This window comes from Podarcis liolepis (genome assembly GCF_965112155.1).
Source record: "Podarcis liolepis genome assembly, chromosome: 3".
Taxonomy (NCBI): Eukaryota; Metazoa; Chordata; class Lepidosauria; order Squamata; family Lacertidae; genus Podarcis; species Podarcis liolepis.
Genome location: NC_139557.1, coordinates 47,402,565 through 47,474,653, shown reverse-complemented (window position 1 = coordinate 47,474,653; position 72,089 = coordinate 47,402,565). Strand labels below are relative to the sequence as shown.

Genomic DNA, 72,089 nt, shown 5'->3' with positions numbered 1-72,089 from the left:
CATATGGATACCTGTGCAACTTGTCCTTTGTAATTAATGACTTGATGAGTCCTGTGAATCTGAAGCTGGCTAGGCAAGAGGACTTGGAGAGCTTGGTCCTGTTGAGCCAGGATAAGGAAAGACTCATCAAAATGGTCAGGTATAGGGTGAGACAAGGAGAGTCTGCTGGATCAGACCAATAGTCCAGCATCCTGTTTTCACAGTGGCCAAACAGATGTGTGTGGGAAACCCACAAACAGGAACTGAGCACAAGAATACTCTCCTGTGGTTTCTAGCCAGTGGTATTTATTATTACAGAGCATAGCCATTATGGCTAGTACCTATTGACAGCCTTGTCTCAATGAAATGGTCTGATCCTCTTATAAATCCTTCCACTGTCTCCTGTGGAAGCAAGTGCCATACTTTATCTTTGTGTTGAGTGAATAAGCACTTTATTTATTTTATCTATCTTGAATCTTCCAGCATTCAAGTTCATTGGATGTCCATGAATTCTAGTGTTATAGGAGAGGGAGGGGAAAAAAAATCTCCACCTGCTTTCTCCATGCTATGCTTAATGTTATAAGCTTCTGTCTGTGTTGTCGCTCCTTATCCTTTCTCTGAACTAAAAAGTTCCAAAGGCTGCAGCCTTTCCTCATTAGGGGAGTCATGCCACCCCCTTGATCATTAGGATCTGATCAAGTCAGCATCTGCTGAGATGTGATTGAATCCCACCCCAATATAGTGACAGTCTGGAATTGCCCGTAGTTACAAAAGCTTTGGCTTAATTGCAAGCAATGTGATGACACCATTTCCTTTAGGGAGTGGGGACCTGGGAAAAGCAAAACATGCCCGTTTCCAGAAGGAATCTCCAACCATTAGCTCCTGTGGAAACGAATCACCTTTACTAAGGCTGCTACTTTAATAATGAAGCCAGACTTGTTTGGCTGTTTCTACCACTCAAGCCGTCTCTTTTTATAACCAGAGGCACAGAGTATGGAGAGGGATCCTCAGTGGATTATTCAGATCAACTTCCAACTTATGGAGTGTAAGGTTATACAGTGTCTACTAACCCTGATGCTCATATTCTAGTTCCACAGTCAGAGTCAGGAGGCTTTCAAATACCAGTTGCTGGAAACAGCAGGAGAAAGTGCTGCTGGGCTTCCCTTGTCATGTGGTTGGCCACTGTGAGAACAGACTGCTGGGTTAGATAGGTCACTGCTCTAATCCAGGAAAGTCCTTCTTACATTCTTACATTCACCTTTTGGTTAGCCTTTAAATGCTAACTAGGATTAAGTTTGTGTCCCTCACAGAAATACTTTTTGGTGCTGTGATTCACATTTGGCATTTACAACTGCCTTAGATATATTTAACAATACTTGCCAACACCATGCAGTGTTAAAAACTGTGGTGACAACAAACACCATTTCATTCCACAGTCTTTTTTTGTACCAGTCTCACCAAAGAGCTTTTTATTCTTTTTATTTTTTTTCAGTGGCTTCAAGCTTCCCCAGTGACATTTTTTTATTTTTATAAATAACCTTTTTATTTTTATAAATAACCTAATCTTTATGTCCTCCTATTGACTTTTTTTCATTCTATTTAAAAATAAAAAGTAAAATGTGTGGAACTGAAAGACTAGCAAGGAAATAGAGACGGAATCAGTTTTTCTTCCACAAAAGGAGATTTTTGTGGAAGCCAAGGATTAAAGCAGAAATCATTTTAACATAAATGCGGCCAGTCAATTTAATTTAGGATTTAGATGGCTCTGACCATTCAGTGCCCCAGACAAGGGCATTTTTCTTTCATCCTCAGATATGTTCGCTGGGCTGCCAGATCTGTGCATAAATAATTGGCTTGTTGGTTTTTATAGGTCTTTAAATGCTACCATCTTGGTAACACTCGGCTTCGATGCAAGCAATTTTTTGGTCCATTAATTATAAATGAATCAGTGGCCCGGTCAGTGCTTTCTCCTTAATCCTACAACGTAGAACATCAAGTCTCCTTTACAACCCATCGGGTAAATTGAAGTTGCCACTTTGGTAACTAGTTAAGGAAGACTGGATCTCAGCTTTGCCACAGCATTGTCAAAACCAGCTGTCCTTTTCCTTCTCTTCCTCATAATATCAAGCACTGCAGAGGTAGGCAACCTGTGTCTCTCCCAACTCCCATCAGCCCCAGCTTGTAATGGTCAGAGCTGATGGGAGAGATAACTGCTCATGCAGAATCCAAGACCAGGGAGAAGAGTCGGTGGAAGAAGACTGGAAAAAATTTAAAGACTATTTACAGAAACACTGTAAAATTAATGAATGCTAGAAGGATGCTGGAATGAAGTTATATGGCTTTAGCAGAAATGTTATAAAGAATTAAGTAAAAATAGACTGTTAATGGGCCAAAGGGGGAAAAATAAGGTTAGATTGTGTTAAGATAAATTATAGGACAAAAACTGAGAAAGATGGAAAGGATTTGCTGAAATAGCTAACTGAACTAGAATACAAAAAAGGGAGGTGTGAGGAGGTCGTTGAAACAAGTAAATGAAAGACAAGATATGGAAATATTGGATGTGTTTTTAATTGTTTTTGTTTTTGTTTTTGTTTTGTTAAGATAAGCAGTGTTTTTTATTTTTTATGTATTGTATTGTTTTGCTTTGTTTAACTTTTTTTCTTCTTTTTGTAATTTTTAAACTCTTAATAAATATTACTTAAAAAAAAGAGATAACTGCTCACAAGGGGTGCCAACTTGAATAGCATATTGAGCCCCCCCCATACAATCAATTACAAGATGTGGCACGCACACCCCATTTGAATTGCAATGCCCATCAAGTGGTGGGGAGGCCCCCTCAAATATTTTATTGGGGGTTGAAGGGATCTTGGCCCCTAGGAGTTGGTCCTATGTTGCTCACCCCTTGTCAGGCTTCAGGGAATCTGATCCCTCCCATGCTGGGCAGCCAAGAAGTAGATAACAAGAGGAGTTCTTACCGAGTTCTTTATTCAATATTCACAGAGAGACCCTTTGAAAAGGGCCTCTCCGTTGCAGTAATGGCCTTGCTCCAAGTAAAGTCCCACCCCCTCTGTCTCTACTATTCTACTGAGTCGGCTGACTTGTGCTTGCTGCCTCTGACCTTTCTGTTCTCCTACTCTCAATGCCCGCGAAGTCCTGGGAGGGGCGGGTGGGTCAGGAATGCTTTCTAAAGACACTGAGTCTGTCAGCTGTCCCCCCCGTTGCTTCTTCTTCCTCCTGCCCCTCTCCCAATATTTCCCAGCTTCTCCCCTCTGCAGCCTCTGAACTATGCAAACCACTGTTGTAAATCTATATTGTCCTCCTCTTCTCGAGAAGGTTCAGGAGCTGGGGAAGGGGGGCGGTCTCCACCATTCCTCCTCAGTCCAGTCCCTGACACCCCTGTAAGTAGTTTAAAATTCATTATTTGTTTTTATTGCCCTTGAAACACCCCATCCTCCACTTCATGGGCTACCACTTTTAAGGATGTACCCAAAGCAAGAGGAAAACATGTAGGGTTGCTATTTTCAGTAGTAACCTTTTGCCTTTCATAAGAACTAGTTCCAGCCATAGAGGGAAGGGGGCTTTGCTTCTTATGGACTGGCACCTACCTTTTTGAAGATTTACCAAGTAGTGGAGCACTGCTTGTAGACTGGCCACATGGTATAAATGGTACACTGATTTATAGGTGTCTCAATAGTCAGTGTAATGCAAGGTCTTGCATAATCTGATCAGAGACTAGCTTTGCCAGGCCACTGCTGTAAGAGACATGCCTTTCCAGAGTGACAGCAAGGGTGAAGAGGAGGGGGAGGAAGGAGGAGAATTGCCTCCTTCCCATGTCCACAGAGGTGGAAGCCCAAGGGGTCCCCCTCCCTGAGGAGAAGAGTCTGTAAATAATCAGGACAGAGCAGATCACGCTAACACAAGCCAGGCTCCAGAGAGTTTGCAGCCTTCAGCCTTAGCACTGGGGACAGTGCCAGATTTACGTATAAGCTAAACAAGCTATAGCTTAGGGCCCCACTCTCTTGGGGCCCCCCAAAAAATTAAAGGAAAAAAACCCTGGATGTACATTTGCAAAATATAAGATAAAAAACAAATAAAATAAAACCTACATACAGCAACAGGGTTTTGTGTTGTGTAGGCTCCTATGATGTAAGTAATGGGCCCCACCTGCTAGCCTGCTCCCTAAAATATCACTGGTTTGCTCATTTCCATATATAGGGTGCCTACATATAAAGGGCCCCATAACCTTCAGTAGCTTAGGGCCTCATCACACCTAAACCTGGCCCTGAATAGGGAGGAGGGAGAGTGTTTCTGAAGAAGACAGGAAATTAGTCTCCCAAAACACACCAAAGGGGCAGAGTCCAGGCTTGGCGCCAGGCCAACAAGAGGCAGGCTGAACGGTGCCGGATTTCCTGCTGGAGAAAAGTCCGCCCTTCATTTCTTTCAATGTCTTCCTCAGATGAGTAGGGCTTCGTAAGAGTTCTCAATGTGACTAGTGTGTAAACTACAATTAAACCGTCAGCTTGCTGCATTGTTGTCCGGAGCCTGACAACTGCTTACTTTGACAAGGCAGTCATATGCCCCAGTGCCTGAAAGGGCTTGTACTACCTCACCCATGCTTCTTACCCATGCTCTTTCTATTGAAATGTGATTACAAATGAGTTTGTTGATAGTGGCTCTTAGGTTGCTAGATGCGGCTCAGAATCACCACCTGCCATATGGTTCCAGGTATTGCCAACTCTTTGCGCACTGAGGAAGAATGATTCTTGCACAATGCGCTGCAGGCTCAAGGAAGAAACTATCTTCTGCAACATGACTCTCCATAAAACGGCAAGGTGTGATGACCTGCTGATTTAAACCGCAGCTGAACTGTGCTGATAATTAGCCTCTCTGATTCATTTAGCAACTAAATCTCTTCATGAAAACACAAAGCTGCAGAGAATAGATCCTTGTGACTAACAGCTCTTTAGTGAGCACCTGAAAGGTAAATAAATCCTAAAGTATGCTTGGAACCATTTGTTAGGCTAGAATGGGACTTATTAATTATGAAGAAATGAATTTAGTAAAGCTGGCAGAATGAAAAATTGTCATACGCTTTGCAAATCATTTGTAACCTCTGGAGACCACACAGGCATGCTCGCCCATAGGCAAAAGATTTATAATGAAAAACCTTGCTGAAAAATGGGAAGTTCAGTTCTTCTCCCACCTCTTAAATATATCAGAAATCCACTGCCTTCAACAAGGGTGTGGCTGCAGTCCCATGAGCAAGAACAATGCTCTAATTGTGGGGGGCAAGGTAGTGGGAAGCTTAATGAAGTCCACATGCCAAGGTGCTTTGAAGGAGGCCTGGCAATGGCCACACCAGGCAGAAGCACAGCTGCGATTTGCGCCAGGTGAGTACAAGTTGCCTGCAGTTTTAAGATACTGTCAAAAATATCATGTGGCACCATGCCTGGGTGTTGGGGAAGAATAAGTGGCTAGGGAGGGGCCACAACTTAAAGTGAATGGAGAGCCAGTGTAGTGTAGTGGTTAGAATGTTGGACTAGGACCTGGGAGACCAGAGTTCAAGTCCCCACTTGGACATGAAGCTCGTTGGGTAACCTTGGGCCAGCCACCCCCTTTCAGCTCAACCTTCCTCACAGATTTGTTCTGAGGATTAAATGGGGGAAGGGAGAACCCTGGATGCCACCTTGAGCTTACTGGAGAAACAGGTGGATATAAATGCATTAAACAAATAAGTAAATAAATGGCCCACTTGCGCTGAGGAGTGCTGGGACAATAGTGGCATGTCTAGCATGGGCACAGCATGGCTGGTGGGCTAAGGTTGTGCTGAAGTCCAGTGCGGCCCTTCTTCGTTCTGTTCTTAATGTACGAAGGAAGCAGAAATATGCCCAAAGCCAGCAAGGTATTGATTCTCCCAGCACCATAATTCAACAATGCCATGTAGCTTTTTCTGCAGATGGTTCCTGTCACTCTTTCCTCTCCCTTCCTTTTCAAATTAAGAAAATCCTTGTTAGAGTTTCAGAATTAGTACTTCAAGAAGCAAGGTGTTTGGCAGATGGTTATCAGAGGAAGAGGGTGTTACAGGGATTCTCAGGCATTTAAAAGCCTATGATCAAAATTAACTTCACAAGAGCAAATACAAATGATTCATCAGTTTGTTTTTTTTAAGTGGTACTTGGAAGAAGTATATGTCTGGGTTCCTTTGAGAACAATTGTATCGCCTGTCCAGGGCCAGCCCACCCATGAGACAAGGTGAAGCAACTACCTCAGGTGGCAAGATCCACCAGGGCAGCAGATCCCAATCTTTCTTCTCTTCCCCTGTCACTAATGTAGATCTCCCCTCACCCCTTCTTACCTGGCATAGGGATGCTATTTTGGGGACTACCCCTCAGGTGCCAAAATGTCACAGGGCAGCCCTGTACCTGTAAAATGCATCTCCCTTTTGATGGCTTTTAGAGGTTCTAGAAAGTGATCAGAAATGTTTGTGGACACTGTATGCTAGTGTATGGCGATGTTAATCATAATGCAGAGTCATCCATCAGCTTGGAATCCTGTGTGTCATTGTTTGAAACCAGGGGACAGCATCTGCCAGGCTCTCCCGGTGGATCTCCTAAGAGGGAAAATGTAGTGCTTTGTTTATGAAACTGAAAATTAAGGCATTCACTTCCACTGAACAGTACACTGAAAAGTAACACAAAAAAAAATCCTGGAGCACTATGGAATTTGCATTATCAAGAAAAGTATGCTGCTGCCAGCCATGTAATGCTGCATCTGGGAACATCATTATGTCTGGACTAGAATTGGGGAGTGTGAGGATGCTTGGTGTTGTGCATGCACAGGACATGAGTGCAGGCTTTATAAGCTATTCCTTGCACCCAGTAGCCTATGTTCTAGTATATGTTCACCAGTCACTTCATGACCGAGTAGGAATTTTTTTGCCTATCTGCACATTGGGCAGGTGTGGTTTTTTTGGCCTGAATTCAGGTGGTGTTGGTGTTTAATGTCCAGTGCTGTTAAATAGGTTGATTTGTTTTCATGCTTAAGTTGGTCACATTGTTGGCAGGGAGATGCAGGAAAGGTTAAGGTTAGCTTAGGAAACAGGTTAGCATCCTTAGGGACCTTTGAAGGTGCAGAGTGTTTCCGGAGACCAGCTGCTTTAGGTGGTGAGGCACATACCTAGGATATGGAACATCCTTGAAGCTCACCTGCCAAACCCTCCCAGAGTTGGTGAGTCAGGAAGACCTCCCTACTTGCCATAATGCATTGGGGCAATGCCTCATCATGCCCTTTGGAATAGGCAGGGTTTGAAGTTAAGCTAGGTTTCTGCTCGTCTAATTTCCCCTGCAGATATAGTTTAAATAAAATGCGGTCCTAGTTCAAGCCATCACTTGTGTCTCGCCTCTTCCTTCCCGGGTCTGGTCACAAATAACCTCTCAAGCCGGAGCTGTTGTTCACCATGTGAAGCAATTTCTTGCACAGGGAGTCCAGCTGGTCTTTTGATGAAATCTTTGAGGACTGTGAAAAGCAAACTTCTTGAAAATTCAACACAGACTACGAAACATGTTATCGCTGCAGTATAATTGTAACACTACAATCAACCATTCTCAATAATTGTAAAGAGACTGGGTGGTTATGAAGTGGGGAGCTGGGGGCTGGATGAGGCCTGCAGAGATCTGATAACTGCTTAGTTTCTGCCTCTCTGCTCCATAATTGTCCCCTCTCCTAAGCCTCCTCTCCTCTTGTTCCTGAACTGAACAGGGGAGGGAAGCAGCACAAAAACCAAGTGGTGGGATGGAGGAAGTGTGCATGTATGCATGTGATTTGGGTGCAGGTATGTGTGTACCTGCTTGTATGCTGCGGCCTCACTCACTCTGGACTTCAGCTCCAACCATTGCAGATATGTGGTTCCTAAACAACTTTTCCTGAGGGAATACAGCCCCGTGGTCAGGAGTTTCCCCATTTTTGCTGTAAAGGAACCTACACAGGACTTTAAAAGATACTGAATTGATCTTGTCTTGGTAATGAAAGGCTTACAGATATTCACGGTTGGTGAACTCAGGTCACTTTGTGTGGCATATCCCCAGGTTCCTATTTCTCCACATTATGACTGTTGCAAGAGATATGGAGAATGAAAAGAGGGGGTTGGCCTATCCCTAAACCTTTAAACCTTTGGTCTGGAGAAATGAGCTTTATTTCATTAGAGGAAGCCTGTATCAGGTTCAGTTGTTTGCAGTCTGCACTTTGGAATGTGATCTGAATATCCCATTCCTTTTTAATTATATTGATGGAGACTGTCTTTTGTGAGCAGAACAAAAAAAAAGCAATCCCTAAATAGACTTGTGGTGAAGATCAGGTGGCGATTCAATGATGTGTTCTTTTCAAGGTATTTCCTAGACTTCCTATATGTGAAAGATAAAATTTGCTCTCGTATTGCTGAACTAAGGAGGAAGACTGTGATAACAAGCAATTCTGTTACAAGTTCTCAGAAAGTTAAAATGAAAGCATACAAAGAAATTATAATATGGGTTATGACTTCGTATAGGCTTAGGTTGCAATCCTACCAGTCCCTATCATTGGATGTTCTCTGGGTGGTTTTTCTTTGGGGGGGGGGATTCCTGAATGCAAATTGTTCTGGACAGGGTTGCATTTTCTTTGTGAGACCCAGATTGCAGTTTGGCAATGCTCCTGGACCCAGAACCGCTTCTGAACGGCCAGGTGGTTGTGTGGCTAGGAGTGCCTTTGCCTCATTTCAACTAATGCACCAGCTAACTGTCCCTTCCAGCTGAAAGCAGAGATTGCATCCAGGTTAGGTTACTGTGACGCACTCTATATGATGCCCTTGAAAAGCATCTAGAATAGGGACCCCCAAACTTGGCCCTTCAGCTATTTTGGGACTACAACTCCCATCATTCCTAGCTAACAGGACCAGTGGTCAGGGATGATGGGAACTGTACTCCCAAAACAGCTGGAGGGCTGAGTTTGGGGATGTCTGATCTAGAAACTTCAGAATGTGGAAAATGCTGTAGCCAAAGTAATTTATTGCACTCGGTTTTCTGACCATATCTTGTTGCTTGTTTTATGAAAACCTCAAATGTCTTGGGACCATGATCTTTGAAGGATTGCCGCTTCCTGCAAATGGGAAGAGATAACAGCATCTTTTCAGTCGCACATCCAAATTGTGGGGCTCCCTCTCAAAGAAGGTTAGATCGGTCCCTTTTCTGTTGCCATTCAGCAGGCGGTTAATAGATTTTATTTTTGTTCCACCAGGCTTTTAACATATTTCAGTTCAAGGTTTTATCTGTTTTCTGTGTGTGGTTTTTTGGGTTTTTTTTTTTGCTCTGATTGCTGTTGCTTTAATTGCATCAGCATTTTATTATTGTAAACTGCTTGGGGATTATTTGTAAAGCTGAAAGGCAGTGTATAAACCTTTTATAAGATTTTAAAAATAAATCAGCAAGTGACAGCTCCCCTGAGAGATATTATCACAGTGTCAGTATAGAGTGACCATGGAACTTGTGGGTGATACAGAGTTATTGTATGGCAACCCGGCACTCTTTACCTCCTTCTGAAACAAGCCTTTGCCTGAAAATAGATGCTCATCAAGTACAGATTGATATTTCTGTGTGGAACAGAGAGAGGCATCTGTCTCCTTCATTCATATTTGCCTGTACCATGATGATAACGTTACTTTTTTTTAAATGTCCCATCAATTTCAGTAAAACTTACTTCTGAATAAGTAAGGCTGCAATTCTAGACACACTTACCTCATATTTAATTCCACTGAACTCAAAAGGGTTTACTTCTGAGTAGACATATAGAGGAATACACTCATTTAATGTTGTTAGCTTTATATTCTGATCCTAAGCATGTTTTGCAGCCTGTGCCTACAATCCTAACTGCACTTACCTGGGAGTAAGTCCCACCTAAATCAATAGTACTTACTTCTGGTTAGACATCATTAGGATTGTGCTGTAAATGCCCCTTATTTCAATATACATAATAAGTATGGCCTGGCCAACGTAAAATTGCCTACAAAATTGCCCTTTAATTTGAGTTCAACTTGCTTCTGCTTAAAGAAATCAGGAAAAATATATTTACTTGGATTGATCATATCTAAATGTAGGCCTGGAAATCCAAGCCCCACAAATTGGGTGGGGGGGAATTGAGATTCCCCCATTTTTTATGAAGCCTTTTTGTCATCTCCCACCCCAAAATTTGCAAAATGGGGGATGGGCTATGAAATATTTTCTTTAATAGTGGTGGAAAAAAGGTTTAGACAAAGTGTTCACATATTTACTCCCACAAAATGATTTCTAAAACTGTGTAACAGAAAAAAACTTTTATGTAAGACTGTGTACAGTATCAGACCATTACCAATTCCTGTATTCTCAAAAGCAAGAACAAAGTTCATTTCTGCCTCTTGGAGGGCACTGCCACTGGCAAAAGGAATAAAGCCTTCCTCTTATTGACACAGTTGGTGGATCTATTTCTGTCCTCTTGACTAGGACTCAAAGGATTGGGAGAAAATACAGAGCAACATAATTTTGTGGCTATCAAATTCATGTTGCTGTGAGTCTATTTGATCCAGGATTCAAAGGCGGATATTTAAGTGATGACAACACAGCTTCTGCATTTGACTTGATTATAGGCAAAGGGGAGAGAAAAGGCAGAACAGGTGAATGCAGGCTCCTTATGAAGATGCAAAAAGGGGCAAGGGTTATTTTTCAGTCAGGGTTCTTCCCTTCTGAGTACTGTGCAATCACTCTATATTAAAAAAATGGAGCATTGTTTGCTTTCCAGGGACACAGTTTATATTCAAAGCACATCCTCCAGTGCTTTGAATACAAACTGATTTCTCTGCAAAAGGAAGAATGCTCTGGTCTGGGGAGCATTCTCCCCTCTACAGAGACTTCAGAGGGGCTTTCTGTAACCTTGATGCCTCTTTGAAGGTGCACTCCCTGTGCCACTCAGCTAATTGGCAGTTAAGAGTGACCACCTTTTGAACTGGACAGGTGCGAATCACTTGCTCTCATTGTGACATCAGGTGATTGGCAGGTGGGTGATAATATCCACCTGCCAAAGATGTCTTGCTGGGAGTGAGAATAGGGGGCTGGACCCAGTCCCACACCACTGCCCTATGTCCACTATTATCCCAGCCTGGGTTCCCATTTGTATGCAACTGTAGCATTGGTCCCACTAACCTGTGGCCCGTGTGTGACTACTTCAATAGCGACATCTTTCCTAGCTGGTTATTGCCCAGTGTGGAATGAGTTTATGACTGGGTGACCCGTATCATGGGGCCTGCCCATATAGTTTCAGTTACATACAGCAGTTACACACGTACCACAGGGAAGCATCACTAGTGGTATGTGTGAAGAGAAGGCACAGAATGAGCATAGCATGAAGTGGCTCCTTTGTAGAACAGGTGCAGCTGGCAGGAAAATGATGCCTATTATAAGGAGAGAAACAATGACGGATTCAACAATCAGAGGTTCAGTCGGGTGTAATTATAATGAGTTGGTTTTAATATACCATGAGAGAGGTATACAATATTTTATGGCTATGGTGGATTAGGTAGGGAGTTCTCTTTGGGAAACACATTAGAAAATAGGATGCACTCTCAGGCAACAGATCAATAAACATAATTAGCTGCACAAAAGATTAACACAAATTATTTAAAAAGTATTATTGAAATTCTGTTTGGGAACAGTGTAATGTGATGTATGTTAGCGAGCACAGCAGTATAGGAACAATGTAATCAAGAATGCCTTTGTGCTGAAATCATTGTACATCTTGGAGAATTTTAATTACCGTGTTAATAAGATATGCTGAAGAAAGCGGTGTGATTTATCATTGCCTTATTTATTAATTTATAAAAGTTCTCTGGGCGGTTTACAATAAAAGTTTGACAGTTACATACAAAATTAAAGCCATAAAACCTAAATGTAACTTAAAACTAGCAGCAGAGGATGGAACAGTGTAATAAAGCTCACAGCAGCACCAAAACATTTCTGAGGTCTTAAAACACTGGGAACAATGAATTCAAAATTCAAAAAGATGAAAAATCCTGAGAAAATCAGAAAAATGATCAATGATCTTCACTTAACATCAAAGATATCAGGGCATAAGCCTCTAGTGAACCTGTCTGGGGAGAGCATTGCATAGCATGGGCACCATTCCTGAAAAGGCCTTCTGCCTTACACAAGGTTTTTCAACAGTGTCATGTTTCTTATGTGCTAACAAAGAAAGCCTTGATTCTTGGGACTTACTTGTTCATGTCTTTCTACAGTTCTGATCTTCTCTCTTGTTTCTACAAAGGCCATTGGACGAAGCTTACAAACTAAGGGTTTTATTCAGTGTTGGTCATACTAAGAAATTATTTGAAATTCATGAACAAGGCCAATTTAGGTCCATTGATTTCAGTGGGCCTACTTTGAGTAAGGGATTATCCACACTTACCTTTCCTTTGTGCTTTCCAGTCACCCTTTAAAGATCCATGTCCAAGTACTCTTCCCCCATGAAAACCTTCTCTTTAAAGCTGAATCAGAACTCAAGCCAACTTTATGAATCCAATGCACAGCCTTAGCTTCTACAAATAACCTCACACACATCTCTCAATCCAGGTAAACAAGAGACACTATCACAATTCAAAGATGCATCCCAGCCAGGTGAAAGTACTTGAGGTGGGTGTAGAGCAGGGCTGATGGAGGAATATGGTATGGGAAGGTATGTCCCATAGCTGTCAACTTTCAGATTTGAAAATAAGGGATCAGCAGCCTCGAGAATAAGGGCTCAACAGCCTCACCTGTCCCGGGGACAGTCTACAGGATATCTAACAATCCAGGATAGCAGTGGGAAGCAGCGGGAAACGGCGCTGGAATAAGGGAATTTCCTGCAAAAAAAGGGAAGGTTGACAGCTATGGTATGGCCTAGTGTTGTCTTGGGGTAACACATCAGGAGGAAAGCAGGTCTCTCAAACACAACACTCCTTTGCTACTACAAAACAAGAATGGAAAAAGAAACTAACTCCGGAGCTCTGCAGCATGCAAACCAGAGGCACTTAAGAGGTCCAAAAAGTATTACCTTGAAACTCAGTGCCCCTGGCATACATAACACCTAGGGCATCCTTTGTCAACTGGTGTCCTCCATCTGTTTGGGCTACAACTCCCATCAGCACACTGTGCTGACTATGGATGATGTGGCAAAGGCTGGTCTGGGGAGTGTCCTGAGGGCTGGAATGCTGCATTTGTCCAGTGCTCCTGAGGTTTCCTAGCCTATTTGGACTTTAGGAATAACCCCCCACTGGTTTGTCTGTGTCTAGATCACATGTTCTTATGAACACTCTTTTCATCTTTATAGCCTGCAAAGCTGCAGTGGGAATAGAATATCTCCTCAAAGATTAAGGTTGTTTTTACCATTTTTCTAAGAGGCTCTGAGTAATAATGTTAAGTGATATTGCTTTCAAAGCATACGGGTAAGAGGATGCCTTTTTGTATCAAACAAATAGCAGATAAGAACATCTCCTTACATGCAGCGCAAAAGATAATTTGGCAGAGGAGGCTGACTTTTGATGACGGCCTGAATTTTTAGCTTACAGACATTTAGGAAGAAGAGGTTGAAAGAATGATGCACTCTGACCAAATTAATTTATGTTTGAGTTCCCACCTCATTCCAGATCTCAAGGTCTGGCTGGCGTGACAGACTGGCTTCAGGTACTGACTCTCAAGACAAAGGCTTTCTGCCTCAGTAGAATCCAAGAGGGAATGGGAGAACGAGAGCACAGCTTAAGTTCATACTCTCCAACATGCCCCAGAAGAAAATTGGGACCCATGTCTTTTGGGGCCGTGACCCCACAGGAACTAGGTGACTCACATAAGAGCATAGCACCCAAAAATGTATGTCTTTCGGGGCTATGATTTTGTGGGAGCCAGGTGACTCATGTGAGAAGATGACTTCCCAAAATGGGATGTATCACTTAAATTGGGACAGTTGAGGGGTATATAAGTTGCTTTTGGGACTTGTCTATTGGGGAGAAAGTGAATTAGGCTGAAATAGAGGACCTAGGTGATTTGCTCTAAGCCTGTCTTTATCAGATATATAGTTGTCCTATCCTTTAAATGACCCTAGGGTTCTGGATAGGGCTGGCCCAAAAAAGCACAGAGGAATTAAAAAATGTTTCACCCACACTGCTGTTTTCGGTTTGAATGCTTCTTCTTTCAAGAGATGCAAAATCACTTTGGTAGACTGGACAATCAGAGCTCTGACTGTATGAAGCTAACAACTTTTTAAAAAGGTGAATTTGGGGGAATCAAAATGGCTGCTGATAAATTATAGCTCTATTCAGATCACATATAGAACATTTCCACTGAAAACATTGGACACAAAAAGCAATCTTTATTTCAAATGAAGTGAGATTTGGATCAGAATCACAGGCAGAGATCTCTAAATCAAACACAAAGGAAAAAGTACTTTTAAATTGTGTCTTTTATTTTAAATATACCTATTACAACAACTTTATACACATATTGATAGCTATTTACATATCCAGTGTTTATCATCTTCTGGGGAGAATTTCTGTGCTAATCTTTTAAAAAATCAATGAAGTGCTCGAAAACTTGCGGAAAATAAAATTCCACACATCATTGAAGTCTTTATTACAGTTCCAGTTCCCTGGCATTCCACAAAAGGGAGTTTTGCAGACTGTCACATGTAATATGTTTTCATAAACAGAACCACAGATAATCAGACACACAGAAATTCACAACATAAAGGAGGAGGGGGAAATGCAACCACATATTTATACTTCCACATATTAAGGTGGCAAAATAGTAATCCAAACAACAGGAAACCTGGCTTTATTTGAGGTTACACTTGGGAGCACAAAGAGGAAACCTTCAACTTGTAATTAATATAAAAGTATACACATATTTTTTACAAGGCCGTTTGTCCTTTCATGGCTTCTTAAAATGTATATTTTAGAAGTGAGCTATAATTTCCCACTGCAGTTTATATCACTGTTGGATATTTCCCTATATTTATGTACAATAAATGATATGATAAACACAATGCTGCAAGTGTCTGGAATAATAAAGCAGTCCTGCTTTAATATTATTATGCAAGTAAATGGAAACTTGGCTTCTGAATTGCTGGGTGTGGGAGGAAATACAAAAAGGGAACAACCCCTTTCTGCAAGGCTAGAGTAGTTCACCCAACCAGAAAACTGAACCATGCTTCTGAACTCGCTATGAATTTGGTTGTTAATACTGAAAGTACTTGCTTTACCCAAAATCCTGTTTTACAAACTCATACCCATGTGATGTGGGAGCTGCTTCGCTCTCTGTGGGTGAATAAGCCATACCCTCTTTCATTTCCCAGCAACCAGGATATTACATTGTCATGACTGGGTAAATTCTTCAGTTTGCACATGCTACAGCGGCCTTTTCCCTCTTGACAAAACCATGTGGAGTTCAATCATTGCTTTTGATAGTATGCAGTTTAAAGAGTTATGGTGCAGCAAACAAGACTGCTCACTATTGTTTTCAGCTGTGTTCCAGCTCCCACCGGATAATCAGTTATTGATAATTTAACCAACACATATTTATTAAATGTCAACATTATTCACTATCAGAATGAAAGAACAGCAAGACTAATAGCACCCTTTTTCATTTTGTAAGACATTTCAAGTAATTTGGCAAGCTAGTGATTGCGTAATTCAAAAGCATCTTGGCTCACAGTTTCAAATGCTGATCTGTATCTTAAGATATTCTCTAGCAACGTGCTATTCTACATCAATGTTAGCTAAGGGTTATATATTTCACAGACATGGAAAAATACAAAAATAAGTAGAAAAAGTGATTTATGAAAGTAGCCAATATAAAAATTAAAACAATCCATTGGTGTGTTGGGTGTGGTCATTGTTGCTTGAGTCAAAATAGTTAATTATACATCACATTAACACTCAGAAAAACAAGATAATTAGATAAAGTCAGCAAAATATTTTACATACTGTACATTTGGCATGTTTTTTAAAGTTTTTTACAAAGTAGTGCAAAATTACAGTGCATTAATACAAGATATAAGAAGTCCTATATAACAAATATTTCCCCCATTTTTAACCTTTGTGCTCATTCACTGGAAACAAGTTTGCACATTAAGACTAACAGCACAAACCTATGCATGTTTACGAAAAAGTGAATCCTGCCGAGTTCAGTAAGTTCTAAGTAAATATGCATAGGTTTACAGCAGTTGTCACAGAGAACATCCATTAATTGGCCCTTGAAATATTTAAAATGTGTGAAAGGATGTAACATTTCAGTATTGACTTTCTGGTTGCATGTTGACATAATACAGAAACATTGGAATGGCCCAGCAATTCCTTCTGCAATCCATGTCAGAGAATAACAAAGGAAGTCCCCCCCCCCCCAATTTGCTATTGAAGGCTTGATGGATTTTCCATTGGGTTTACTAAAGGTGTTGCCTTCACCCATTTGTAAGTGCTCCTGACATTTGCATTCGTTTGCCTCCCTTGGATTAAAAATTGATCATTTTTTTCTTTTATTGTCTAGAAAAGTAAGTTGGAGGTTTAACTTGTAGAATTAATCACAAGAAGCATGATCAACCAGAAATTAAGAACTTTTAAGTCTCTCTCATTTCAGTAGTAGAATTATGCCAGTACTAATATTGGCTCAGTCACTGTCAAAATCCTTTGCGTACATCTAATACATAGTGAATGATTTCACTGACGAAAACTACTTAAACCTCTGCACTTTGAAAATTGCCAGTGCTGCTAATAACATCCTTAGGAAAGCTCATGTTTTTGCAATTCATTCTTACTACACTGTGTTACTCCAGGATGAAAAAATTATGGCCGTGATATAAAAAGACCAATGTGCATGGACTTGAGAGAAGACGTTTTAGGGTAAGTGAGAGACAAAACGTGGTGTAAAGGGGAAGTGAAAAATCTCCATGAGCAGAAGACCATGGGTAGCTTTTCAGACCCTAGTTTATAGTCTTCCAAAAATGGGATACTTGGTTGAAAGTAGGAAAGCTCCCAGCAGTATGTTATAGTACACGTTCTCCATTTTTGGAACACATGCTCAGTGTGTATAATATATACCCCCCATTTAAATACATTTTTTGGCATGTGCAATAGTGATTCTGATATGCTTCAATTAACACTATAGTGTTAATTCTGATCTGCTCACTTATATCTGTGCATCCAAAACAAGTGTATAGCCCTTCTGATTGCCCTCAGTGAATGAACAGTTTGCAATCAGATCTTTAGCCACTAAAGACTGAAGTGATATATTTATAGTTCACATTAAACAGCTATCAAAACCATTTTGGTTTCAATTGGATTATCAGCCAAAAAACAAAAGGCTTTGTATAGCTTTGTCACATCACTATGCTGACCGCCTCTCCATGACTACATGCAAATGGTACTTTGAGTTAGCTGTAAAAAAAGAATAAAGGGACACAAGCTCCCAATGAATTTCATATAACATAATGAAAAGAATGTATGATAGCTTGAAGGAGGCTGTTTTCCTGAGGAATTATTTCTATAGGAACACATATTGTGTAAAGTCATGCTTTAAAATTGTCCTAGTTTGCATGTGAGCATTCAGTACCGGTTGCACCACTTAAAGGCAATTTAGGATTACAGGTTTAAAGGTTGTATGGGGAAAGTAGTCCTCTTGAAAGCACAAATTCAAAGCCCGTAATAGAAGGAAAAATTAAGTCGTATGAAGATTTTGTTAGGAAAATAAAAAAAGGAGTGATTCTCTTATTTTGATTGACACACTAGATAAATTAATGGAGAAGTGCTTGAGGAAAGAAACAGAATTTAAGAATATTAATGATGAGTATAAATAAAGGCATGTTATCTACAGTATATCAGGTACTGATAGAAAGTAGAAGTTTAAAAGAAGAATTGCTCAGGATGGAACAAGAATAGGAATATAATGGATAACATTTTGTGGTATTTATGGACAAAAGGAATGGAAATGTCACACTGCATTAAGCCTAACTGAAGAAGTGTTTATATAATGGCATTTAACTCCATGGCATCTGACTCCATAGAGGCTAAAATAAATGTATTCAAATATATCTGCTACCTGTTGGCACTGTGGTTGTATAGTAGAAAGTGTAGTTCTAAAAGTTGTGCTTAGGACAACTGATTTAACATCTCCTAATGGATAGCAGTGTTTTAATAACCCAATATTGGTGGGAAAGGAGGTTTCCATCAATAAAGCAGTAGAAGAAAAATGCTGGTTATTATTAAGTTGTTTAAAACTCATATATGCATTGCAATACAGTGAAGGTAGAATTTAATATATTCGAAATGTTGAGATGATATACGTTGGTTTTTTCCAAAACAGGAAAAATAATGATTTAAAAATGTGTAATCGAGTTAAGATGATGGCATACTGTGGTACCCCAGTGAATACCTGGTTCAGATATAACAACCTAGGATATCAAAGCATGGTTTCATCCCAGCTTGTTTTAGCTGCTCATAATACAACAGTTCCTACCTCAGAATAGGGTTTTGATTGAATTAAATACATGGTGCTCTATCTATATCACCATAACATGATATCATTTTACAATTGTAGTTTATGGATTTGTGGTTTATTTCTTGGATGAAAACTTGAACAGGTGAAAGGAAAGGAAAAAGGTGATAGAAAATATTCCAGTAAAATGCAACTGGCAGATGAAAAAGGTAGATGGAAGTGAAGCAGGAGCCTCACATACGGAACAGGATTAGCCCTACCATGTAAATGAAGAACCCCTAATGAAGAATCCCCAAACCTTAAAAACAAATCTCTTTAGAATAGTTTCCTTGGGACTGAACTAGATTTTTCAGAAGATCTGCAGCTACCACAACTGTACATCTCTTCCCCCTCTTGCTCATATGTCATTGTTAAAACACCTGTGAGTTCCTAGAAGAGCATGCTGAGTGAAGAGGTGGATTGTTTCATCTGGCAAGCCAAAATGTTTACACTGACAAGAATGATCAAAAGAGCATGCAATTGAATTCCTCCCGCATATGATAATAATAATAATAATTATAGTGTTATTTGTTCCCTAGGGATTTTTGTTTTCGCATCAACTGCCAAGATGGGTACTATGCACCTATGGGTGGGGAGGACATTTCCAGTTCTGATAAAGTATTTTGGGCCAGCCATGCTTCTAATTACACAGTGAAACTATGTCACAGCAGGCACTGGATCTAGATAAGGAAGAAAGGGTAGAAGCTGTGTCAGGAAATTATCAACACACTTGAAAAATTGCCTTAGATGCCAGCATCCTTCAGAGTTGAGATTGGTCTGCTGTAGTTTCACGCATTCCAGCAATCAACAGAGTGTTGAAATTAGCATAATTGTAACATGTGTGACCTTGTCCATCATAACTTACAACTGAAGTTTTTGCTGGGCCTGTTTTTGCTGGTCTTTAGAGAACTAGAGTGACATCACAAGCAGGACTCCCATTCCTCTTATCACCCTTGCACCCCACAAATCTGCTCTGGAGAGTTCCCCTAACCCTCTGTAGCAGATTTAGGGGGCATGCATGGGCTTGCAGGGAGAGGGGGATTTGTTCAAGCTGTGATATCTGCTCTTAGGTTTTTGCTATTTGTTTTGATTTTATGCTATGCACCAGAAAGGTAGAGCCTGTAGGCAATTATACAACTTCAAACCTACTTTAACATTTTGAACAAGCAAAAGGAATCCATCTAGTTTATCAATTCAAATATATGTTCTTCAGTACAAGACAGTTGCCATTGAAAACAATACAATGCCAATATGACTCAAAAGAAGAGAGCTCAGGTTCTAAATTACTTCGACATGGTATGCTCTTTTGGATTCAACACAAAATAACACAGATTTGATAATACAACCTTCAGTTTGCTTTGCAGCATATTGCTTTCCAAAAAGCAAAACAAAGCACATAAAACATACAAACATTGCCCATATATTTGATTACACACATACACATTCAAAGAAAATTTGCCCTAAGGACTTAGAACAATGTTTCACTCACAGGACAGGGCTTTTCAACTCCAACCTCCTCACTCCAGCTTCCAGCGCCACTGAAAGCCAATTTTGAGGTTTGTGAATGCTGCGGAATATGGCACAGGACACAGTGCATGGAGCAGGGAATCTACATAAATCATGGGTCTCCCTTATGTGAGCAGAAATGCCATTCAGCTCACAGTAGCTACCTCTGAATCCAAGCCAGGATTTCCCTTTTAGATAATGAAGGTTAAGATTTCATTCTATCACATTCATGCACATTATCAGTTTTCTCTTGTAGTGTAACAATGTTAATGCTGGTGAACAGCGGAGATTCACAGTTTCCCGCAATAGAGCTTTTTTTTGAAACAGTGGTAATACCTACACAGATGATACAAATGTGTGTGTGCATAGGGGAAGTATCAAAGTTTCACTTGGAAATAAAGGTGTCAGCTTCCCCCTCTAATTTAATAGCTTTTTGTTCTTAAATGTCACATTTTCCAAACCTTTGAAGATACTGCCCTGATAAAGAGCTCCATGCTTCCTGTAGTGCAGGAATTCCCAAACTGTGGTCCGTAGACTCCTAGTGGTCTGCGACCTTCACTTGGGTGGTCTGTAGCATGCCCACATTGAATATTCATACTGATTTTTAATTGTATTTTTGTTGCTTCTTTTATTTTTATTGTATGGAATGCAAACTGTAATAAAATAAAATACAATAGAAGCAATAAAATGCAATTAAAAATCAAAGAGCACCTAGCACAGCATGGCACAATGGCTACAACAGATAGAAAAATCATTAAGTAGTCTGCTAAGACAATCTGCAACTTTTAAGTCTTCTGTGGGAAAACAAGTTTGGGAACTACTGCTGTAGCGTACAAACAGAGCTCTAATGAACAGAATGCTTCATCATTCAGAAAAGAACACCGAGATCTGTTTCCTCCATTGAAATAAATGGGGAAGCTGTTGCAGCCATGTCTTATCACTTAGATATTAGGTAAACAATTACCATCTTCTCAAACAAAGAAAATGGAAAAGATCGATGCATTATAGAACCATTTGCCTAAATGCTCTGGGGAACATGCAAATCATTTTGAAAGTCCAAAGTTCATACAAAAATGAGCTCAATTTACATACGATTAACAGAGACAGAGTTTCATTGCAACCCCATGTTATATTTCAGATAACAAAGGTTCATTTATACAATATCTATCACTTAAAGATTATCCATTATTCATTATCCTTATTGCCCAGAGGTCACATAAGAATAAAGCACTAAGGACATATTTACATAAGTTGCTAGACTGGGTATGGATGAAAATAAAACAAATACAGGGGAAAAGAATTTTGAATCACAGATAGAGTTATCACAATGCATAGTTGTACAAACACTGTAGCCCTATTTGGGTGCTCCCAATACTTGTTTAAAAAGAATGGGGCTATGTCTGCTGATCCTGCCCTTGCTGGTTATGCCCTGATACACTGTACATAGAAAGGTGCCTGTTCTACGTACAGTATGTAGGGTTCTCCTGCAATGTGGAACCCAGATCTCCCCTCATCATGGGGAGAATCCATGTGTGTAGAGGGTGTGTCCTCTGCAGACATGCTATCACATGCATGCATGGTAAAGGGCAAGGACACAATAGGAGGATTTGAAGCTAGCTCTCCCTCTCATATGATTGCTAATTTTGCTGATGGGCAGACATCAAATAGGGCTTGACAGAAAATGAATTCCAAATGTTTGCCCCCAAAACTCTTTTTTTTTTTGCTGAGAAATATGAGAAAGGTAATGCTTCATTTTGAATTCTACTGACTAGTACTGTAAACGTATCACATACTGAAATGTGAGCCTTAGAGTTCCAAGCACAACTTTTGTGCACAAAGACATATTAGTTTTGTAGATGGGTGCAGGTTCAAATTCAACTGCTTTGTATCATCTTGTAGTTGTGCATTAAAAAAAAAAAAGATTTGTTTCTGAGTTGTTCTGTGCACCTTTTCAATCTGATTTCTGAGCAACTTTATATAAAATTGAGCTTTGTGTGCCCCATTCACTATCATGGGGAGTTTAATAACAGCTATAACATTTTCTCCTTTCTCCCAAAGTAGATGGAATTTACAGGAACAGGAGCCCCAACCCAACCTCCCCCAAAGCAAAAAACCTCTTTGTACAATAGGATGGGCAGGGGACCCTGCTGAGCACCAAGAGTGTGTGTGTCTGAGGGCACCACACCAGGGACCCCTCTTCTAATACCTACAATTTTTACCTTTTTAATAAAATACATTTAAGCAAACAGCTTAGTCCTTCTCTCAGGGGAAGTGTCTACTTTCAGTGCCTAAAAGGTTGTTCTTTTTTATTGCATTGATTTAGTGTTAATGAAACCCTCGCTTCATACATTCATAAAAGGACAGGAATAGATTTTAGCCACAAAGTACTGAGACAGTGTAAAACCCTTTGAAACAGAAGGATGGGTGTTTCTCCCCAAACACATTAAGAAACACATGGATTGGACTTCCTATATATAGGTAGATCAATGTATCTTAGGGGCAATAGTATTCTGCAAGTAGAAAGCCATCACCTAATATTCAATATCCTATGTGCCAACAGTCCACACAATGTGGGGCATTTATAAATGTGATCCAACTAAATCAAAATGTTCTATTGCCATTGCCCATCAAAATAAACCACCATTTTAATCAGGTTTCTGCTCACTGACAATAGTGGCCAATGTTTTGGGGCAGTGCCACAGATTTGCATCCAAACACCAGTGTTGCTACAGGTTACTTGGCTAGTGCTGGGGCAGGGACGGAGCAAGGTTAGGGCTGTGCAGGTGTGCTGGTGGAAGTGCTGGATTGGCTCTGCCAGCCCCTATCTTCCCACTGCTCTGCCCCAGAGCTATTCAGGTAAGCTGCCTCACCTCACTGGCTGCTACTGCTCATTCCTTCTCAAAGTGTGGAGAACATGGAGCACCACATCCGTCATCAACTCCCAAACTGTATGCACAACCCCTTCGGAAGATAATGAACACTGACAACTCTGAAGACATCGACAACCTTCTAGTCGCTGTCCTGCTTTCTCTTCTTTCACTTTCCCAACAGATGAAAGGTTCTGTCAGCCTTCATGATTCATTCTGCAGCCTTCTGTTGTACTGTGGTCCTGATAATCATGCTTTTATGTTTATTGTTAAAACATGAAGTAATCAAAAGCATTTGTATTCATCAACTTAGAAAGAAATATGAACTGAAATGTTTGCTTAGATCTCTGACCTTAAAATATTTGTGCCCCAATAAAAGGCTGCAGTATCATCACAACATAATGACATAGGGGAGGTGCATTAATATCACCACTGAGAAACTCTATTCTATGGGCTTAAATTCAAGCCCAAAACAGCTGTAGCCTGATCTAGCAATTTTCAAACATTTCCCACCAGTAAGTGTCCCAGTACTGTCTTAATTGTGCACACAGCTCAGGGATCACTTCTGAGACTGAATATTCCTATCATAGCAGCCTGCTAATGGCTGAATCATTGTCAGATGGTTACATCTGAGAAGTAGATAATTTGCAACTGTCAGAAATACAAGGCTAACAATAGAATTCTATGCACCCAGCTACCCAGAAGTCCCACTTAGTTCAGTGGTGATTACTCCCAGGTATAAGATTGTCACCTAACTGATAAATCTTTTACTCTTTTCAAGGCATTAGACAAAATATCTACCTACTGTTGAAACAGTGGTCCTATCAGATAAACAACAACAAAAAAGATTGCTTATTGATTATGGGAGGGACCAAGCTCAGAAGTGGAGCATGAGCTTTGTTATGCAGAAGGCCCCAGGCTGAACTGGTGAGATCTCCAGTTAAAAGCATCAGGTAGCAGTTGATGTGGAAATATTTCTGCATCCTGAAATGACGAACAGCCTCTGCTAGATGGACAAATAGTCTTACCTGGTATAAAGCTGCTTCCTTTGTCCCCAAATGGAAACAGACTTTCATTTGCTGCCTTCTGAATCTTCATTTCAACAAAGCACTCAGTTCGTATTTAATTCTGACTGTGTGGTTTCAAAGCATGCCACTTAATACTTCGCCAAGGATAGAAAATGTTCACTTTGTCAATCAACTAGCATTCTAGAGTAGATGGAGGAAAATGCACATTTTTTTAAAAATGTATTTGTTTACCAAGGCCAGATTTCAAATAATTAGGAAACTAGTTCCATGAGCTGAACGGGTCTTTAGACTTATTTTTACTCAGTAGAAGCCTTCCATGCTTCATAGAAAACTGCTTTTGGAACTGTACCTTGTACGCAGTATATAAAATGGCATAGAAGGTCACATGTGTATTTCACTAAAGAGTTGAACTCACAAATATTTTTTCTTTGAATCCTATAGTGAATCTTAGCTAGAATTTTTTTTTTCTAAGCCTGTTTTCTCCCAGAAAGAAACTATCTGAGCCAGTGTAAACACCATTACTCTATGTATTGGCCAGTGACTGCTGTATTACAAACAAATAAAAAATGGGGGGAAGTTTTAAAAAGAAATGGTAAACAATAAATTACTATTCAGTGCACATAACCAGCTATATACATAGCAGGATTTCCAACAAAATATAAATAAGATAGCATGCCAGTGGCTCAGGAGGAATAATTTGTGCAACCATGGTGCACCAGTTTCACATACAGATCTCTAATAAGTGTCCACATAAGTTACTTCTCAGTTTTTCTCAGTACACATTGCAAAAAATGATATTTGTGTTTGCATTTGATGAAAATATAACAAGAAGTTACCATAGCGCTGATTGCTTTAACAAAATAATTAAACTTCTGTTCAGGCTGCCAGCTCTTAATTCCTTTTCAAAGTCACATCTATATAAAATAAAATTATCAACTCTCCAAATAAGTCAACAACACAGAACCTGGCCAATGTCCGTGACATTATTAGTCTTTTTTAATGAGATACCTTTCTGTGGAAAGTAAGGAGAGTTTTGGATGAATGATCCAGAGATAGTGTAACTGGAATATGTTGTATCCAGGAAACAAAGATGTCACATATTCTGGAGGGATTCCCCCCACCATCTTCACTTGGAATAATGGTTTTGTTAGATTTTAAAAATATATATGTAAAGTGCAAGTAAGGGATAGGAGTTTAATTCCAAAACCATTTTTCTAAATTGCCAACCGACCTGTATTCCTGGTGTCTTTTTACATGGTCACAGGCAAGGCATGCATGTGATTCCCAAAATCGAGGAAGGTGCACTGAAAAATCCTTCCTCCAGTCGAAGTAGCTAACATACAGTTTATCATTTTTGTCGAGCAAAAGAAGATACTCTGAGAGGTCCCTTGGAGAGAGAAAATCCTCCACATGAATGAAAGAACTAGCAGGGATGTAATTCTCATAGTTTTCTCTAGGAGGACCTAGAACGACTGGCACAGATCCAGCAAGAAAAGCATTGTAAAGCTTCTCTGTGATATAGTCTCTGTGGATAGAATTCTCAAAGGAAAGGTAAAACTTACAAGCGGAGATGGTTGGGATCAAATTTTTATCACTCACATAGTCTCCAAATGCTTGTCCATAGGTATGGATCTCAAGGTATTTACTTAGTTCATTATAATATTTGACCCTAGCATGCTCTGGGTTCCAGTTACTCACCACCCAACACACCAGTCTTTCTTTATTCGGCATTTCAAATGGAAAGGAGCTTGTGCTAACTACCATAAAGCCATAAGGCACTTGAATGTCTGAATCTCGACGATAAGTGAGGGTCAAATTGAATAGATGCTCAATCCCACTCTTTTGTGGAGTGTGTGTTGGTGATTCCAAGTTCATCCAGATCCATTTTTGAAATGGCGGCCTAGGTTGCTGAGGTAAATTAGTCAGATCCCAACTGATATCTCTGTGGTGAATAAGAACGGCATGAGACTGGTTATATAGTGTGCGGTCTGTAGTCAGATGGCACCCGTGGATGTTAAATGTTGGGCAGAATTTCAGATCAAATGTCTGGCCAAACGGCCATACCCATATCAGAATAGTTGTCTCATTGATATAATCATTTTTGGTGGAGAAGAAGTTCTTCATTTTTAGAACAGAGCTGGCTGATTCAATGGGACCAGATATCCAGCTGTTTGTCGGTTTGATATAAATAAGCAGACATGCCATGAAGCATCCCAGCACAATGAAGATAAACAGAAATGGCCGGAAAATTCCTTTGGGTGATGATGTCATAATTTGATCTGTGAAGGGAAGATGGAAATAGGAAGTCATCATCAAGCGTTAAATTATTGTAATGTTACCCCATGGTAACAATGTCATACATTATACATTATTGTTCCACTAAGTGGTGGAACAACACCATCTGAGAAAAATCTGCTTCAGGAATCCTATAAGTAAATAAATGGCTCACTGGTAGAGCAGTTGTTCTGCATGCAGGATTTCCCAAGTTGAGTCACCAATATTTCCTAATGAGTTGTTGTTTTGTTGGCAAATTTTTCAAAATATCAGGAAAAAGCAGGTGAAACATTTGTTTGAGCTATATTTGTAATTGATACATCTCTTTCCATAAGTGTAAATCAATACTTCAAGGGACATTGGAATCTAATTTACATCTCATCTAAGTTACTGTTACTTCTTCCCATATTCCCCCTTGGATAGAGAATATGTCAGATGGATGGAGTGATATGCAAGGAAATCCTTTATCAAACATTATCTCCACAACCCCTCAATATTCCTGCAAGCAGAAATGAATTAAACTCTGCTAAAGTACCGTATTTTTCACCTCATAGGACACACTTTCCCCCCTCCAAAAATGAAGGGGAAATGTGTGTGCGTCTTATGGGGCGAATGCAGCCTTTCGCTGAAGCCTGGAGAGCGAGAGGCGTCGGTGCGCACCGACCCCTCTTGCTCTCCAGGCTTCAGGAAGCTATCCGCAAGCCTCGCGCGCCCGGCGGGAGGTCCCACCAGGCGCGCAAGGCTTGCGGGCAGCAGCCTGCAGCCTGAAGCACGGGGCGCGCTGTGGAGCACGCCCCGTGCTTCGGGCAGATGTCCGCAGCCTGTTCTGGGGGCTGGGGTCGGGGGAAGCTCGGGCTTCCCCCGCGCCAGCCCCGCGCCTGGGGGGAAAATAATTTCCCCCCCTTTATTCCCCCCCCCCAATCTAGGTGCATCCTATGGGGCGAAAAATACGGTAGATGGGTGGTTACATTTTTACATGTATTAAATATAATAGTAATAATAAGTTTAATATAATATTTTATGGAAAGATTTGAAGGAGAGTAAAATGACCTGATAGCAAATAAACAGTCTAATATTCTTTTTTCTTTTATTTATTTATTTCAGCAAAAAAACAGTCTTTGTGGCAGCTTAAAGACACAGTAAATTTTAGTCACAGTAAATTATTTTCCCAGGATACTCAAATCACAGTGATTGGGATTTTTTATTAAAATCTTATTGCTTATGTTTGATGCATTTTGTATGTTCTTTTGATACAGAAGATCAATTTAATTAATTAATAAATTCTACAGAAAGGTTTAGTTCAATTTATGGGGATTTCTATCAATAGCTCTTAGCTATGATAGGTACATGGAGTCTTTAATTCAGAATACGAGAGACAAGTCCGGTTGGCTGCTGTTGGAAAGAGATACTTGTTGCTTTGTGCAAAACTTTGCTCCTGGTTTCTATACCTTACTACCACCCTTAATGTCCCAAACAAATTTTGATTGCTGCAAACTGGGAGCCCCAGTGAATGCTAACTTTGCACACCCACCATCATGTTAAACTGAAAATTTCTACCATTGATGCAGGCCAACACAAGTTCTCATGGTTGTAATCCTCTTGCTAAGAATGAATCTCAATGAATGAAAAAAATGCCAAATTCCTCCACGAAGAGTTTCTGTCTTCTCTCATTCATCCTAACAACATAAACATTTGTGTTTCTTATACAGTGTGAATCATATAAGATATGCTAGTTAAGTTATTGAATATTTATGTTTTCCCAAAAAGATAATACAATCTGAGTAAAAAAGGCAGAACTTCATTTTGTTCTGACTAATTATTTTTAATAAGACACTCTATAAATTTAGTAAAGTGTATTGATTGCTGGAGAAAATGCAATCCAGAAGAAGAAAGAGAAAGAAAAATGTGTCTTTACATTCAGGAGAGAAAAGTCCCACAGAGAAAAATCAATAATGCTCTGTTATGAGAATGAGTCACACAAGTCAGATCATTCACTAGTGATTACAGTGAGAGAAATCAAACATTTGATTGAAGTCAATAGCATAGCTCTCATTGAATTTAATGGTGTTTGATTGCACCCAATAATGGTAGATTATGTCCAACAACTGTACATAAAGCTAAGTACCCCAACAGATCAAAGCAAACAAATATAATGAAAAGGTACCGCAGAAACCAGAAAACTAGAACATATAATATTAAATGTCTTTACAAACATTTCTATTGAAAACTATAATATGCAAAATCTTCCCCTCCCCCTTAAAAAATACTATGAAAATTTGATCTACATCATTGTTTATTACATAAGGTTTAATTTACAAGCCACCATCATCTGTAAGGAAGCTAACTAAAATTTTCCACATCAAATTATTTACTGCTCAGTAATACAGCTATTTTTATTGCAGCTCTTGAAAAACAAACAATACATTTATGTTATGAGTGTATAACAGACAATTGCTTTTGATTTGCTTGAGAATGTAGATCTTGCAAATAACATCAATGAATGTTGCACTGACTGTAAATATGTGTGGAATAATCAAGTCCAAGGTAAGATTTCAATGGAAGCTGGAGCCAAACTAAATGGTTGGTGGTAGATACAGGGACAGGAAACACACATGTTGCGAGAGAAGTTGGGAAGAGGGTCGCAGGAGGAAAGAAGCATGAGAAAAGCTTTTCATGTTCTCAGCATCCATGGCCCAGTGCTACCTGCAGAGCACTCCCTTCTACTCTTACCTAACCCTCCCTCCAACCCAGCCTGGGGATATGGCTTTCCCTTCACCTTCAGACGCAAGGGATGTGTTGTTGTTGTTGTTGTTTAGTCGTTTAGTCGTGTCCGACTCTTCGTGACACCATGGACCAGAGCACGCCAGGCACTTCTGTCTTCCACTGCCTCCTGCAGTTGGGTCAAACTCATGCTGGTAGCTTTGAGAACACTATCCAACCATCTCGTCCTCTGTCGTCCCCTTCTCCTTGTGCCCTCCATCTTTCCCAACATCAGGGTCTTTTCCAGGGAGTCTTCTCTTCTCATGAGGTGGCCAAAGTATTGGAGCCTCAGCAAGGGATGTAGCTTCAATGTAACTACAGAATTAACTATGGGTCCTTTAATGATTGCAGACAGCTATCCATCGTGGTTCTGGAAAAGAGGCTTAGGGATTCTATAGCAGACAGGGTAATGTGGGAATGTTTCCTAAAGGAAAAAAGTTTTGGGGGAAAACTCTCCCCTAAACATTTTAAAGAGCAAAACAGATGGCTCAGCAGAGCTTCTATACTTCCAGTGTTCCAAAGATAGTAATACCTGACTGGAATTCTACATTATTTCAGATAACAAATAGAACAAAATGCTTTATCATCCAAATACGTTTTTTGGATGGATAATCCTTAGCTGATAAAGTTAAATGAAATGGAATAAATTCCAACTGTTCTGATACCAGCCTTGCAAACTGAACGTGCTTCTGTAGGAAAGTTCTAATACAATTTCAAAACCAGACTAAATATGATCAGTCTCCCATAAGTCAGTTGGAAAGGTACTTTAAATTTGAGTTTTGTGAAAGTCATGAATATGTAATTGGGAAACTGATGTTGTTTTACCACTCTAGCCATTTCTCCTTTTATTCCACCAGGATTACACACTGTTCCTTTCTTAGCTAAAATAGAGGTCTTTTCTTGGAAGGCATGCTGCCAAGGCAAATCTGTCATAAACTGTATTTTGTAATGTCATTTCTACAAATTCTAAGAATAATCAACACATTTCCATGGCAGTTATTTTTAGCACAAAGTTCTGATTAACCATTGTTGATTGAAGCAAGCCTACATCATAAACAAAGGTTTGAAGTTGGCACGCTTGAGTAAATTGTAGTTAAAACTAACCACAGTTTGGATAAACTGAAGTTTTGGTAAAAAGGGAAGGGACAGCCTGCAGGCTGTATTTGATATAGTGTATCAGTGCTGTATCCCTGTAGAGAATTTGATAATATGTTTCACATATCAGTTTTACAGCCTCAGTTTTCTTCATATTTGTACTTTTGTCCCACATTTCATCGGCATCGAAGCCAATAAAAAGAGATCAGCAATGGTTTATTTAGGTGTGACCATCAGCAATAAGGGTTGTTTCCTCAGAATGTACCTTATGCCAAAAGAAATCTTGTGATTTTGACACATGAGATCTACGAAGGTCAGTGGATAGAGTTCACACTTGGCCATATAGTTTAGATCACCAGTTCAATTGCTTTGGGAACTTGACTATCAGTCATAGTTTCCATTTTTTCATAGTTTCTGAATTCCACTTGCTGGAAACCACAGGAGGGGATACTCTTCCAGGTCCTACTTTCAGACTCTCTATAGACATCTGGTTGGCTACTGTGAAAACAGTATGCTAGAATACATGAGCCACTGGACTATTCCAGTAGGTTCTTATGATCTTCTATTTATCATGGGAATGGTTCTATTTAATTGCCATCTCCAAATTTTACTTATGTTCATGTTTTCCTTGTCATGCCCACTGGCTTTTATATGTATTCATATTTATATGTGTTCATCATTATATAGATATTTATTCTGTTTTTATTGTTTTGTAAATCTTATGGCATTTTCAGCCTCCTTATTGCAAGCCATATTGAAGCTATCTTGTGAAGGGCAAGGTGTAAATAATTTAAAAGCAATGAATAAAATCACAAAACAATGGCAGGTTGGATTTTTCGTTCTTTTGCATGTGGTACACAATTGTACTAGGGTGGGTGTGGTGAGGAATTAGTGAGGCCCATAAGCAATGTAGGAGCCAGCTCAAATGAAAATCTTCCTTGCTTTTTTGGAAAATCTTCCTTGTTATTTCTTGCCATTAAGAACCATTTCATAATATCCTGCATCAATCCTAATTAATACAATTTTAGGATGAGGCATTCAATATTTTCTTGATTTCTTTCTCCCTTTCTATAAGCCCCGTCTCTCACAAAAGACTGACATTTCCAAATCAATCCTATTCTGCTACTGTGTTATGTGTGATGCATCACTGATCAGGCATGTAGGTAGCCCATTACCACTGTACATTGTTTTCTTCTATAGCAATTTAGAAATCTTCCATTGTAAAGCTAAGGAAACATACTCTCAGTGGATTCATCATATTGTTTAATGTCCTTTTTTAGAATGACAATATGGAGGAGGCATCTTTGATGAATTTCAGTAAAGGGGTAATTTTCATTTTCCTTCCGAATCCCTCTGGTACTGGAGCTAAAAAAAGAAAAGTACTAAGAAGAAAATATGATGATGTGCAACCAGAAGATTAAATATTAAAGGTCAGCAAGTGCTTGCTTTATACTTCTTGCAGCACAAAATCATACATAAAATTAATTTTTAAAAGCTGCTTATAGAACTGTTGTGCAGTGTATTACGAAGCCACTGAATTTTAGACAGAGATTTGAATTTTAATGTAAATCCATGGGGAAGCTATCAACATCTAAAAATCTGTACATCATAATAAAACACACATTTAAATCTTAGGATGGACTCAAATGATTTTTCTTCTTCTTCTTTTCACCATGAAGTTGTTCCCCTCCCCATTGCTTTGTAATGAGATCTACTTCACACAAAGGATCATAACAAAAAAGTTTCAGCTACAAGACTTGCATTTGTCAAAGCTTATTCAAGACCCAAACTTGTGTAGAATTTATCTATGACTCAATTCCATCCAGAAAACAATGTGTAGGCAGTTAGAAAAGCCCTTCCTAAGGGTTTAGGGCAAACAATTATGTCTATACTCTCTTTTTTTTATAATTAGGTCTGGTCCTGACATGCAGCAAGGTGAAATGACATTTTGAAGTTGGGGGCAGGCAGAGGAGAGTAGATAAAAGCTTAAGCTGGTTTCTGCAGGGTGCAAATAAGACTTTTAAAGCATTGGTTAGATGGAGAGGGCACTTGCATCTCTGCTTGAGGCAGCAAAATGTCTTGGGACCGCAGTATACAGAAAGCTTGACAGCACTATATATGTCAGCTAGCACACTGCTTTATTATATTTTATTTTAATCAATTTTAGTCAAATTTTCTTCCTCACCTGACTTGACAAGGTTCAATAAGACAAAATTTGAGAACTTCAGCAACAGAAAAATGTGTCGAATTCAACTTGCCAACTTGTTTAATAGCAAACAGCTTTTACTAGATTCCACAGCTACCTGAGTTCCACAGCTTGGGCAGCTAATGTGGTGCTTTCCTGATATTGTGGACTACAACTCCCATCATCCATAGATAGCATGGTCAATGGTCAGGGATGGTAAAAAGTAAAAGGTACACTTGGATGGACCCTTGGATGGTTAAGTCCAGTCAAAGGTGACTATGGGGTGCGGCACTTATATTGTTTCAGGTCAAGGGAGCAGGTGTTTGTCCACAGGCAACTTTTCTGGATCATGTGGCCAGCATGACTAAACCACTTCTGGTGAAACGGGACACCATGACAAGTGCTAGAGTGCACAGAAATGCCGTTTAACTTCCCCCCGCCGCAGTACCTATTTATCTACTCACATTGGTATGCTTTTGAACTGCTAGGTTGGCAGAAGCTGGGAAAGAGCAATAGGAGCTTACCCCATCACATGGATTCTAACCACTGACCTTTTGATCGGCAAGCCCAAGAAGCTCAGTGGTTTAGACCACAGCGCCACTTGCTTCCTATAAGTCAAGGAAGATGACGTAGAGGAACAGCATATGTAGGAACCATGTTGAATACCCCTGTTCAATAGGAGATCTATATTGTAAATAGGAATCTTCTGTAGCAGCTTTCTCCAAAGCAGCACTGTTGCATTTTTAATACAGAAATTTTCAGAATGAGACATAATAAATAAGGATTGTAAGAGGTTTCTCCCTGAAAGACTATGAAAGTAAAGAAAAATGGTTGTATGACAGCTTGGATAGGGTGGCCGCCACAAGCAGCAATAGCAGTGCTATTTTTCTAGAAAAAGATCTGCCAGAACTCACCGTGAACACATCCCTTGTTTTCTCATAATACCAATACACCCACCTGAGAGGTACCAGAACTGAGTTCTGTTGAGTTCTGGCAGGAAATAAAAGCCCTGAGCAATAGGAATGTGTATGAGAGATGTAGTAAATTAAAATGCCTATGTATTTTAGGAAAGTAGGTATAGTGTTATCAACTCCCAGGAAAGAAAAGATGTGCATTTTATATTGATATGACTACAATTCTAAAAATATGTCAAGTGTATCGGAAGCCTAAGGCTATTTTAAAAAGTATTTGAAACACTGTCATACAAATAAATCACAGCAGCAACTATAATCTGAAGATCAATAGATATCTAGAAAAATATTCTGCCTGCTCCAAACAGCTACCCTTCATTAGATGAGTTTGCAGTTTCCTTCAGGAAAACAGTACTGTTTTCACCTAGCTATGTGTCTGATAAAAGCCAGTCCCAATAAATATGCCAAGTATATGTTGCTTTTCTTTGGTTAGTTAATTTACGGAAAAACAGTTCATAATTATACACTATGTTCCTGTCTAGTTTTAAATTGCCCCCAAACAATAAAAGCAATTTATAACTTCCTTTTCATTAAGTTTTGCTAGACCAACTCAAAAATCTTATGTAAAAGTGGTCTGTGCATATTATCCTTAAGAAAATTGGCCTGGTTTTTTTAATTGCCTAGAAATTTTCAACTATAGAAATGGCAACTGGATCATATAATTTGTAGTGTTAAATTCAGTAGAAGTTACTCCTAACAAAGTGTTTAGGATTAGAGTTGAGGCAGTTATGGCTGCTTTAGGATTAGATGTTCTCTTTCAAGCTGCCATTTTTGGGAGTCAGTGAAGCAGAAACAAATGGCTATTGTCAGGGATATAAATGTTGAGGCTGCAGGCGTATTTCACACAACTCGATTAAAGAGTCTCAATCATTCTGAAAGCCAGCCAAGAACAGGTCCAACTTTCAATAAAATGCCACTGTAGTCTTGATATTAACTGGATCAATGCTTGTTAAATAATCAGCATAGAAAGCTAGGTTGCAATCTGCTCAACATACAGCAGATGAAATCAAGCCGTTGAAGCAATCAGGGCCAAAATGATCTGCAAAGAGACTATCCTGACAGTGGTTCACCTGCTATTTTATTCGTTTATTTAGGATATTTATAGACCACTTGATCAAAAAGCTTTCCATTTATGAGTGATCGGAGGAATAGGGTAATCTCAATCTGTGCATTGGTCGGGTTGCATTGTTTCACAAGCAGCTCTAGAAACAAACGGCTGCTTGTGATAAAATCAATGTGAAATAACAGTGATTGCATAAAATGTACACGAACCATTTCCTCGCAAATCTAATTTAGGTGTGCAGGTCTCACTTTTGCTTTGGTTGCTTGGAAGTGCCAGGGCAAAACTGTGGCATGACTGATTGGGGTGAGGCATGTGACACAGAAAGTATAAGCATGGAAGTAAATTTTGATAGAAAACAAATATTTAAGTAGATCCGGAGTTTATATGTGAACTCTATTTTGAAACATATGGACTATGAAATTCTTGACTTTGGATTCATTTATTTTAATGTTGTGTTGAGGTTGCTGCAGTTTGGGCATTGTGTATCTTTGATACTTCTGTGTTTTCTTTTTTCTTATTGTGAGTTTTTAAAGTTCTTTATTTTATTTTTTTAATCTAATTTTTAGCCCAGATGCTGCCTTTACAAGGAAGCTTAGAAGACTCTAAAACACATGAAAGTAAAATTACAACACACACACAAAATGGCAGCTGCTAAATATTTTATTTCCAAGTAGGTCAAACTTCAGGAAAACACACTTGAAAAAATGTATCTTCTAATAACTGACATATATTCAGAGGTTTAGAACTTTGTATACCAATCTCAGAAATAAAACTTCTAAAAACCACAGTCTCATGTTTCGAAAACTTGACTCAATTTCAATTCATGCAACATTCAGATTCTGTTCTGTTCTAGAATTACATGTGGTTTTAAAAATGTAAACCATGGTGCTTAAAGGATTACTGGTAGATTGTTAAAGGACAATGTCAACTTCACTGTAAATGGAAAGAAAATGCTGCAGATACACTTGTGACATAATTTGAAATGTTGGTATACTTTGAATATCCAATTTGCTTATCTCTTCAGTATCATATTCATTCCACTTTCATGGCTGAAGAGATCTCAATCCCCCTTCTTTGTAAAAGCCTGTATTCAATTAAAAAAGTATTTCTTTCTACAACTTTCTATATTGGTTCTTAAAAGATCAAATGCTTTCCTTCATCTCTTGCGTATACACTTGAACCTGCACTCATTGTCCCATCAAGAGTTTCCTTTAATTTGATCTTCAGAAAGATTCTATCCCTCAAAGGATTTTATCAGTGCCAGTTCCTTTGTCTCCAGACAAGCCTTTATGTGAATGAGGGCTGTTTCCTTACTCCCTTGGAACAGGGGGTTCTTTTCACTAATTTTAATAACTATTGTAAAAAACACAGGGACACATTTTTATGTTTGATGTCTACATTTTTTTTTCTATTCCATTTACAACTACATTTTTATTTCCATAATATTATGTTTTCTGGCAAAAGTCATTATAAAATGCAAAACATTTTGATAGTGCATTATGTTAAAAACAAGGTGAATATACTTTTGAATATAACCACACAGTTTCCTTTTCCAAAGGAAGAGGAGCTGCCATTATTTCCCTTTTTGCTGCAGCCCCCTGAGGCTCATTGAATGCTGCTCCAGAGGCTTCTCAACATAAAGCTGTTGGGTTCTGGTGCTGAAGGTGGAGTCTGAAAATTCTCAATGCACTCATGGATGATGAGGTACAGCCTTTCAATCTCAGCCATGCAGTATCAAGGTCCAAGGTCATATTTCACATAGCACATGCCTAGACCCCTAGTGCTGTATCATGTTCTGATATGATCAGCCCCACTTTTTAAATCTTGAAAATATTCTGTATTTCATTCACACAGAACCCACAGCACATAGCTGGACACACAGCACTAAGCTGTGGGGGTTTTTTGGGTCATTATATTTGCTTATTTGTTTTAGAATATACTCTACACCTGAATAAAAAAAAGTTTTAAATAATCTTCAACGCATGTACAACAATGAGACCCTTTCATCTTTCCATTGAAATAAGGGTGTACATTAGTTAACTGGTTCTATCCTCCGCAACTGAGTATAAATAGTTCTTAAGTGACAGGGTGAGCTCGGTCCCAGCTCCTGCCAATCTAGCAGTTCGAAAGCACATCAAAGTGCAAGTAGATAAACAGGTACCACTCCGGCGGGAAGGTAAATGGCGTTTCCGTGCGCTGCTCTGGTTTCACCAGAAGCAGCTTAGTCATGCTGGCCACATGACCCGGAAAAACTGTTTGTGGACAAACGTTGGCTCCCTCGGCCTGTAAAGTGAGATGAGAGCCGCAACCCCAGAGTCGTTCACGACTGGAGTTAACTGTCAGGGGTCCTTTACCTTTTAAGTGGCACAATTGCAGCCTCATGTAGACCAGTTCAATGTAATATGGAAAGGGAAGTATCTTTTCTTAAAGGAGAGCAATAACTGTTCACCTCGCTTGTAAAAAAAAAAAAAAAGGTTTAATGAATGTACAACCTTGTGTGTTGGTAAAAAAATAAGACACCTGCAGATCTACGAGCGTGCAAAGAGAATTCTTAAGACTTTATATACAAAAGTAGTGCAAAACAGGAAAGAAGTGATGCAATCACCACTACTATTGCTGCCACCACACATGTGTGTGCAGTTTCTAGTGGTTACGAACACACTCTTTCAGTAACTGGCCTGGGCCACTGTACATCATTCCGAGTCCTCAGAATCTTGAAATACTATACTTGACTACCTGGTTATGCCTTCTACACCAGGAAGATTCATCACCCTGCCTCCATGGATATTCAGCGTTGCCACCAGTAAATTCCCTCTAGGATATGCCTAGCAAGAAAGCCAGTCCCTTTCACCCTCACATTCTTCTCTCCTAGACACATACAATTTCACATCTGCCGTTATGCTCACCACTGGTCCCGATATGCTCCTTCTCTGCTCCAATTTCAAAGCCACATAAACCATTTGCTTCTCTCGCACTCAGCACACAAAGGTTCTTCCCTAGCCCTTTACAAACTCAAACGTCCTCTGACTTTCTCACCCCAGCAGGCAGGCAAGCCGTGTCCTCCCTCTCCCTGGCTCAGTGTCCCCAGTTATTGACTCTGATCTCCTGCTTGTACCGGTGGGTGAGCAAGATGGTGAGCAAATCAGGCACTGAGCTATGTTCTGATCAAGCAGTTCCCTGATATCAGCATGTCTTTCCAAATCTTAAGGCAGAGCCTTGTATTGCAGTCCTTTGAAAGCAGCCACCAATGCATATTTCAGTTTTAAGAGGGGTTTGAAGTGCATCTCATGTACATCCAACTATAGAAGTTACACCATCTGAATTTTCTATTTTCCCCCAATGTCTGCTGTGTTGACAGTTATGGGCTCCAAACTAATCTAACCTGTTGTTTTGAAACTGTGACGAGTACATTTGCTACATAGTTTTTAGTGGCTTCTGTTCCACTAAAATCAAAGCATCAAAGAAATAGCTCACTGCCCTTTTTACAGAGATGCAATCTGAACTGCAACTAATTATCCCTTTATGGGAACAAGTTTTCCTGGCCCTGGTGATGGAACTATACCTTTTCTTCAAGTCACCAATGCCTCATCCTTCATTATAAACCCACTCAGTTTTCTTCCTCTCTCTGTTTATTAATACTATTTTTAATGGTGTTCTTGGTGATTTTATTTTAACTAAGTAGAGCAGCTCCCCCCCCCCAAATAAAATAAAAATAGAAATAGTTATAAACTGCTAAACATTTAGATAATATCACAGCTGGGTGCAACAATAAAAGAAAACCAATAAAATACAGTACTTGAAAAAATAGCAAGTGCTATCAGTTAATAGGCTCATCTTTCTGAGAAAACCTCTAAAAATAAATGTGGAGTGCAGGTTGGCATTCAAGGGAATAAACACAATCTTGGTGTCTTTCTAATCTCAGTGGGTGGTGTGTTCCACAAGATAGCAGCCAATAAGACATGGAGTGAACCTCTGGTTCAAGTCACACTGTAAGGAAGTCCCCCACTGATGACCATAGTGAATTATCTGAATTTGCACTTGGCAAATCTGTGATTTTGGATCAAATATATTTCACACATGCATATTATCTGTAGTTTTGATCTTAGAAATTTACGAATAAGGGTTCAAAACATGACGGTCTTTTTCTAAGGCTGTCTCTTTGCATAAATAGTACATAATTTTCTCTGCAATTTTATGAAAGAGCATAGATAAGTATTGCCCTTCTTCTGAGAGCATTAGTATCAATGAATTTGGTCCCCTTGGCCAATGTGCTATGCAAATTGTAGCATATTATAATGCTTTCTGTGATTAATCCCTCTCACTGTATTCAGATTGTGATGTACAGAATGGAAGTGGGACCATCAAGAAAATTTTGCAGTATGGAGTGCTACAGTAGTTCACTGCTCCAGTTAGTTAGCCAGAATTTTTTTATCATCTATGAGTCCCCCTTGCCCCCCCCATGCAAAAAAGTTTTTTTGTACTTCCACAAACCTTTGGGTCCCCCAAAGCATAATGGTATCTCATGTGGGTGTGGTACCATTTTGGCTACACACGGCAGAACACACATTTAATTTTAGCAGTACTAAAACCAATCAGCTTTGATTTCATGTAATATAGTGATTGTGCTATTGAGAGACTAAAATTACATGTGATGGTCATCTACCAAATTATTACTTATCATTAATCTGCATGTAGCTTTTACTTGAGCAATACATGTTCTTATCGTACCGAGTCATTTGAGAAAGCAAGTAAATTGCACTAAAGCAGCTGATAACACAAAGGAATTGACAAACATCATTTCCTCAGGGTTTATTGTATTTCTAATTCACTTACTTGAAAAGTGCAGCATGGTGCTGCTGCATACAATGTGGTGTGTGTGTGTGTGTGTGTGTGTGTGTGTGTGTGTGTGTGTGTGTGAAAGAGTTTAAGTGTCCTACCAGTTAGCATATCTTCCTGGTTCAGCTTATGCCAAAGGTTGTAATAGTTACAACAGCTGCTACTACTTTTTATTCTTCATATTTCACCCATCTGACTGGGTTTCCCCATCCATTCTGGGCAGCTTTAATCAGTATGACTATACACTCTCCACAGAAGTTCTTTGTTTCTCTGGTTTTTCATAGTAAATTTATAGTTGCATATTCAGTATTAGCGTGTATGTGTGAATGAATTTACTAGACCAGTTTACTAGACTCTAGAATTTACTAGACTCACAGAACAAATAGCAGATTCTGAACTTTCAAAGCGTTTTCCTTTTAGATACAATGTCCATGGATTCAGCTAGTCAGTGGATTCAGTTCACATACTCAACTGAGAATTATCAAGCACTGCATAATCAAGAAAGGAGAAATTATGCTGCGTACATGCATTTGTGAATCAGGCTGCCCCTTGCAACTCATTGTGTATTCTCAGTACATATTCTCACACCCTCTTGGTTTGTTGGATGGGCTTGCATTTGAAAAAGGCATAAATGCCTGCTGTGGTCTAAAAACAAGCAAACCACAAGCAAAACATTGAGGAAGGGAGGGAGGAAGGAAGGACAGAGACCTTGAAATATCTTTCTGGATTTATCAAGAGTCATGAACTGTGTACATATAGACTGTATAAGAAAACAAAAAGGTGAAGGAAAGGGGACAATGGCTGATATGAAACTATGGCAAAAATCATTTGTCCAAATGACAACAAAACATAGTGGTAAGATTAGTATCCTATGTCCCTCAGCCTGAAGCTCAGGGGGCAGCCATTTTAGAGCGGGCCTTTTCAGTGGTGAATCCCTGGCTATGGAATGCCTAAGGAAGCCTGCTTGGCTCCTGTTTAAGAATTATAAGTTCTGGTTTTAAATCCCTGTGATATGGTGGAATGTTTTTAATTTACATATTTAATGTTATGTGCTAAATATGGTATTTTATTATGCTCATTTTGTATTTGAGTTTTTATGCTGATTGTCTATTAAGCTTATTGTGGTTTTATTATAATATGATTTTATTCTTATATTTTATTCTTTTATTCTGCATGACAATCAGAAAATATATTTTATGAGGCATCTCACAAATCTGATTAATAAAAATAAAATGAAATGAAATGAAAGCCAGTAGAAGGAGGCATCTAACTAAAAGGGATTTACATCTGTGAAAACCTATGTATGCTTTAGGAAAAATTAAATCCTTTGCATACTTACTTGGATGTTAAGTCCCACTGTATATTCTGGGACTTACTTCTGGATAAAGGTGAAGGTGAACAGGTCTGGTTTGCAAATCCAGTTCAAAATAGCCAGAACATTTGTAGCAATACCTAGTTGCTTTTCATCTCTGTCAACAACCACATATTGGCCACAGATATGACAGCTAAGTGGCTGTTCTTTTCTTCAGTTTGTGCTTTTCTGGTCCCTTCCCACTCCTTCTCCTCCTCTCCCGAATCTTATGCTGTTGTGTATGGCCCATTCCTCCTTTTAAAAGGGGGAAAAAAAACTCTTTTCAGACCTCTGCAGTCTATTTTTACACACAATCTAAATTTAGATGGCTTTCCTCTCCCTCTGTTTCTGTCACTGTTTTTCTCCTTCCTACTTCAAACCAGGGTTGATGCATCTTCCCTTTGCACCACTGTGTGTGGGAAGAAAATGTGTTAAAATTTGAAAAGTGCCTTGGAGATAAAAATTCAAGTAAGCACTGCACTGTCTGCCCCTGGCTAAGGATAAAATGGATCTGAAAGAGCACAAGGGATGGGCTGAGGGGTGATGCAGTGTCAAGACTGAGTAGGTCAAGTAAAGAAGCCTGTGTGTCTAGGGTATTAACTATGTGTGCTTAAAGAAAATAAGCTTGATGGGAAATATTGTGGCTTTCCCTACAAATCTTCATTAAGAAGAACCAAGGATGGGGGCTCATTAAAGACATGGCAAGAATACAAGCGAAAGAAAATAGGTCTATAATATAAAATGATAGTCGCTTAAGGGATTACTAATAGGATGCATTATTAAGACATAGAATTACATTCCATATGAGCCCTCATTATAGATGAGATCTTCCAAAGTAGCATTGCTCCATGTCACAGAACCAATTCATGGGCCACTGGAGCAACACAAGAACCCTTCTGCCAGGCTGAATCTTACATTGCTCTGTAAAGAAATACCAGATGGCTTGGATAAACAATGTGACCTCTAGTGGGAATGGGAAAGAAAATTCAGCAAACAAACAAAACAAAACCCAATCTTGCAGGTATCAGCATACTTCAATTTTCACCGAAACATAATTCCTCTCTGCAACAGTCACTTCTGTTGCAAAAGGAACAAAATACTGCATTTATTAAAACTGAAATTAATTGCATATTTTTAAGGGATGGAACTTAGTCTCTTATGACCAAGCTCTAAAGAGGTGTGTAGTTTTGTAATTGCTGCCATAACTTTGGCTTTTAAGAAATGGTCTGCCAAAGGAATTAATGATAACATGAGGAACTTTATTAAATTAGCTGTATTTCTAGACACTTATTATTAAATGAGTGTTCAGCACTTGAAATAGCATCACAAAATCTTAGTCTCAGGGTGTGTGTGTGTCCCTACACATAATAAAGACAAATTAATCACTCTGCAATTCATAATATTTCAGCAATTTATAACAGGGTACGGCAATGTCACTTTTTTGGGGGGGGGCAATGTCACTTATGAAGTGTCATAAAATTCAGGGAACGTTTTTCTTTGAAGATAACATTTTCCTGTATTGGTAAGCTCTTATAATTTCAAGTATCAGGGTAAGTTTTATTTCTAGCATTAAATCAAAGACATTGTTACAGTTATTTCCTAGCAGCTACAGTAAACATGGTTGGAGTAGATGCTCACTCAGATCTGAGAAGTTTTGACACGGAATGGCTCTAGAACCATGCAACATCAAAAAGCAAATAATTTCTGAAATCCAAGCCACTTCATATGTCCATGTTACACTAGATAAAAAGAGACAGAAAGCTGGATTCTTCCCACATCCATTTCTGGGTCTCATGCAAGGGATGGGGAAATGTGATTATTATCCCTGCTGCCTACAGCTAATCTCCTAAAGAAGTTGGAATGTCCCAATTTTGCATGGAAGTCAGGAAGGATGTCATATAAGGAAACAACCTTTTCAGTCTTCTAATTTGTGGAATGCATGCAAAGTAGATATTTAAAAATATGAATCTTGAAACTAAACAGAAAAGTTCAAATGGTCAATTTAATTTTGGCTTCTACTTTGGGTAGCTTATCCCATTTTTTTGTTCCCAAATGAGACTTGTACTTTTTATCCTACATCAAGCTTAAGAAAATTTCAGCTCAACAATGAATAAACAAATAGTACATCAATGGAACACCCATATGGTAATCAGCAGAGAAAGAAACCAATCACCCTGTAAAATTAAACCTAGGTGTAATTTAATGCATTCTATCTATGTGGCTGCTCTCTCCCACCTGTTTTTGATGTTTTATTCCAGTGTAGTGAAAAAAGCTCTCAGCACAGCTGATGTTATCTGCTTTTGCTATCTTGAGTTTTGAGTTTTGAACCTATTTTGAAAAGGTTTTTATTATTATAGATAGCTAGAAACTGCAGTCCAGAGCACATCTAAATAGGCAGACTTTCATTTCATGACAAGGACATTCATATGTTCACAGATGCCTGAGGATGTCTTGCATAGGACTGCATTGTTTCAAAAGATTCAGCGAAGGACATTCAATTGAAAACATCCACCACACCATTCTCCCTATCTGTGCAAAGCTATAGTGTCAATGAGAAGACTATTATCCCTGAGGTAGTAGCTGTACATAGGTGTAGAGCTTTCACATGGGGCAGACAGATCCTGGTAATGTATAGTTTCCAGAGAGTTTGACTGGGGAACAGCATATGCGAATTGTGAACAGGATAATACCACATGAAATTTTTGAACTTGTCTCTGAAAACACTCCTATTGATTTAAACAAAATTGGCCCAATTGAAATGCCATTGTGCTTCTGTTTAAGTAGTCTGTGAACAGCTGTGAGATATATTTTTAGTAGTAATCATGTTTAACTGCTTGCATAACATAAAACTAATGTACAATTAAATTTATATTTAATTTCAGACTAATTTTAAAGACCATGAATATCTAGTGTTTATGGATAGTAATGGACACGCCAGTATGTCATAATGATGCATCAAAAATTACTATACTGTGCAGTGCAAATTGATGGTTTTTTAAAAATAAAAATCTAATCAATTTGAGTCCTTTTGAGATGTGGGTACAGGGATGGAAATAGAACAAACAATTATCAGAATGCTTCTTCAGCAAGGTAAGTCCATTTTCTTGTTTTATGGAATAAGAATAACTGAATAATAATTTTGAATCCTTTTGCTTTCATAAAGTGAAAATCAAAAAATTATAAAATCTCACATAAAGGTTTATTTTGTGTTTAATAACATATGGAACACCGAAAGGTCATGTATCTGACTGTTAACGATTTATAGTCATTCTTTGTCTCACTAGAAGCAACTGCAAGTTGTCAGATTTCTATGTCTGATTACCAAACACGCTTCTGAAGACTGAAAATGGAATTTGCTTTCTAACACGTCACTGCAAGTGAAACATTTGCTAACTTCTCCAGACCACCTAGCAACAAAATTCACATTGGCAGAGAAAACAAGTAAATATTTGTATGGAATTATCAAATGTAAACTTTCAGTAACCTTTGAGGTGCTATTGAAGAATTGCTTTTCGCTAAATCAGCCCTTCCAGCCATCTTTCCATTCTGCCCGTATCAGGGTTTATTCTAACCTGCGGTGCCTTTTTGTGCACTGTCAAAAAGAAAAAAAAGTGCAGTGTGAAATAAGTTTTTTGTGCAGTTGGGCATAAGGATATTAAATAAGGATCTGGGTAGCTTTTTAAAAAAAAGAGATATAAATGAGAAAATAGAAAAAGAAATAGAAAATGTCACCAACTTTGTGCTTGTCCTAGATAGCAAGGAGCACTTTCCAAAAGCAAAGCGGTGTGGTTTAGTGTTCATATGTCTGTGCCCCAGAAGCTACAGCTCTACCCAAGCCTTGAAGCTATGCTTCTTGCTCAACTCTTCAGTAGAACTTAGGCCTTGAACCACAGTTAGTTTTCTCTCTTTCAACAGGCACCTTGGCAAATACAGTAACAGGAAAGCTCCCCAACTGTCCTTTCAGCTTTTTGTGCAGGTTCTTTCACCTTCTTCCTCCAGCCTTCCTGCCTTTGTTTTGTCAATTGTAACAGCAACTGCAACATAGGACAGGTCTCTGCTATGCAATGCTACAGTTGCCAGGATTCCTAGAGCTTTATTCCTGTTTGAAAGCATTGTTTTTGTCTTTCATCTAACCTGGAAAAGTAATCATTGAAGAAGACTAGTATCAAATAACTAGTCTCCTGGAAAGTTCAGAAGGCCACATCTCAGGGAGACTCTCAGAAAGAGACAAGGCCATTATGCTCAACAGGTTGCAAGGCTTTATAAGCCAAACAAGGTAGTCCAAGAAGGGTAAGGTCCCCAGATAAACTGAAGGACTAGGATATATATACTGAGGTACCCTATGATACATAACAATAGAGCTAATAAGAAATAAACTGTTGTTAAATGGAAATTTGACCTCTCTACAGATTTGCTTCTGCATACATGTGAACTTTCTTCTTCTTTGTGCCTTCATTTACATGAGTCAGGCAGCTTCTCTTAAATTCTAGTTCCTTTTGTAAAGAGACAATTGATCTTATAACACAACAGAAACCAAATAATTTTAAAAATATTAGGAAATTTCTATTTTACTGTGTTTGTATAAAAGTGTTAATTACCTTAGGAGTTACAATTTATTTCCCCTTGTTCTCTCTTTAAACTTTAAAAATATAATAATTATACATACAGCTGTACCTCTGAGCAGACTGCTCTGAAAGTATTTAAATGAATGCTTTGTTGGCAAAATCTATTAAGAGGTTCAGCATTCAGTGACATGTCATGAGAAATAAACTGACTATTTTTATTTTGCTAGAAGGAGCTCAGTATTTTATTTACCAACATTAATATCAAAAACCCTCATGCTTACCTCCACAAAACAAGCTTTTGATCTTCTGCTATGTACCATATGCTCACATGCTCCTGCTTTGTTGCAAATTTCCTGCTCAGAATGCTGCCATAAAATTAATCTTATATAAGCAAATACCAAAGCAATGCTTTCATAATGTAGAAGTCAAATATTGTGCCTAAGAAGTTAAATCAAGATCACTTGATTACTGCTGAACCCTTGATAGCGCCCTGTCGAATGTGTCAAATATCAACTCAAGACGTAATTATTTGAGGTGGAAACACTGGCTGATAATGGAAATCCTGTCTGTGGTGATTGATCTTTGATAGCTCATTCACCCATGCAAGTCATCACTTTATGCGATAGGCAGTGAATGATGAACATACACATGGTAACCATACTCTACAGCTCATTGAACTCCACACCATTTGGGAAGGGTAAATAAAAGTGGCAGTTTGTCACAAGGTTACCATTGCTGGACTGGATTTTTTTTCTTTTTCAAAACTTAGCTTCTTGAAACATTTTATTTCCGCTCCAGATGCAATGGCTACATTGAATAACCCTGTTCAATAACCAGTTCTGCTGAAAAGTCAGAGAATAACAGAGAATAAAATTATTCTACAGAGAATAACCCTGTTCAATAACCAGTTCTGCTGAAAAGTCATTTTGAGAGGAGGAAGGGGATGATACATACTTCGTACTAGCCAAGTGGGATTCTTGGAAGGCTAGTTGCCACAGCTGCCACTCCCTTCATATCTTCCCTCCTCTACTTTTGTCGAAGCAACTGGTGGACAAGCAGCACCTTGCAGGGAAAGTATAACCCAAGGGCAGCCAGTTGTTGACTCCTTTTGTATATATATTATGAAATACTACACTGAAGGCTTGGACACCATGAATGCAATGCGTATCCTAAACTGTTGACATGTAGCTCCAGTCTTCAGTCAAGTATAAACACAGTCAGTCTGGAAATTGGCTGGCATAGTGACAAGACAGGAATGGGTGCCTCAGTGCCACCCTAATCAGTAGACAAAGCATAAAGCAAATAGGGAGAGGGAAGCAACAGCCCTATACTTTGGAAGCTCCACAGCTTGCAGAGGCCAGCATCTGGAAGTTTCACCACCCTGGAGCAGGAAAGCTAAAGAAAAGAAATAAGTATCCTGGACTGTGATTCACAGAACTCTGCAGATCTATGAAGGGGTGGGAGAGAATAAGACAGAAACTAAACTTAGGGACTGTATAATAACTAATTCAATGAGATGGCCAAACAATATTACTTCAAGGTTAAGATCTTGATAAGAAGAGCTTAGGGCCTCCATTAAGGATAACAGCCTCACCAGGTCTTCTCTTGTTAATTTTTTATAATTTTTTCTGCTTGCTGAATAACTCCTAGTAGCTCCTGAGTGGTTTCCCCTTTCTGATTTATTTTCTTTTAAAACTTTTTGCCACTGATAACCACAACAATGTTAGCAACAGAAGCAGAGGTTTCATTCTGGTGGAGCAGGAAATTAAGATTTCAAATAATTTCTATAGGTCACTTTTTTCACACATGCTAAAGGCAAAATATTATCCTGATGTTGCATGCTATGAAGTTTTAAAATGCCATCCCTCTGTACTCAAGAGGGAGATGGATTTATTCTGTTCTGGTTGAAGTCAGGCTGGAGACACATGACTATGGAACATAAGAGCATTCATTCCCTGCCAGATGGGGCATACTGGCCAATCAGGTAGGCGGCAGTGATTAGCTATTTAGACCTTCTGGTGTGGTTGGAGCCAACTAGTGCCTCCTTGCCTTGTTTTACATCATGCAGGTTATGACATGCATGGATCAGAGATGGGTTTGCCCATTAATAGGGCTGTCCTACATTACGGTTTCACTTTTAGCCTGCTAGCTCTTTGGTTTTGCTCACTGCTTGTTGCAGAACTTGTAACATATCAGAGTTACCTTTAGTCCAAAATAATGTTTTGTGTCTATCACCTAAAGCTATTTCTGTTAAATACTGAAAAATGGACTGTCATTGTAATTTGAAGCATATGTTGTGTTTATTGTATTATGGTTTACGTATTATATTATTTTTTGTAAGCTGCTTTGAATTTAATCTAAAAAGAAAAGCAAGGTATAAAATTTTAAATTATTAGATGGTGGAAATGTTTTAAAATCAGGGTATAACACTGTGAATGCAGACAAAATATTATAGTGTCTATTTAAAATATTTAGTTTTTTTACATTCACTGTAAATTATTATTTCCAATTATAAAGCCCAAACACTATTAGAGAAAAATGTAATTAAGGAATATCTCACTGTCTACATTACAGCCTCCTTAATCAAACTAAGGAACATGAAAATTGTGTTATTCAGTAAATTAAATTTCACTGTTTTCTTTGGAACTTATCTCTTGTCTGTCCATTATAGTATCAGCTGCTGTTCAGTATATATGTAAAGTTTTGAGATGTGTTCTATCTAAAGAAATGAAAGGCAGTTCAATCACATCATATTTGATCAATGTGCAGCTGACAGACATCATGGGCCCTCAGCCAACCAATTGCTTACTACGTCTGCTGTTGCTTACTATTCTTACAGAGAGCAATCTACCAAGGATTCTTCAGAAGGCAGGGGATGCCAAGAAAAAACGCAACTGGAGGACTGAACACATTGGAAGCAGAACCACAAAAGTGAACAGCGCTGAATTTTAAATGTCAATTGCCTACAATTTTGCCAAATGAATGCATAGTGTGATGATACTACGTAATACTGGCAGCCACAGCAAATGGCATTCATTACAATGTTCCAGAATTTTACAGTGGAATAGAACTGTGCATCATTTATCCTGGAATGAGATGAAAGGTCCACTCTGAAGATGAGTACTGTGTAACTCACATCTATTTCAGATGAATTAACTTTCTCAGTTACTATATACAACCTACAACGTTTGATGTTGTTTGTGTGAGCAATTGTGGAATGTCAGTGTCTGCTTTAAAAGACCATTGGATATAACATTGTAAATTAGCATAATATTTCCATCTCTGACCTTTTAATATGATATTTAATTCCCAATTAAGAAAGGAATTAGGCAGGTAGGACATTCTTAAAACAGTTGTTGGCACACCTGGGTGTTAAATGCAGGCAATGACAACCACCAATGATAATGACGTGGCTGGCATTATAAGGCTCCAATCATGAACATTTACTTGTTAAGTAGGGTTTATTTATTACATTCATTATCACTCACTTCTGAACAAAGATGTGTAGAATTGGATTCTCACCTGGTTGTGGACTATTACAGTTGTGTACACAATGGAAAATAGTAGAGAAAGAACCAATTTCTGTGAAAAACAACTGACTGAATACAATGCTCTCAGAACTGCGCCCTAAACATGTCTATAAGTTAGCAGGTTTGCTGGGATAGTAGTTATCAGGTTAAGACGCATGCTACCTTTACAAGAAAAACAATATGCCAGATTGGCATAGGCAGAGGATAATTTGAAAATATAGCACCCTACTTTAGGTTCTTCAAGAAATATTCATTAAAAATATATTTTAAAAAGGAGAGATACAGATTACTCTATCAGTAAATACAAGTTCCTACTTGTTTTTCCACATTTACTACTGCAGTATTTTGTAAGCCAAGCAAATGGCTATGGTCTTCCCAAATAAAATAAAAAAAAACCTCTCAGATGTCTGACTAACATCAATTATTACTCTAATAGACATGATCTTTTCCTTTCAAGGCACTTTCCAAATATTGGTGATTTGGGGTTAAAGCAACAGCTCTGAATTGATGGATGACTTCCTGGTGAGGTTTGAGATGCTGGTGACATTTTCCCTCCTTCACAGTGGAGAAACTGATATAGATGGTCTGTCCTTAGAGACTTGTGGAATCTCACTGATGATTTGTTAATTATTCTATATGTTTTATGCTGTATTTGTGATATTCTATTACAATCTATTATGTTATTGTTATTTACTGTTTGTAAGCTGCTTTGGGATTCATTTGAATGAAAAGTGGTATAGAAATATAATAAAACAAAATACGCCCATGTGATTCCTAAAATTGGCTGGGGGGGGTAGGGAGAACTCCTAGAACAGCACATGGCAGGACGGGGGTTGTTCTGCTTGACAAGCTGATATGCTGCAGAAGACAGAACTTTTGTAATAGCATGATGTTGAATGCCTTGGTTTTTGCCTCTTGAACTCTGTTTAGTATCTCATTTCTATCTTGGCCTACCAAGCCTTTCCTCCTAAGTTTTACCCCCATCCTCCAATAAGTTCATTTATTTTATTTAAATGCAAACTTCTACCCCACTATTCTAATGCATGCACTTCATTCAGCGTGGTTTACAAGTATAATTAAAACCATAACTTCTAATGAAATAGCAATATACAAAGCAAGCACCGAGTTCAGTAGATACAAATAAGAATAAACAGATTCTTCTGACTCTATCTTCTGAATTGGTGTGTCCTGGCTCTGGTCTGACATAACCATAATTTGACAGTTCCATTATAGTTAGGTGAATAAGGAGCATTTGCATGTTCTAAACAGAAGTGACAGTTTCAACCTGTCTAGGACATAGGGAAATAATTAGCAGTCATTTTCTGATGGACTTAGATGCGTAATAAAAACAAGTCTTAGTGGCTACTGATTTAACAAAAGCAAGGTATGAACAAAAATGGATTCAAAATACCACTGTGGGAAACTACATGTCCTAATTTGATGAAATGCAAAAGGCATCTTGCACAATTTTTTGATCTCAGGAAAACGACACTCCAGCCAAATTAACTGAAGGTAACTAGAAGCATAAGCCTTTTGCAAATGTTTTGTTCATGTCAGCTGTAGGTGTGGTATGCAGGCCATTGGAGTATATGAATCACAGGCCACTGTGTGGGCAGTCATTAAACACATGAAGGTTTCTGTGTTGCAAAATGGATCTTCAGACTCTGCAAACTAGATGTGCAGAGCAAATTAAGATAAATCTTAAAACGCGGGACTTCCGGGTTGGTGCCTCCGGTAATGGCGGAATTCCTCTGATCGGGAGGCATCTGCCCCATGGGAATTTGGGTCTGGCCGCCACGGCGAAGGCGGAGACCCGTAAAAAATCACAGGCGGGAGAAGCCTGTGAGCGTGGGATTCGGCGGGCACCTTTTGCGCCTCCCCTACTCGCGGGGAAACCAGAGCGGCGGTTTCGGGGGTCCAGAGCGAGGTAGGGTGAGCGGCGCGGTGCTTCGAATTGTCTGTTTCTTCCACGGAGCGAAGCTGCATAGCTGTTGCCGGAGAGCACTGACCTTTTCCTGTGGACAATTTGACTCCAAAAGTAATTACCCGTGAGTAGAGCTGAAGTGGGAGAATTGGATTTTTAAACGTTTAATTTGGCATCGAAACGGGGAGGTTCAGTACAGGAAGTCTGCCTCCCCCTTTTGTAAACAGACTGAAGCAATGAGGTTGCAAGCTGAAGTCTTGGAAAGCCTTTTGTAAAAGACTAAATTTCCATCGGCAAAGAACATTAAACCCCCTCTTGGAGACAGGAGAAGAGGGGGGGAAGTGGTGGACTGAATATGCCTGTAGGAGAGAGCGAAGAGAGCTAAAATACCGCCGCTCTGACCCTGGAAACGGGCTGCTAGTAGGATTGATGTCTTTTGGAATGATCATTGACAGTGTTTAGAATGTTCATTGACAGTAAGCTAAACAATACATTGTTTATACTGTCTCCGGCTGTTTTTTTAAAAAGGGGAGTAAAAGTAACTGAAAACTGAAACTAACTTTGGGTTATTGGAACTGTGTTTAAAAGAGGACATTACTGATTAATACAAATAGAAACTGTTTCCCCCTAGTGGAAGCTTTTGAGACTGGTTGCTTTACAAGAGCTGTGCTAGGGGAATTTCCAGCTGCAAGATAAAAAAAAAACAAAAAAACTGTGAGACTCTGGGATTGACCTTGAATCTTTTAAGTGTTATGGCAAATGGAAAGGAAAAAAACAGACCAGTCAACTGCTGCCTCTTCGGCTGCTGCTTCTGTACCAGTCCAGTACACCCAAAACCAAGAGGAATGTCGACAGAAGAGGCCTTAGCGGTTGCATTAGTGAAGATAAACAATTCGCTGGAACAGCTTCACAAGAAAACAGATGTGATAAATGCGAAAGTGGATGCTGCAAATATTAAAATCGACTTAATTGCAGAAAGTATAAATAATCTGGGACAAAAGGTGAATACCAATACAGAAACCATCCAGAAATTGATGCAGGAATCTACTTTGATATGGCAAACTGCGGATGAAGCCAGGGAGAAAGCCGTTGCTGCTGAATGTAAAGCAACACAACTGGAGAGAGAGAGAGTCCCAGCCCTACAGAGGCAACTTGATGAACATAAGTTGACGCTTGTTATGATTGAACTTAAAGAAAAACAGACGAATTTGAGGATCAGAGCCCTACCTGAATTGGAAAAGGAAAGTCTGACAGAGTTTCAGGAGGAGACAGGACTAACATTGGTTGAGAAAGAGAGGTATTTGGGAGTTAGCGTGACTGCCAAAAATGTGAATCTATTTAAGGATAATTGTGAAGGACGTTGGATTGAAGTGAAGGGGGATTTGGAAATATGGACAAATTTGAAGTTGTCATTGTTGGGCCGAGTTGCTGTGGTGGGGATGAGTGTTACTGTGTTATCGGGGATGTTGCTTTTGTTTCAAACATTGCAAGTTTCGGATGGGATGGATTGTTTCAGGAGGTGGCAGAGGGATGTTTTTAGATTTGTTTGGCAGGGCAAGAAGCCTCGAGTAAAATTTAAGATATTGACTGATGCTAAAGAAGGAGGTGGATTAGCCCTGCTAGACCTTAAACTTTGTTGTGAACCATCTGCTTTTTGCTGGCTGAGAGAATGGCTGCTTCTTGAAAACACTGAACTGTTGGATAATGGCAGATGAAGTTGATGGACTATATGGAATTGGTGGAAATGACTGGCAAAATCCGAGACCAGGGAGAAGAGTCGGTGGAAAGAAGACTGGAATAAGTTTAAAGACTATTTACAGAAATATTGTAAAATTAATGAATGTTAGAAGAATGTTGGAATGAAGTTATATGGCTTTAGTAGAAATATTATAAGGAACTAGGTATAAAATTAATAGAGTATTAAAGGAAAAAATAAGGTTAGAATGTGTTAAGATAATTATAGGATAGAAAACAGAGGAAGATGGAAAGGAATTGCTGAAACAATTAACAGAAGTGGAATACAAAAAGGGAGGTGTGAGGAGGTCGTTGAAATAAGTGAATGAAAGATAAGATATTGAAATTGTTTGATGTTGATTTGATGCTGTTTGATGTGTTTTTTGTTTTGTTTTGTTAGTTTAATGTGTTAAGTGTTATGTAGTGTTTTTATATTGTATTGTATTTTTTTCCTTTTTTGTAGGATTTAAATTGTTGGAAAGGTATATATATATATCTTAAAACGCGTACTTGTATTGTTAATTTATAAAGCAGGGATAGGGGTCTACTCTATACTGCAAAATGAGCATGTGAGAAAACAGAGTTAAATTTGCTCCTTCTTTCACCACACCTTGCTGTGCTGTGTAGATTTATGGCATTTTCTCCCTGCCTGGCTCACTTCCAGTACTAAAGGTAGGCTGGGGAAAATATGACTTAAAAGAGCACAACTTAGCTAGGCAAGATGGAGGAAGGCTGGATTTTGTTTCTTTCCTTGTGAACTCCTTTGATTGTGCAGCAACTAGACCCTCATCCTTGTTTTATACTACATTAATAAGGTAAACTCATACAAAAATGAGACACAACTGCCCCACACATTGCATTTGACTGTAAAGGCCACTACATGGGGGAAATATACTTAATCCTTTCAATTTTTGCCATTTTTCTACTAAAAGATGAGCTCAAATAATTTAACTTTCCCTAAAATAAACATATATGGGTACCTGAGAACAAAAAGGGTGGGTGGTGACTTCTGCTTTAATCTGCAGTCTCTATATGGTTCAGCACTAAGTGCTGACTCAGAGAACACAGAGCTACTGGGTGGCAGGGACTTAAATCCCAATCATGTACACCTTTATTTCTAAATAAATTATACTATAGCTTTAGGGTGCTAATGAGTCCTTAGCACAAATTATTTTCCCCTCCTTATGACAGTGATATTGTTTTACTTTCTCTTTTAGTTTAATGTAGGAAAGTCCCTGAAACTTTGCACATCATAGGAAAATGTTCTGCAATGTATATTATTCCTCATCATTATATTTATTCATCCCACAAAACCAACAAAATATTAGATGTCATACCATTACATTTAGGGGTTGTTTTTTTTTAAAAAAAATGTGCCTCCCTTGTATTATATGGAGTCTGTGGTGATGTCATTTTGGTATTGCTGCAGAGCTAGAGAAGATGTATTAATTCAGCCACCAATGTTTTGGACAAAGCGTTGTGCTCCATTGTACGGAGTTTAATGTCTATATGTTTGTTCCTTGTTCAGTGGAACTTCCATAGTGCTCAGTTGCTTTACTCAAAGTAGTTTTGTCCTTTGCTTCAAAGCCTGACCATTTCCCTCTATTGCACTTCATGTTATCAAACTTCCAGTGCTCATGAATAGAGTTCTCCTTTCATAACTCCTGTGATTGCTCCTCTCATTTCAGCAAAAGGAAATCCAGCATTTTTACTGAAAATTAAGCTGACATGTTCATTATACCACCCTTTTTACTGAATGAAACATATTCACACAAAAGAAAGCTTGTCTAGGGCATCTGTTCATAAGGAGGTACTGTTTTCCTGGGAACTTGAAAAGTTTTACCTAATGACAAACGGGAGAAGCAAAATGGAACAAAACTGAATGCAAATAAATGTGCCTCAGATTTCCAAAGGTGAAATCAAGGGTGATCAGTTACATTCTCCACTACCACTGACCCTTTAAAGCTATTGAAAAGAAGGTTTAAATATTAGACAAATGGGAAGTAAGAACTTCACAATGGAGACCTGACATTTCCTTATCTTCTAATAACAGTTTAGAAGATATTACACAAAGGAGAATTTCTTAATCACTTCATAGCCCAAAATTTGAAAAGAGATGTGCAAAAAGTCATTGAGGTTTTTATAAGATTGTTGATGCTAAAGATTTGCAAGGTATTGAGGCTACAGACATACCCAGTTCCAGTTACTGGGACTCCATCAGAATGTTAGAGAGCAAAATTAGGAAAGAACTATTTTTTGCTGTATTGCAGCAAGAGCCACCCAAAGGAGTACAATTGTCACTGCTAAAATATATGTTAGGCTGCATTAATCTAATAACAATTTTCTAATATATTTTTTCTGCTGCATTCATATGCCAAGATTCAAGCCCATAAAAGTGTTGTTTTTTTAAAATGAAAGCCTAACTTTAATTCAGTGATTTAGCTGTCTTCAACGATGATAATTCAACTTGATATAATTAGAATTAAGGATCTGCTTACCGCCAGACACAGTTGCATGTTATTTACAACAAATCTACTTATTTATGGAATAATTCAGTTTAATATTGCATCTTTTATTATTGTTGTGTAGACAGAAGGCATCTACTTGTGATTTAATGAAATTGCATACAGAGGGGTTTCTGTCGTTTGCTACACTTGGGTTTAATCATCATGGTTGTGGGCGGGACCCGAAGCCCGCCTCACGCAGCTGGCGTTAAGCCCCCTGCCACCCACTCACCTGGCTGGCACACCACGCCCACAGATGAGCGCCCAACTGGGCAGCTCGGAGGGGGCGTGGTTGGCAGCTTAACTTGCTGCTGCGCCAGCCATGCGGCCTCATTGTCCGCCTTCCCCGTTGCGAGTCACCTACCCTCCACTCCCTTAGAGCTCAGGGTTCGAGTTTCTCTCTTGGCCTTGCCATGGACCTTAGGTTGGTTGCCCTGGTTGTCCGGGGGGCCTGGTAGGAATTTTTCCATTTGGCATTAGGCTTTGTGGTTTTTTCGCCTACCTCGTAGCAACCGTCACAACTTTTGTGGTATTGGTGGGTAGGTTAGGCATTGGAATGTGTTTGTGGTGTGTGGAAGGGCTAGGTGTGGCCATCGCCTATGCCTTCAATTTTTGGGTATTCCGTTAAAGGAATCCAGGGGTCGTGGATCCTGTCCGATGCCTGTGTGGTGGGGGGCCATGGCACGACCCTCGGTGACATCAGGGGAGAGCTTATAGTTGAATTAGCATCTACAGGCTCCACCTAAACTCCCCTTTTTAGGCTCACCCCTCTCCAAATGGGTGGAGTCAATTGCTGTGATCCAATGCCTAAGCCAATACCTTTTCACTTGCTGTAATCAATAAAGTTGTGGCCTTTTCTTGCCCATTAACCTTATCTTACGTGTCCGGTGTCTTCATTCCACTAAGCGGGGGTCGGGCCCTTGAACCACAAGTCACACTTCTCTGAAGTCTCTCAGCCCCACTCACCTCACAGAGTGTTTGTTGTGGGGGAGGAAGGGAAAGGACAATGTTAACCGCTTTGAGACTCCTTCGGGTAGTGATAAAGCGGGATATCAAATCCAAACTCTTCTTCTAATAGCCACACCAAACCTCAAAGATTGGCCTGCCAAGCTATTGCTAGTGAGCCACACCTACCTTTACAGTGCCTGATGACACCAGGTATGGGAAAGTTCAACCTGCATGTCCTGCAATGTGCACTCATGATTCTTCTTTTGCATGCAAAATGCAGTGCTTCTTGACTTTCTGCACATTTTTCTGTTGCCCTGATACTTCCTTTATAGCTCCAACTTGAATACAAGTCACAGATAAAATTTACAATCTACTGGTGTTATATGATGCCTTGTGATTGACAGGTGGGTGGCCCTTTCCGTATGCCAAAGTGATCCGTGAAAGGCTGGTAATTTCTGGCTGGTTGCATTTCCCCACCTGTCACATAAAACACAGGGCAAATGCTAAGTATTGCAGGTTTGCAATGTCAAATAATTTTGGAAAAGAAAAGAGAAGGAGCCCTGCAATTATTTATTTTAAATTGGGATGCTTAAATGCTTACCAGCCACCACAGAATATTTCAGTCATTCCTCCAACCTTTGCCAGTGGCTTAGCAACAAACTAGATGTGATTGCACAAAAACATGCTGAAAATGAGTACTCCTATGTAAAAAGAGGGAAAAGCCCTGCCCAGTTAGAACAGCAAGCCATGTCAAACAATACACATCTTTTCGTGTGTCCCTCCATGTACTTTTGGTATCCAAATATTACCAAAATAAGGAAAACAATGACAAGATGATACGTGGTATGGATGGAATTAATGGAATGCCTTCCACAACAAACACTCTGACCATGGCTCCCTTAAAGCTCCACCTCACAGTTTGCAAATAATAATATGGGCACAGCATATTCTAGAGGGCAAGGAAAACATTAATTGTATAATTAATTATTATGAGGGAAAAATAAATATTTTACAAAGCTGCACAGCAAGGCGAAAAATCATAATTGCTGAGTGCAATAAACACTCAAGGAAAGCAAAAGAAAATTATATCACTGTGACATTTTCAAATTAAAAGCAAAAAAGTCAAAATTGCATCTTCTAGTTCAATCATGAACCTTTTATTATAATGCAATGTAGAAATGTTGGTTGAGGTGGCCAAGTAGATGACATCCCTTCTAGAAAGTGCTGTCAAAAGTGGGTCTACTTCACATTGCTACATAAGAAGCCATGATAGCCCTATTAAAAAACAAAACAGTCAATGGAGCAAAGGGATATTAGTCTCATGTTCACCTGGATCCTGTATATATGCTCTCAAAATAATAAAGGTAAAGGGACTCCTGACCATTAGGTCCAGTCGTGACCCACTCTGGGGTTGCGGCGCTCATCTCGCTTTATTGGGCAAGGGAGCCAGTGTACAGCTTCCAGGTCATGTGGCCAGCATGACTAAGTCGCTTCTGGCAAACCAGAGCAGCGCACGGAAACACCGTTTGCCTTCCCGCCGGAGAGGTATCTATTTATCTACTTGCATTTTGATGTGCTTTCGAACTGCTAGGTTGGCAGAAGCAGGGACCATGCAACGGGAGCTCACCCCGTTGCAGGGATTTGAACCGCCGACCTTCTGATTGGCAAGTCCTAGGCTCTTGTTTAACCCACAGTGCCACCTGCGTCCCCTCAAAATAATATATCCGCATTAAAAGCTTCTCTGAAACTGTCCAAATTCAGACACTATTTGTGGACTGTTATATGAAGCCTAATGTCTATAGGTGACTTGCTAGTCTTAGAGTGAAATATAGAGCCCATGATAATAAATACATAATTTATATTTCATTTGCTATACAGAATCTATTTCTAACGGGCTAACCTTTTCTTGTTATACAAGAAAATTTCTGATTTCAACAGAGATTAAAACTGCATGTTATCACTGATTTAAATGCTTCTTTGTGTTAACAATTATCTGCAGCATATTCTTCACTGTTCAGAGAACTTCTTATAAATTTATTTACTTTTAAAATAAATAGATTTTACCCCTTCTGTGGGATTTTAATCACATTTCTAACTACATATAATAATCAACATTATTTTGAAAATAGTTTTATTCATTTCAAATGTTTCTGCTATAAAGAAGTCTGCACCAGACCAAATAAAATGACAACCATCCTAAACAGTTTATGAAGTAGTTTGAGGAAAAGGTCAAATGCCAGGCATGCCACAGAAAGATATACTGAAGGGAAGCACGTATGCCAATTAAAGAGCTTCAGTTTCAGATGGATTAAGGACTGCTGAAATGCCCCTGGTGTAATTTACAGATGGTAGTGCCACCACCACCTGTATTTTAATACTTTAGTCTGAGCACATAGAATCCACACCTACAGTATCTCAAAGTGAAGAGCAAGAGATCAGCTCTCCTCCTAGTAATTAAGTGCCTTGAGGCAATAGTCAGTGTGGGCAAGACTGCCCAAGCAAAGGCTCAATACTCAACCTCAGGTCTCTAAGATAGTTATTAAAGCAAAAGAAACCTTATGAGGTGTAAACCTGAGAAGATATTTCATTTTCTAAACCTGAGAAGATATTTCATTTTGATCCAGATATTTCATCTGGATCAACTCAGTGAAACCATTTTCTTTTGGATTTATGCACACCTCAGGTGATATTTCTGTTGCTTGCTGTTGTGGAGGAACAAAGCCTCTAGCAAACATAGTGACAAGAGGGTTGAGGCTTACAATGTTTAAAAGAGTAAAATTATTCTCTGTGGGTAACTTATTCCCTGTGGGTTGTGTCCAACTAAGCCATACTCAGAGTAGATGCATTGAAATCAATGGATTCAAATTAGTTGTGATTAACAAGGCCATTGATTTTAAAGGGACTTAGTTGGATATAGCATTATGTTTGAACATTAACAATAATAAATTCCTTTGGCGAGGATTCCTACCTTGATAGCATCTAGTAGTGCAGATGGAGAAGCAGGAGCTTAGCAAAATATTTTTCAAATTTGCTGCTGCTGTTGTGGCTCTCAAATAGTACTGAGTAAACATGTGAAGAATAGTACACTAGCAAGGCAATTCTACCATGCATGTATGATGTGGAATGGGTGGTGGCAGATAATCTAACATAGAAATTGCCATATCTACTGCCAGGCAATTTTGCTTTGGGCAAGGCAGGAGGTGAGTGCATAGAAGTTTTTTACCCCCTGAGTCACACCTGTGACTCTTCACCAGTCTGACTCATCTTTGCCTCTTGGCTTCCCTCCTACCCTGTTTCAGCTTTTCCCTCTGATTCTGGACATCTCTGCCACAGACATTCCCAGCTCACTAAGCCCTGTAACCCCTTCAGCTTCCAAAACCTCCTCTTCCAATTCTTCTCCCTCTTCTCCCTCTGCCCACTCATCATTGTCCCACCAAGACAACTTGGACTCTAAGCCATCTTTCCTTCCACCACCTCTCTGCATCCAACTAGTCCATGACAAGCAATGGATATGTTATACTGATTACTAATAATGCTCTTAAAATATATCAGTTACCCCCCCAAATACTCTTATTGTATAGAATAATGTTAAACAGTGCAATACCAAAAATGATGTGAACTAAACTGTGGCCAATAGTCCACGTGCCAATTTTGGAATTAATTTTAAGAATTTTCTACATTAAATTAGATAAGAGCAGAACAAACCCCGAAAACAAGAAAGAAAGAAAGAGTCATATAAATAGGGAAATCTGTTCATTCTTATCTGAATTTGCATATGCTGCAGTCAATGTCTAAATTTTGATATTCACATAATTCAACCAGTATTGTCAGTATTTACATGTGCCTGCCAACATTCATAACATTTTGAGCGTTCACTATAACATAAATCACCACAATTTCATCAGTATAAATTCCTGTTTTGCATTTTGTATGGCTTCCTGTAACAAGTAATGCAATACACACACACACACACACACACACACACACACACACACACAAAACCAACAACTGCTAATTTGTATGAATATGTTAATAAGTATTTAAGAGATTGCAATTCCCTGATTCAAATATTGAAGATCACACTATTATATTTGTGTTGCTAATGTCTATACTGAAAACATTTAATAGCATTTTAAAGAAACAAAGTATATAGATATGTGTTCAAAAATTGTAACTGAGCAAAAAGTTACTCTAATTATCTTATCCTTAACTGTCTCAACTCCTGAAGCTCAAGGTGAGGAAGGCAAAACTCTAGCTTCACTCGCATGCTTTCAACAGCACTTAAAAACACTAATGAGGGAAGGGATGCTCTAGAAAGCTGGGAAGTACATACAGTGCCCACCAAAATTCTCTTTATTGTGCTGTAGGGGAGAAAAAGCAAAACTTGTACCCTCTGATTTGTGTCTCCTCCTCCTGCTGGACAATGCTAGTATGTATATCATGTTTCTAGTGATGTATGGAAGTGAGAGCTGGACCATAAAGAAGGCTGATCGCCGAAGAATTGATGCTTTTGAATTATAGTGCTGGAGGAGACTCTTGAGAATCCCATGGACTGCAAGAAGATCAAACCTATCCATTCTTAAGGAAATCAGCCCTGAGTGCTCACTGGAAGGACAGATCCTGAAGCTGAGACTCCAATACTTTGGCCACCTCATGAGAAGAGAAGACTCCCTGGAAAAGACCCTGATGTTGGGAAAGATGGAGGGCACAAGGAGAAGGGGACGGCAGAGGACAAGATGGTTGGATAGTGTTCTCGATGCTACCAGCATGAGTTTGACCAAACTGCGGGAGGCAGTGGAAGACAGGAGTGCCTGGCATGCTCTGGTCCATGGGGTCACGAAGAGTCGGACACGACTAAACAACTAAACAACAACATATCATGTTTCAAGTAAAGAACTTATATGATATAACTCTGCTTTTGGATAATAGTCACCTTGTGCCCAAGGGACATGTAGCTAGACAACTCTCATATTAGGAATACTGTGAGCATTCACAGCCTTGTGAGTCATACCAAGCTGAGAATGGTACCCAAGATTCTACTTGCCCCCAAATGACCATTCCTATTCCCCTAAGGCATAGCAATATACCTATGGCAACAGGAAAGACAGAAGGTGGTCTTAGGGGTGTCATCTCCAGCTGGGGATGGACTGGAGCCACTAATCTCATAAATCTGGGGTGGGTGGGGATGCTGCTTTTTTCAGAGGGCATTCTTTCTGGCAGAAATTATGCCAATAGAATGGTCTCAGTCCCATCCCTGGCATGAGAATATGCTCTGTCCGTATTTGCTGCTGCCTCCAACACTATTACCAGTAAGTTTCTGGGTCCATGGGGAAAGGGAAAAGGGACAGAAGGTGGTTGCTCCATGAACTTGAATTGCACTGACAAATCTTTAATCTTTTTGGGTTGAACCAGCATACGGAAGAAATTTGGTCCGGTTCACATTTCAGTGCAAAACTCTTTAATTAATATGAAAAAATACACAAACTGAAATGCAGCTATGTTTTGAAATTCATGCTTCTCTCTGAACAAGCAACGTTTAAAAAAATGTGTATCAGGAGAAATTTGCATTAAGTTGCTGGTGAATTTTAATGAGAACTTCTTTTTTTTAACATCACAATGATGTGGGAATGTGGAGAAGCGGACCTAAAATTGGAAATATAACAATGTGAGAGAAACCAAAATTCACAGATTTGTCCTTCCTTAGTTGAACCTTGGCATCCTTATGTACAGTCAACAGCAAGTGAAAACCTTTTCTACCTGACTATTTCTGTGAGTGTTTTAAATTAGGAGAGGGAGGAGTTTGCTGCTGCTGTTTTTGTGATTGTACTATATTGGCACGTTCTTTTGCTGTATTTTTTTATTTGATTATTTTCTTGTCTTGTCTCGTTGAAATTTTAATTTAACTTGCTTTTATCTGTGTATTCTAACCTAGGTGCAGCTACTTTTTTCGAGACAGTAGAAAATCCTTAACACATCTAAGTAGGCATCTTGCCAGAGCTGCCTGGCCATCCTCCAGAAGCAGTTCAAGACATATTTATTAGAACTGGCTTCTGGTGGCCAGGACCATATGGGATGAGGGTTTAATCCTTGGAGACTCCGGATCTAGCATAGGTGGGTCTTGAAACTACATGTTGTAGTAGTTTCCCCCTCATAACAAGAATGCTCCTGTTCAGGATTTCTGCTAGCCAGCCATGAATTCATCCAGGATACTATATGACTGGGGTAAGGAACTGGACTTGGCCAGTAGGTCACATTATTATCTTCCACACCCCTCGAAGTCCAAGAATGGAAGGTTGCTGGAGTCACCCACCCACTGATCACCTGATCTCACAATGGTATCAGGTAGCCTCCAGAACCTCCATTCAAAGCACTATTGAGTCTTCAAAAGTCTCTTAAAGTTCTGGGCAAAATAGTGCTCATTTGCTTTGGAATTTGGACAAATTGGTTGCACTGGTCGAGCTGGTACTTTCCCCTTGTTTCCCCATTTGGGTTACAATCCTGTTGGCACTCACTACCTGCGTTCATTATTAAAGCAAATGGCACTTTTACTTATTCTAATTCTGGGGAAAGTTGCTAGAAAGGACTGGAAATGAATCTGTAAACATTAGAAAACTCAGTTTGCAAAAGTTCTTCCTAACTTGCCATTACATTTCCGTAAGAAGCCTGTTTTAATGTTGGGTAACATGGCAGAATAATAAGCCCTGATCAGATCCTAGTTTATTACATGGGTTTGTTAATCAACATTAAGCTAGAGTTCCTAAGTTTGGATGCAATGAAGAATTTGGGGTTAATGTAAGCAATGATCTCTATCCTGAAGCCAATGTACTAGTAGAGGAGGGGAGGGAGGAGTGTGGAGCCATGGCACTAGTTCACAGGCTGCAGATGAAATCAAAATGAATATCTGAACACAGCCAATTAATGCCTATATAATAAAACTGTCACTGCATAACTGGTACATTTATTCTCATAACATTACATCAGTCTGCAGGGCTGCCATATTTTATTCCCCATGACTTTAACAGCTGAACAGGCAGAATTCACAGATGATCATGTCCCCATCAGTGCACTTGTTGAATTTCTGTCTGCCATGCAGAAGGTATAGACACAGAAGCTGTCTTAAGGGAGGCATCAATGCTTTCATGACATGAATTACTCTAAGGCTGCTCGGCAGTGTGTGAAGTAGACCTCACTTGCAACTTGGGTGGTAGTCTTTAGGGGAAATAAGGGAAGAAACACTAGTGTTGTTCTGTCACACTTGCACATAACCTTGCACAAGAATTCACACAGTGTAAGTTTTTGTTGCAGGTGCCACTTGTTACATTCTATTTTAGAACGCTCAAAATGCAGGTTTTGAATTATTTAACTTATCAATGCATGCTTCAAAGAACTGATTTTTTATTTCATCATTCTCTATGAAAACTGGTTATGTAAAAGTAAATTCAAAATGAAAAAATACAAAGAGGAAAAAAGGAGAAGCAATGGAAACAGCAAAATTATATTGACCTTGGTAAGGTAAAAGTAAAGGTAAAGGACCCCTGACAGTTAAGTCCAGTCGCAGAGGACTCTGGGGTTGCAGCGCTCATCTCACTTTACAAGCCAAGGGAGCTGGCGTTTGTCCGCAGACAGTTTTTCTGGGTCATGTGGCCAGCATGACTAAGCCGCTTCTGGCACAAAACACCGTGACCAGAGCAGTGCACAGAACCGTCGTTTACCTTCCCGCCAGAGTGGTGCCAATTTATCTACTTGCACTTTTTGGCATGCTTTCAAACTGCTAGGTTGGCAGGAGCTGGGACTTAGCAACGGAAGCTCACCCCGTCATGGGGATTCGAACCGCTGACCTTCTGATCAGCAAGCCCAAGAGACTCAGTGGTTTAGACCACAGTGCCACCTGCGTCCCTGACCTTGGTCAGAGTACATACCAAGTTTGTGATTTCCACCAAGACCTCTTTGAATTCATGCAATTCATGATGTGCCTCACCATCTTACTTAGCCTATGCAATAATAATAATTTTAAAATGCTGCAATGATGTCTTCATTTACTCACTGTAGTAAGATTATCCATTTATTTAACAATCAGCTGAAATAATCCCCAGTGATTTCAGGGCAACTTACTTTCAAAAAAGTTTGTTTAGAATGAAGGTGTTGCAGGATGGAATTATTAAATCATCAAGCATAAGTCAAGGACAATAGTATTCATGAGTAATTCCTAATGGACATGGATAATATTGCTACTAGATCCCTTATGTCTGTGCATGATGTAATTGATTAATACTGTCATAACATTGTCATTGTGCAGGCTTTATGCAATGCCACTGTAATTGCTTAAGTTGGGGAGTAGTGGCAAGGGAGATGCCAAACCTTTTTGATCTTATACTCTCCTCAATTACAACATAATGTGACAAACCAACAGCAAATTTGGGCTAAATTAAAACACTCCCACCGAAACCAATGGTGAAACCAATGTGAATGTCTCCATCATCAGCTCTCAACACTTTGCTTTCTTGTTTACATGAGAAAGGTAAAGGTAAAGGTACCCCTGCCCGTGCGGGCCAGTCGTGTCCGACTTTAGGGTTGTGCGCCCATCTCACTTAAGAGGCCGGGGGCCAGCGCTGTCTGGAGACACTTCCGGGTCACGTGGCCAGCGTGATGAAGCTGCTCTGGCGAGCCAGCACCAGCACAGCACACGGAAATGCCGTTTACCTTCCCGCCATAAAGCGGTACCTATTTATCTACTTGCACTTTAGGGGTGCTTTCGAACTGCTAGGTGGGCAGGAGCTGGGACCGAAAGACAGGAGCTCACACCACCGCGGGGATTCGAACCGCCAACCATGTGATCAGCAAGCCCTAGGCACTGAGGTTTTACCCACAGCGCCACCCTTGTTTACATGAGAAAAGAGGATTCCAAATAACTAATCAAATAATCCTGACAAAATACCAGGAGTATATAAGTCCAGCAAAGCAAAACAGCTCAGTTATGATAGCACAGGGCTACACCATGCCTATAAGAATGGGAAGTGGGTCTCGGCTATGGATTTATTTATTTATTTATTTAGCAAGTTTTATATACAAAGTGATTGCAGTAAAACCCCAAAACAGTTTACAAATAGAATAAAATAACAGAAATAGCAGCAAAAAAATCCAACTATGTAAAACACTCAAAAACAATTAAAATCAGCAATAAACTAAAAACCAGATTGAAACACATGCCCACAATCTACATGTTTGTATAGGCTTGCCAAAACAAAAACATTTTTAGCAAGTGTCGAAAGGAGTACACTGAAAGTGCCTGCCCAATGCTATTAGTGAAAGAAGCTACTCTACATGAACACAATGGACACTGCAGAGACAGGAATCTGCAAAGTCACAAGAAATGTATCTCAAACCACGTTTCACTACCACTGAAAGACCCAAAGATGATAACTTCATAGAAAGGGACAATGTCATCCTGCTCACCACTCCTGCTGCATCAAATCCAGCACTCGATGGTCAGTGCTACCAAGCAAGGACCAGACATCATGCTCCAAGCTATTTGCAGGATTATGCTATATGAAGGAATCTGTTCTTCTGAATCATAGGTGAATTTTCCAGTTTTATTCCTTTGCTTTATTTGTTTAGTTTTATCATTTTAGTTGCAGTTTTTATTGTACAGTTGTAAAAGTGTTGTCAAGTGTTTTAGGATTTCTCAAGTGTTCTGCGGTTTTATATTTAGGGGAAAAGGAAGGGTGTAACCTTTATGGAAAATGTAGGGTACATTTGTAAGCTTGGGATAATGGACTGAGCAGGGAGGGGGAGACCATGCCCCAGAGCATTATATCTGCATTTCTTCCTTAAGCACCCAAAGAAAAGAGATGGAACTCCCAAGCACTCTTAACACATGACCATGGAGTGTCTCCATATCCCAGGCATGTCCAAAGTCCGTCCCAGGCATGTCCAAAGTCCATCTCAGGGGCCTAATCCGGCCTGCAAGTCGGTTTAATCCGGCCTCTGTGGTAGTTTATTTCCTGGGGTAAAATCCTAAAAAAACTTCAACAACTTCAATACTAAAAAAAACTCAACAGCTTCATTCCTACCTTCACTTCATCAAATCTGGCCCTCTTTGAAAAAAGTTTGGACAGCACTGCCATATCCCATAAATTCTTTACTGAAACGTGGGGGATTCAGTGTCCTAGCTTAAAAAGTCTCCCTTATTTAACAGGTTGAATCAATGCCTCTCATATATCTGGTTATTCTGAAAGAGATGATTAATGTGATATAAACGTTTAAGGTTTATGATTTAAGTAGAAAAAATATATATGCATGTTTTAAAGAAAACTTTGTTATCCTCTCTGGGTACAGAGAGAAAAAACACAGAAAGGCGGAAAACCCCCACAGCCAAATAATTTGTGAAAATTCATTTAATCTTTAACAAGAATTTGTATTAACTGCAATCATTCTGGAGATAAGGGTTGCTGAAACAAAACCTGAGAAGACCCTTAAACACTTGAAAGTTCCAAATATTATATAGTATTACAGTATTGTTATTTTCATTATATTCTTTATTGTTGTCTGTTCTGGTTATCACATTAATACTTTTCATGCCCTTGGAACCTCGAAAGGACTTTTTCTTTCCATTGCCTCTTTTTCAGTGAAGAATTTCAGCCACTGTTCTCTAATTCATTACAGAAGTTTATATCTTTACCTGTATCACACCATTTTAATGTTTTCAATAATGTTTCCAATATAATATCTTCTTCAGCTGTTCCAACCAACTGATTGCATATGATTAACACAGAATCACAGATTAGAATTCAGTAGCATTTTCCAAAACGCACCCCCCAAATCAACATCTGGACTCAGCTGCATTCTAGTTTTTTTAAAACACAGTAAATTCTCATAGTATTATTTTAAATATACATTTTGCTATATAACCCCCTGTACTTAAAATATTATTTCATGAAATAATATAATTCATATATTTCAGATATATGAAACTATCATTTAAGAGCATTAGGAGTGGAAGTCTCTTTTATCCAGCATATGTCTTCCTCCCCACCCCCTTGCAGGTAAAATTAACCAATTTAGTCATACACATTTATAAACCAGTGAGATGATTGAACACCCCCCCACTACTTCAGCCATCCACTCAGCCATAATGCTCAGCCATTGGCCTTGGACGACTTAACTTCTTACCTTGACAGAGATGTTACAAAGCCAAAGCGAGATAAGCATATACTGTTGAACTTTGACATTTTGTTTTAATAAATCAAAATCCAAGGTATATAAATAAAGAACACACACAGAAGTACAAATTGCCAGCCCAATCCTTCTTAAAAGTCAATAAGCCTCAAGCATCTTCCATATACCTGTGTTGAAGTATTATCCTAAACTCAGTCTATGCTAAAATTTACCTTCACCCCGTCAGTGATTATTCTGGTGCAGATATTCCCCAGGTGTAGATGGCATACTAGAATTTCATGCTGATTTGGCAAAACCAATCTGGGTGCAGGTCACCATAATGAGTGCATCTCATATACCTAAAATGTGCTTGTGGATGGGGGCTAAACCTTTCTATTCAGCATCCAAGGCTGTTTCGTCATATCAGTGATCTTTGCAGAATTAAGCCTGCGTATGTTAATCTCTTAACAGTAGGTTGGCTGGCATTTGCTTGAAGAAGTGGGATCAATGAATTAAAATTGTTTCCCCTAGTCCTGCCTTAGTCTCACTCCAATGGAGCTAACTATCTGTATGGTGGGGTGCAAATGGAGAGCCCTTGTGCACAACAGCATGCAGGCATGCAGCCACCTGTCACACACAGAGGATCTCTAGATTGGGTTCAGTGCCTGGAGTTTTCCTAACTAAGCACCGTCATCAGAGTTTTATTGAACCAGCAGCAACAGGCTTATGTCAAACTGTAAGGTATCTGAAGCAACTGCTGCTACATGGATCATGGTGCCTGTTCATGATGTTGGTTCAGTTTAAGGGATAAAAGATCCAGCTGATATTTGCTTTAATGTAATGTACAATCCAATAACAAATGTTCCAATTAATTCCAATTTCTTAATAAATTACTTTATCTAACCAGTGTTTGTACTAAGGCAAGTCTGCAGAATTCTTCTTTGTCTATAGATGCAATTATTTCTTATTTTATTCCCTTTATTACTAGTACATAACAATTATTCTACTTAATTTTTCATTCCCTATATTATGGTGAACATATTAGACACTTATTTTATTTTATTTTTGCAAACAAAGGCACTGTGTTGCATTTTCCATTTTATTTCTTTCTCTAGTTATTTTATTGTACTGTAGTCCTTTCCTATTCTCCATAGAACAAAGGTTTCTAAATATATGGAGGTAAACTTCTCATAGGTCTAGGCTGAAGTGGTACAAATGCAAAAGCCTTTAAAACGAGGGGGAGGTAGAATTCTATGTTTAAGTTACAACCCTTCACATGTGGCTAATGAAATAATGCTTACCTTAAAAGGGCGGGGGAAGATGAAGGTTAAGTTGAAACAAGGAACCACAAATGTAGCATTTGTATATATATGCATACAATGGTGTCGCGTGTGAAAAAAGAGAACAAGGAACCACTTCTCACTTTTTTCACATGTGACACCATTGTATGCATATATATACAAATGCTATATTTTTTCTGAAAATATTTTTGGGGGGAAGAGAAATCAGAGCAATAGCTTTTGAGCTACAGCTTAATATGGTGATAGAAAAGCAAACCCTCCATGACATAACCATTACTAGTAATGACAGACTGACTCATTGCCATAAAAACCCATGGAACTGATAGTTTTGAACTACCAACAACGTTTCAACTATTAGCAATTACTACCTAGTTTTCAGCAATCCAGGAGCTCTCAAAAGTTACTGTCAATGCTCACAAATCAAGCGCAGGTTCACAAATCAAGTGCTACAACCTTGGTTTCTAGGTAGATACCAGTATTCAAAAAGACATTTCACTGTGCCTGTGAAACTTACTGTGTGTGAATGTGGTGTGTGTGTGTGCTTTTAAAGCATTCCGTCCTATAATCCAAAATATATGCTGCTGCAGTATAAACGAAGAAAAGTCCCTTTGTCATATTTGACAGACACACATGCACTGAAAACCGAAAACCCAAATAGGAATTATAGTAGGATTACTACTACATGCTCCAATTTCTTCAGTTCAGCAGAACCATTATTACAATAAACACTGACTCAGGTGTGTGTGTATGCTCATATTTCAAAGATTACAAGATTGCAGTGTTACTTCAGCAACAGGCTCAAAAACCTATGTTTCTAGTGTAGCCAGCGATGCTGTCTATAAAGTAATGATGGGGTGTTGGGGGGGGGGGTGAGTGGAGAGAGAAACTGCTGTCATAACAACCCTTCCACAGAGCACTACTGAAAATAGTCTGAAAATACTACACAGCCTACAGCGATATAAAGGGAGGGAGAAGAGGAAAAAGGCATTTCAGTAATGCAACATCCCCATTCTCCCATCTGGAAGGAGACCTAAGAAGAGGGGTGGGGTGCTTTGGCCATTCATTCTTGGCGTCTCCTTCCTGCCTTCGCCCTGAGAGCATCCTAACGGCTTACCTATGGCCCCCAATCACATCACCGCAGCCCTGGGGAGCCAGGTGTGCAGGGTGCCCTCTTCTTCTGCATAGATGGCATTCTTTGCTCAGTCGCGAGGAATGGTCCAGCGCTCCCGTGGAGAACTCCTGGCGCGAGCCCAGCCAGCTAGCGGGCAAGCAGGAATCTCTTTTAAAGACTTCATTGTACGGCAAGGAGCAGGAGGAGGAGGAGGAGGGAAAGGAGAGAAGCCTGCAAGGGCACGAAGGGACTGTCGAGGGGGAAAACCTCCACAGCTCCTCTTCACCCACTTCTCTCTTTTGAAACAACCACCAAAAAAATCAGGAAAAGTTAATAGCTGCTCTGAAAGGAGCAGCTCTCAGAGAAAGGTCTCTTCGGCTGGGCTGAGGACTCGAAATGGGTAAAAAAAGGATGAGCGAGAGGAAGAAGGGAAATGCCTCATGGGTGCCCAGTGACCCCCAGAGGCCAAGAGGGACACGTGCTATTCAAAAACCACGCTGGAGGGTTCTGGGGCGCTGGACCCGAGATTGGGAAGCTGTTGTTTCTATCCTCGTCCCAAGAACAGGCTCCCTTTCTCGCTCTCCTTCCCTCAGACGGTCTCCTCAGCTATGAGGGGCTGCCCAAAGGCGAGCCTGCTCCCTTTCCCTGCGGGGCAGGAATGCCGCTGACTGACTGACTGACTGACTTGTCCCCCTCAGGCAGCCGCCCGCCCTCCACTTGCCCCGAAAACCGAGAGCGCGCCAAAATTCACCCCTCGCTCGCCCGCCCCCCGCCGCCACCCCCTTCGCCGGCTAGAGCAGGTGCTCCGAGGGAGGAGCCACTCCTTCACTCACCCGTCCTCGGTGGGAAAAGGCGGGAGCGCAGCCGAGGCGCCGCCCTGGGGGCAGCGGGGCAAGAGGAGCAGCACGAGCAAGAGCGGGCGCAGGGGGGAGCGGCCGAGCCGGGGCTGCTCCTGCGCGCGCTCTCGCTGCCCATCCTCGGCGCCGGTGCTGGATGGAGGAGGCTCGGAGAAAGAGAGAGAGAAGCAGGAGAGGGAGACACGGAGAGAGAAAGGACTCAGCCTGGGGCTCGCGCACGCGCGCGACCGGCAGGCGCGCGACCGAGCGAGGTGGGGGGGGGGAGAGAGAGAGGGTGGCTGGGCTGCTGGTGGCGATGTGAGGCGCGCGCGGGGTCGCTGCTGCTGCTGTGGAAGACGCCGGCTGGTGTCGCCGCGGTCTTCCCGCTTCGCCTCCCACCCCCCTGCAGCAAAGCCTCGCGGTTTCGACCCGCTCGCCGAGGAAGTCGGAGCCGCTCGGCCGGGCTGGGGTGGGCGAGAAGGAGAGCCGAGGCTGACGGAGCGCGCAGGCAGAAGGGTCTCCTTTTGTGAGGGGCCTCCATCCCCTCGGTTTCTCGCGGCCCCCTCTTGGCGCCGCGCACCCACAGCAGCTCCTTCCGCGGGGAAGGTCGTTCTGTGGCAGAAGGGCAGCGAGAGCCCCCGGCCGCCCCCTCGCTCGCTCTCGGCTCTCCGTCTTCTTCCCCTCCCGCTCGGCGCCCCCCGGTTCTCCAGCGCTGCCTCCTTCAGAAAAGGAGGAGAAAAAGAGGCAGGCAAATCAGGGTTATGCAAAAGCCAGGCAGAAGCATCCCTCATGGATGTGTGACACATCGCAAGACGGGCTTTTCCTTCCTCGCTGCTATGATCATTTGTCCCCCTTGTGTGTGGTTTTGCCACATCGCCTTTGTTGGCAACAACGTAACGCGCGTGCAACAATGAGGAGGCGAGGAAAGCGGATGGCCAAAGACATGTCCGTTTCAGATCGGAGAGGGATGTGGGGGTGGGTAGGCTGGATCTGCCTCTTCGCCTTTGCAAATAAAGGTATCATCCAAACGCGGCGGGGGGCGCATGTCCGAGCTGGGCAGCCGAGCGTAAAGGCAGATCCAGCAGCAGCACCCGACGCTTGCGCACGTGCTGCTCTCAGTATTTGTTTTCTTGTCTAGCTGGGAAGGAAGAAAGGAGTTCGGGATACAGAAAGGATGCTCTGTTCTGAGCACTTGATTCTAGCCAGCCAAAGAGACGCAGGAAGGAGACCTTCTGAAAATAGAAACAGCCTTACACTGGGATCAGGAAGAAGTTTGCGATGCAGAGCTTTGCAGGAATGCACAGGACATCTCAAGGGATTTGTTAAAACTAACAAATAGTGCCATCAAGTAAATTTACGTTTAAGCCTATCAAAACGTATTTTGACGTGCAAGGCCCAAGGGGGGAAGTAAATATATGGAAATTAGGCAAGCAGGTGCCAACAACAGATACTGGACTGTCAGCAGCTACCTAAGCCATATTTTTTCAACCAAGTGTAATTCTGAACACTGAATGCCTACAGCTCATACATAAAGCAAACTGTAATCTACACTGGTTTCTCGCTGCTCTAATTGGCTGAAAAGAACCACCTATGATGCACAGAGTGAATGATATCTGGGAGGAAAGTATCTGCTTTGTTTCCTCTGTGGCACTTCTTGAACTCTCTGCTCCACTCAGGTTCTGGGGTTCTGCCTCATCCTAATTAAGGACTAGGTAAGACACACAGCAGCAATGAGACAGAACTGAGTGGCGCTGCAAAGTGCTTTGGAGCACAGATTTTTAAAACAAATCTGAATCGAAATGGTACAAAAAAATAAAATTGATATATTGGCTAATAACAACAAAATAAAGACAGAACACATTTGAATGCAGTAGAAGGTATATTTCAAAATACCATATGCTTAGACATGAATGTGGGTAGCATTGCTGTTTTCGCACCCTACCAGTATTCAGCTGGAAACTGAATACTATGATAATGATGATGATTGATTTCTGCTCCTCTCCCTCAGGTTCCAGGATG

At 39.9% G+C, this 72,089-nt stretch overlaps 1 protein-coding gene across 2 annotated transcripts; it reads right to left on the bottom strand.

Annotated features, from left to right (window-relative positions):
* Positions 1–14,447: 14,447 nt before the first annotated feature.
* FUT9 (fucosyltransferase 9) lies at positions 14,448–70,702 on the bottom strand. Of its 2 annotated transcripts, none has more exons than XM_083496191.1 (2): positions 70,068–70,702; positions 14,448–26,207 (listed from the first exon to the last, which is right to left on the bottom strand). In XM_083496191.1, exons 1-2 carry the CDS (start codon positions 70,207–70,209, stop codon positions 25,123–25,125), a joined length of 1,227 nt encoding a protein of 408 aa, XP_083352317.1. In that variant the 5' UTR covers positions 70,210–70,702; the 3' UTR covers positions 14,448–25,122. The 2 variants fall into 2 exon arrangements, with proteins under 2 accessions (XP_083352317.1, XP_083352318.1); XM_083496192.1 differs by lacking the exon at positions 70,068–70,702 and adding an exon at positions 69,238–69,964.
* Between the last annotated feature and the right edge of the window lie 1,387 nt (positions 70,703–72,089).

What these genes read in the sequence shown, in the direction of transcription:
- FUT9 (XM_083496191.1), bottom strand. Translation starts at nt 70,209, where the DNA reads ATGGGCAGCGAGAGCGCGCGCAGGAGCAGCCCCGGCTCGGCCGCTCCC. An exon ending in CCTTTTCCCACCGAGGACGG is followed by an intron (nt 26,208 to 70,067) that starts GTGAGTGAAGGA and finishes TTCCCTTCACAG; the next exon opens with ATCAAATTATGACATCATCA.